This window comes from Mytilus edulis, chromosome 6 (assembly GCF_963676685.1).
Source record: "Mytilus edulis chromosome 6, xbMytEdul2.2, whole genome shotgun sequence".
Taxonomy (NCBI): Eukaryota; Metazoa; Mollusca; class Bivalvia; order Mytilida; family Mytilidae; genus Mytilus; species Mytilus edulis.
Genome location: NC_092349.1, coordinates 93,027,672 through 93,099,760, shown reverse-complemented (window position 1 = coordinate 93,099,760; position 72,089 = coordinate 93,027,672). Strand labels below are relative to the sequence as shown.

Here is a 72,089-nt window from a genome sequence, read left to right as displayed (position 1 = left end):
AAATAACTTTAGCACGAAAACTATTAAAAAAAGTACTTACTTGTGCTAAAGAAATAGTTAATCCATCACTTTAAGAAAATTGTATTCTCGAGTTGGAGCTCAATAACACGTACAAGTTTAAACATGGCGCCGATATTTGAATAATTTTCGGAATATAAAATCCAAATGAAAAAAAAAACGCACTTATGGCATCGTTTAACGTCGATTGATTTCAATGTTTTGAACGTAATTTCTAGCCTTAAGATACAGAATAGACTTTAGTTTGTTAAAAGACAAAAAGGAAATTCGTATTTTAGCATTTTTATGAAACAATAACCTATCCTTGAAAGAAAGGAGTTAATTTTCCATACCATGATCAATCATTGAATAAGTTTTTTTTTTAAATCTCAATCGCAAAAACTCCCACATTTTTCCTAAGAAAACCATTATGTTTTAAAGAAAAGAAAAACATTAACCCCCCCCCCCCCCCTTATTTTTTAAGGGGGCGTACGCCCTTACGTGGACCCGCCAAAGAAAGTTTAAATAATTTCCTAAAGCTTGATGTCCTCGATCGTCTACAAACGTTTCTGGAAAACATGTCCTTGGTATTCATTCCAGTGTCTGATAGAAAAGATTGGACACGATAAAAAAAAATAACCTCTAATATTGTTGTCTTTATAGATACTATTAAATTACGTCATCTATACGTCATCTATAATTTCAGACGAATTGGTCGAAATATTTTGGTGAGCTCCCATTTTTGTAAACTCGAAAGTTCCAAGCCAAACCATTAAATAACGGCTTTTCCGACTCCCAACTTGCAATACTACCTTCAAGTTCTTCTACAAATTTGGTGTTCCTACTTGTAGACCCCCCCTTTCGCAACCAAGTCAATAATCGTGTCATCGCGCTGTACACTCATCAAAAGATAATTCCCTTCACCTGTCAGTCAAAAAAGGATTCCCGACTTTGATGACCACCAATTTTCTTCTAAAAATCACCGTCAAACCTGTCGAATGACTTACGCACCAAAAGCACCATCAAACATGTCGAAATACTTACGCACTACGTGTTCAGACATTTTGTGAAAAAAGAATGCCAAATGTAATTTTCCGCTAAAAGCCTTAGGTCTTATTCAACTGGTGACCATGTTGAGATCGTAGACAAGTTTACTCGCAAAATAAAATAGATTTACTTGCTCAATTTGTCAAATCGGAAATATTTCATGCATATCATACACGAAGTAGCATGCATTTAATTAGACGTGTTTGATATCTACAATTATTCAAATCAAGAAAACACATAAAAGTTGTTTGTGCTTAAAGTCCGGTTGCAAGTATTTCAGACAATTAAAACTTGATGCCAAAAAAAAACTGAAAAAATCAGAAAATGTTTGCTCTGTCTTGGAGTAAAGGCATATACTAGTATTCCCCATTTAATATATTCATAGAAATGTTCCATAAAAGTACACCCTAAGGCTCAAAAGATAGAATTTGTGTCCCTACGCAAGTTCTATCACTTCTTAAATTTCAGAGCCGAAAACAGTTGCAAGTCTGTCGGAAAGTAATATATGCAGTGGATGCGACTTGGAACATTGTGATTGTTCTTCCTGTAGATGTTGTTATGTGTGCATTGAAAAGTTTCCATGCCAAAAGAGATGCTTTTTTTATGTGCAGACTTTGCTTAACCAAGAACGTGTAGATGACAAACTAAGTTAAAAATTGCTTGTGGCATTTACAACTTATTGGTGAATGAAGATTGCGTCGCTCGTCCATGGAGTTGTACATAGAGACTTGTCTGGTTCAAACGGAACTGTATACTGTAATTCCGACTAATTTAGTCTTAGATGCATGATTTTCTTTTAAAGTTGTTAGTGGCTTTGATCTAGGTGTCACATAACTGCGAGTACTCTCAGATCTGTTAGTAGTATCTTTTTGTTGTCGGGATGTACAAGTACCTGGCCACGTCTATTTGTATTTTTGTCTATCTGATGAGTTAAGTCTTTTTCAATTGATTTTTTAGTTTGTTTTTATGTTGCACTGTTATACCACTGTCCCAGGTTAACCCCGCCACATTATGTATGTATGTGCCTGTCTTAAGTCAGGAGCCTGTAATTCTGTGGTTGTTACGTTTGTTCCGTTTGTTTATGTGTTACATATTTCGTTTTGTCGTTATTTTTTTATATAAATAAGGCCGTTAGCTTTTTCCGTTTGAATCGGTTTACATTGTCATTTCGGAGCCTTTTATAGCTGACTATACGGTATGGGCTTTGTTTATTGTTGAAGGTCGTACGGTGACCTATAGTTGTTAATTTCTGTGCCATTTTGGTCTCTTGTGGACGGTTTTCCCGTGATTGGCAATCATACAACATCTCCGTTTTTATAATGGGTGAATGACGATTGCTTCGCTCGCCCATGGAGCTGTACAGAGAGACTTGACCGTTTAAAACTGAACTGTATACTGTAATTCCGACTAATGGGTGAATGAAGATTGCTTCTCTCCTCAAGGAGTTGTTCTGTTCAAACTAGACTGTATATTAAATAATGATACTATTATTGGCATTTTTACTTAACATTTTTAAAAACCAATCATAAACGATAATTACATTCAATTGAACCCATGCAAAGTTATCAAACTGTAAACTAAATATAAAATCATTCCTAACATAGAAGAAATTGACTGAGATAGTTCCGCTGTACAGGAAGACCGTTAATTGAATAATAATCAAGTATATAGATCATTTAGAGTTTTTTTATATTCTATCTAGTTTTTGTTTTAGAAAAAAAGAAAATCTTCCTGTAAATTTATCATATAACAAAATAATTTCTGTTACATCTATACGTATTCTTATAGTAAAGGTTTAACATCATGTGCTCCTGTTCAAAGGAGGTTTACACACAGAAGAATACAATTTTGTTTCGTTTCACGAAAGAATTCGTTTTTACATTAGCCGTTTTGAAATTTTGAACGTGATGCTGATGAATGTTGATGAATGTTGATTTTTTTTATTTATGACACATTTTCATTGGGTTTAAAGCAATATTAGATGATATTTCACTTCTAAGTATGGTTGCACATACTTAAACACCAGGTACACATATTGATTTGAGATTTTATTTTGCTACGCGAAGTTTGCCTATCGCGATATGACCTCGGGTGGCACATTGATAGTAAAAAAAAAAATATCAGAACAGCAAATAGAAATAGTAAATAATGCCCCCGAGGTCATATGTTATAGGACTAGCTACATTGAAGACCTGTTGGTGACCTTCTGTTGTTGTTTTTTTCTATGGTCGGGTTGTTGCTGGTCTCTTTGACACATTCCCATTTCCATTCTCAATTTTATGATTCTTTGTTATTAGGCAGCAACCATTTGATTTTCTGGGGGGGGCTATGGTTTTTTTTGGAAAAAAAAGTTTGTTTCCAGGTTTTGGTGAAAAAAATAATTTGTTTTGGACCCTGAGTAAAAAAAATTGTTTGTTTCACCCTCAGCTGCCACTATATGTAATGCTAAAATTGAAAGAAAAAAATTGTCTTCGGTTTGTCGCTAAAAAAATAGATTGTTCTTCGCCGAAGGCGAAAAAAAAAGTTTGCACAGAAAAAAAAAACATAGCCCCCCCCAGAAAATCAAATGGTTGCTGCCTTAGTTGTTTTTTGCATTTAACTTGCTGTCAGTAACTGCGCGTACTCTCAAATCGTACTTTCTTGTTAATTGGACCTGTTGATACTATTTCTAATGTTTTTTTTTGTTAGTTAATGTTAACATGTATCTGGTCTTTATATTCACTTCTTCGTACTATGAACATCAAAATTATTTCCTTTCTCCTTTTATACTGTTCCGACACCAGTACATGAAGAACACAAAGGTTATCGAGCACAAATTTTATAGTTTTATTTTTGATAAGCACCCCACTTGTACCAAGTTTAGGTAAGTCTTATTGATATTCGAGAAATTACTTGGTATTCCTAAACGAAAGATTATATATACAGAAGAAATATACTTAACAACAAATTTATTTTCATTTATCTGTGTATAACATGACATAATTTTGTTAAAATTTGGTGTTTTTCTGAAATTGTTTAACATTTCCCTAGCGGTATAATACTTTTACTTAATAATTATTCATCACTTAGTTTTATTAACTTTGTATTTACATTGTATCATAGATCAAATTTATTCGTTCATTTTGTATTGATTTGTGTTCCTACGTTATTCGATTGAGTTGAGCCATTTCAATTGATATTTTATAGTGTGTCTTTCTATGTTGTGATGTAACATTATTGTTGCAGATAAGGGAAATGTTTGGTACCATTAAAACGTTTAATCCCTCTGCAATTGTTTGCACATGTCCTATGTCAGAAATCTGATGTTCAGTATTTGTCGTTTGTTTATGTGGTTCATAAGTGTTTCTCGTTTTTTAGCTCACCTGGCCTAAAAGGCCATGTGGGCTTTTCTCATCACTTGGCGTCCGTCGTCGTCGTCGTCGACGTCGTCGTCGTTAACAATTTTTCAAACATCTTCTCCTCTGAAACTACTGAATGGATTTGAATGAAACTTAGCATGATTGTTCCTTAGATTATCCTGCACAAAGTGTGTGCTTCGATTTTTGATCCGTCAAAAAACATGGCCGCCGTTACTTAAAATAGAACATAGGGGTCAAATGCAGTTTTTGGCTTATATCTCAAAAACGAAAGCATTTAGAGCAAATCTGACATGGGGCAAAAATGTTCATTAGGTCAAGATCTATCAGCCCTGAAATTTTCAGATGAATCAAACAAACCATTGTTGGGTTGCTGCCACTTAATTGGTAATTTTAAGGAGATTTTGCAGTTTTTGGTCATTATCTTGAATATTATTATAGATAAAGATAAACTGTAAACAGCAAAAATGATCAGCAAAGTAAGATCTACAAATAAGTTAAAATGACCAAAATTGTCAATTGACTCCTTAAGGGGTTATTGTCCTTTAATGACAATTTTTCACAATTTGTTCATCATATTTGCTAACTTTAAAAAATCTTCTCCTCTAAAACTACTAAACCAAATTCAACCAAACTTCAACTGAATGATCAGTAGGGTGTATAAAATAAAGTTTGTGCTTTATTTTTTATTTCGTCAAAAACATGGCCGTCATGGCTAAAAATAGAACACAGGGTAAAATGCAGTTTTTGGCTTATATCTCAAAAACTCCAGCATTTAGAGCAAATAAAACAAGAAGTTAAAGTATTTATTAGGTCAAGGTCTACCTGTCCTGAAATTTTCAGCCGAATTGGGTAACTGGTTTTTCAGGTATAATGCCCCTGAATTGATGATTTTAAAGAAATTTTGCAGTTTTTGGTTATTATCTTGAATATTATTACAGATACAGATAAACTGTTAATAGCAAAAATGTTAGGCAAGTAAGATCAACAAATAAGTCAATTTGACCAAAATTGTCAATTGACCCCTTAAGGAGTTATTGCCCTTTAAAGACTTTTTTCACAATTTGTTCATCATGTTGACTTACTTTAAAAAATCGTCTCCTTTGAAACTGCTGTATCAATTTCAGCCAAACTTAGGCTAAATGAGTTTCAGAGTATCTAGTATAAATTTTATATTTCATTTCCTTGTATGTCAGAAACATAGCTCCTATGGCTAAAATAGAACATAGGAGAAAATGATTTTTTTTTTGCTTTTGAAGAAAATAGGACGATTCAAAGAACATTTAAATAAATTGAAAAGCCAAAATAATCATTGATGAGAGATTTAACCAAAAAAATTAAGGTAAGCGATTCAGGCTCTTGAGAGCCTCTTGTTTTATATATAGATTAGACCGTTTGTTTTTGCCGTTTTAATGGTTTAATACTAGTATCTTTTGGGGACCTTTTATAGCTTGTTGTTCGGTGTGAACCAAGGCTCCGTGTTGAAGACCGTTCCTTGACCTATAATGGTTTACTTTTATAATTGTGACTTGCATCGAGAGTTGTCTCATGGGCACTCATACCACATCCTCCTATATTTTTTTCTTCATGTGATTATATATTTAACGGTTGAAAGTCCTTTGAAAATGTGTTCTTATTTACATATCTCTTGTTTAAGGGAAAATATGATCCCTGAATCTTATTCAATCTATCCCAATCATCATATAATTCATACCTTAGTCTACTAAAATTTGGTACTTGGTATCTTCTTGGAATAAACTATCTATCGATTTTTCAATCTGGTGGGTTTTTTTTTCATATAGAATTATCCCTTGCAGATTCAGCATAGGCTTCAAACAAGGAAACAAATAATCATAAAGGGCTCCTAAAAATAAAATCTGTATAATGTTTATACTTTTTTTCTGAAAATCTATCAGAATGCCTAATGTTTGCTTATCATGCTGGCTTATGTTTTGGTCATGTTTTTCTCTGGCTGTTTATGACGTCTTTACACTAAATTTATTGGATGCTGGATGTGTATGGATTGATAGATTAGTCTTAGATGCATGATTTTTTTATTAGTTGTTAGTGGCTTTGAACTAGCTGTCAGATAACTGCGTGTCTTTTTATAACGGGATGTATAACTACCCGGCCCCGTTCACTTATATTTTTATCCATCTGACGAGTAAAGCCTTTTTCACCTGATTTTTATAGTTCGTTTATATGTTGTACTGTTATACCACTGTCCCAGGTTAGGGGGAGGGTTGGGATCCCGCTAACATGTTTAACCCCGCCACATTATTTATGTATGTGCCTGTCCCAAGTCAGGAACCTCTAATTCAGTGGTTGTCGTTTGTTTATGTGCGACATATTTGTTTTTCGTTCATTTTTTTTTCATATATAAATAAGGCCATTAGTTTTCTCGTTTGAATGGTTTTACATTGTCTTATCGGGGTCTTTTATAGCTGACTATACAGTATGGGCATAGCTCATTGTTAAATGCCGTACGGTGACCTATAGTTGTTAATGTCTGTGTCAGTTTGGTCTCTTGTGGACAGTTGTCGCATTGGCAATCAAACCACATCATCTTTTTTTATATTATACCGCTTGCATATCCATCCAATGAATATGCCATTTTACCTAGAATTTTAAATTACATTAACTGCTTGATAAACGAATTAGGTATTGACAATTCACTTGGAAACTCAACATGTACCCTCACGACACTTACCAAAGAGTAAATCCTGAATAATCATAGGTCTGTTCTTTGTTCCTTTGGAATTTCAACCAAACATGAAGAACTGGATCTTCCATCACTGTATTGGATACCTAAACTACATAAGTGTCCTTAAAAAAACAACGGTATATTGCTGGGTCTTCCAACTGCTCCACGAAACTTCTTTCTAAATTATTAACATCTATTTTATAAGCAATCAAAGACGGGCTTCAACGTTATTGTGAAACTGCCTATTCTAGAGGTGGCGTGAATCAGATGTGGATACTTAAAAATTCCAAAGATCTTTTAGAGTACATACAATCTAACTCTCTTTCATCTTGTATTAGTATTAAAACATTTGACTTTTCTACTCTTTACACAAGTATTCCACATTCCAAACTAAAAGACAAATTGAAAGAGTTGGTATTGCTTTGCTTCATAAAAAAGAATGGCCAACGTAGATACAAGTATCTTGTCTTAGGGAGGAATAAATCCTACTTTGTAAAGGACCACTCTGATTCAAACAAAAAATTCTCTGAAAATGATATTATCAAGATGCTTGATTTCTTGATTGACAACATATTTGTTACGTTCGGAGGACTTGTTTTTCAACAGACTGTCGGCATTCCAATGGGAACAAACTGTGCCCCTCTACTAGCCGAGTTAGTTTTTTATTACTATGAGGCTGACTTCATGCAGGAACTTCTTAGGAAGAAAGATAAGAAGTTAGCAATATCCTTTAACTCTACTTTCCGCTATATAGATGATGTTCTTTCACGAAATAATTCAAAATGTGTTGACTATGTGGAACGCATCTATCCCATTGAACTAGAGATAAAGGATACTACAGATACAGTTAAGTCGGCTTCATATCTTGACTTACATCTAGATGGGGGTCGGTTGAAAACAAAACTTTACGACAAAAGAGATGATTTCAGCTTTCCAATTGTGAACTTTCCAGTTCTAAGTAGCAACATTCCAGCAGCACCAGCATACGGGGTATATATCTCCCAATTGATAAGCTATTCCCGTGCTTGCATTTCCTATCATGATTTTCTTGATAGAGGGTTGCTGCTCACAAGGAAGCTATTAAACCAAGAGTTCCAAATGGTGAAGTTAAAATCATCTTCCCTTTCATGAATGTGACCTACCGAATTAGACTATTTACCGGATTTGTTATCACATAAGCAACACGTTGTGTCATGTTTACTATTGTTTGTCTTTTTGTCTTTTTCATTTTAAGCCATGGCGTTGTCAGTTTGTTTTAGATTTATGAGTTTGACTGTCCCTTTTGTATCTTTCGTCCCTCTTTTGTGTTTTGTATATTGTAGTTGGTCTATTGGTCATGTTATAGCTATTCCATGGCGTTTTCCGTTTATGTGTGATTCATTTAAATAGACAATTAACATGTTTGAAAGTTCCGGTATCTTAGCTTATATATCTCTTTTAAATATGCAATAATATCTTTGTTCGTGTTACATATATCTTATAAATGAAATACGTCAGTAGTTAATGTTCATGTTGGTTCCGTATTACAGGTGAATAAAACGTTACGAATCGTTTGTGTTTGAATACATCTTTCTACATGCTTGTTCACTCTTAATTCGGATACATTTTCAGTACATATGATAATATCAAATTTCTTTGGATGAATATGTAATTTACCTTTCTGCTTTTCCTGAATTTGATATTTGTTAATATTAACTTAAGACATTGTCCACTTAATAAATTTAACATAACAACTTCATCAGGTGACAAACAATAATTGTACTTGTTAATCTTGTGGCGAAGTAATTATCATGTATTTGGTGCAAAGTGGAGAACGATTTTTACAATCATGTTTACGTTTTCCTTGCAACAAAGACAGTATTACTCGGCATGTGAAATACAACCATATAATGCCAGGTTTCGCATCACTCCATTCGTTTAAACATATTTATCTAAAGTGGATTGGGAAACAAGATTTGCAACTTAAATTAATCCCTTTCAACTTTCGTATCACCCCATTGTCACCATTATGGTATCGTTATCCAGTATCAGCTAACCCTTCCAAAGCATTTATGATCCGTTTTTCTCAATCTTTAGTTTTGTATTCTGTGTTTTACATTTGTTTTCTGCCATTGCGTTGTCAGTTTATTTGTGATGTTTGACTATCCCTTTGGTATCTCTCACATGTCTGATCAGTATGTACAAATATTTTGTTCATGTTACAGAGCTCCAGATAAGCTGCGTAGTGTTTATATACTATTTTTTTTCATTTACGGTTAATTAATGAATACACACACAGGCACTGGTCTCAGAATTTATTATTAATTTTATATAAGGTATAAGACGAGTGCCTGTGAATACACATATCCGTTTTTATACAGTTTATATGAGAAAATACAAAACTGGCAGAAGGTTTGAAATGGAACACAAATTCAACCTACAATTGCTTCTCAGTCAATAAACCAAATCAAAGAGCTGATAGCTCTGAGGTGGAAGAAGGTGAATAAAAGGTAACCTGAATTACCACAAAAGCAGCCCCACTTACCAAGGCTGCTTTGATCCATTATCGTTTTTTCTTCAAACAAGAAAAGGTCATAAGTACATGGATTTCCCATCCGTACAATCATTTTCTATGTTCAGTGGACTGTGAAAATTAGGTAAAATCTTTAAATTGGCAGTAAAATTAAGAAGATTATATCATAAGGAACACATGTGCACTAAGTTTCAAGTTGATTGGATTTCAACTTCATCAAAAACTACCTCGACCATAAACTTTATAACCAGAATCAGGACGAACGGACAGACCAGAAAACATAATGCCCATAAATGGAGCATAAAAATAGTAAGGCTTGTTACATACCCGCCAACTTTTGAAAGTTCCCATAGGGGTTTTTAGTGCACAACAACAATTTTAAGGTTACAATTTTAAGCGAAGTATTTTGCACGATCTGGATTGTCTAGAAAAAGTGTCATATTTGTATGATGAACTTGACTTTTTCTTAAGTCTGTTTGCATGATTCTAGTTATTAAATCGGTAGAAGAGATGAAGCTAGCAGATCAGTGTTTATTTTCTTGCGTAAGAATATTAAATGCTTGTTTAAATTTCCAGTTTTGAATTATGCACACAAATATGGACCGTTAACAGGTTGGGAACAACACTCATAATGAGGGGTAACCTTATTGGAAGAACATTACAACCCACTGTAAAAAATGAGCACATTTTAATTCATATTATTTGATGAAACTTTCCCCCAAGAACTATGCATCTATTAAGTACTAAATGGTCAAAATATGTCAAAAGAATTTTCTGTTGTTTCTAAACTGATATCTTCTTTATTAACTTGACCCCTCATTTAGAAAAGTTGTTCCAAATATAAGAATTTTCCCACTTTTGAGTTTAATAAAAATCTTAAAAATGTTCTTTCTTTTTTTTCAACAGTAAAATGACCCCTTGTTTTAGGAACAGTCCCTTATTTAAGGGACACCACTCATAATTGAGGGGGGGGGGGTCTCAACCTGAATACAAAAATAAAATATGTTACAACCAGTATTATGTCAATAAATTAGTGAAGAAAAAAAACCTATTTACTATCTTTATCATGTTTATTGTAGTACAGTAGACTCCGGACAATCGGATACCCAAAATTTCAGCAAAAATATCCGATTACCCGATATATTCAATTAGACGATGAATGTATATTCAATTAATATTCTACAATAATAAGTAGACCTATTGCTTAATATGTGAAAGGGCTGGAGGATTGATGGAGTGATTTTTATCAGTTACATCACCACGATGTTTGCGAGAAAAATTATCAGCTGATTATGTAGCTAATGATTAAATTTGTTTCCACTTGCAGTTTTTAAATCCTATGTTTATTAAAATCATTATCTTCCATCCATAGTTTGTCTTTACTTGTTTAGTAAACAAATTATTTACATTTTCACACAGGTAAACTAATTTGGCTATAAATAGATCACAGCATGTCTGAGTAGAATCTCTTATCTAAAATCGTAATTGTTATAATTTTATTTCTTTAAATAATCAAATTTAAATTTATGAAAATAATCATGATTGATAAAATAGTATTGCATAAAGTTTACGCTTTCAGAGACTATTTATGTTTAGGTCATGGTTCTACAGGCTACTTCCCATATTTGTAAACAAACCAATATGGCCGCCACACGTGATTACCTTTGCACATGTGAAAAAAATATTTCTGACAAAAGTCAGATTTCTCTTGTCAAAAGGGATTTATATTTATATTGCAATAAATTATTCAGAAGGAGGTACATTCAGTTTCAATTATATTTCTTATTCTATGAGCATTTACACAGTGTAGATACTATTCTGTACGCTATCCGGAAGTCGCGATTTTCGAAGCGAGGATTTCAAACTGGCTAACAGAACGGTTTTGTTTTGGTGCTTTTTCTCATCATTTGTTTACTCCTATATCTATAAAGTGCTTTGCACATCTTAAATGTATGTATAGCATCATAAATATGAGTAACTGTAACAAAAACATGCAGTAGAATATAAAATATACGTGTGCATCACACCAACTTCATAGAAAAAAGTGAAATCGATTGACAATTTTGCTCTCGTAGTACAAAGCAAATTATCTTTTATTGCAAATATTTACACCAGTTTACAGTTAAATATATACTGTTTCAATATTCCTATCGTATTAAAGTAGAATGTTCGTATTTCAAATAAAAAATATGCTTTCCTTGTGGATCCCAAAATAAATTACTGTACGATCAGTCTAAAACTGACTGTATTCTAGTAGCGATTTCAGATTTTTTGTCTGTATGACCAGTCGTGATTTTGAAGAAAAAAACAACAACAAATGGAAGTTTTTAACGACACTGACTGACAAACAACGGCAATTTGAAGGTGTATACGTGTCTATGTGAAATTATGATTGTGTCCCTGGAACTATAACGTGTAATTTCTTTCATCAGACAATACAAATATATTTCTGATGATTTTTGTAGACGGCAAAATAATCATATTTTTGTTCCATCAGTCTTACTTATAATCAAATGCCTAAAAAGCAATACATGATTTGCTTGTGGACTTTGTACTAGTGTGTCGTTACATTTTTAAAGACTATTTACACCGTCTGCCGTTGACCAATTGGTGATAACATACATCAAGCCTGTCTCTTTTAAAATGACAAAAAATAGATAGAGAAAACTTTGTTTAAAAACTTTAGGTATTGAGGAAAGAATTCACGAAATTATACCCCGCCACTTCTATAGTCCATGTTTTGGAATAAAATAAACCACCAGAAAAACTAAATTATAGGTGCACAGGGGCATCATTTAATAACGAATACGAGGAAGTTTTATTAATACTAGTATATGGTAAGTTTTTGAAAGTTGCGTATAGTAAACGGGTACCACCCAATAAGGTAGTGGAAAAGTCCTTATCATGGAAATAAAAAACTGATGATTTTTCGAAAAACCAAATAAGCGGTACACAATTGAATTAAATGATAAGGAATCTGAAAAAGATTCATTAAGTTATGACACTTGTCTGAAGGAAGTTGTGAATATAAAATAGGTACGCCCAATATAAGGTTATTACAAAGTCCGTATTTAAGATATAGAAACATCAAAAATATTTTTACTAAAAATTCGAAATAGAAGCTCCATAATACATTAATTGATTAAAAATGGAGCAATTTTAGAAAAGTTTAACAATTGGTTTTGAGGGTCACGGTTGGAAATACCTAATGGGTGCCCCCATATAATGCAATGTTCAAGTCCGTATCTTATATAAAGAAACCCCATAAAAGATTTTTAATAAAATTCGAAAAACATTCCTTTTTTTTAATAAATAAGGCCGTTAATTTTCTCGTTTGAATTGTTTTACATTGTCATTTCGGGGGCTTTTATAGCTGACTTTGTGGTATTGGCTTTGCTTATTGTTGAAGGCCATGCGGTGACCTATATTTGTTAATGTCTGTGTCATTTTGATTTCTTGTGGACGGTTGTCTTATTGGCAATCATACCGCATCCTCTTTTTTATATTATAATTTATGATACGGAATCCGAGAAAAAAATAAATTAACAGTTGTACCAGTGAAGGATTCAAGAAAATTGGGATCCGGCGGTTTGAAACTCTTTTTTTAACTTTCAATGCATTTGTAAGGGAACATATATTTAGAATCCTCTTTTCTCCTGGATTGGACCCCCTCTCCATTTAAAAATGTCTGGAAACCCCAATGTATATTAAGTGGTTTATGAGGAGATGCGCTTGCAAAACCGGCGAAACATGTTGTACCGGTTCAACGGACGAACGGAAAGACGGACTTCATTATCACTATAAACCATCGCTTTACAAAGTGGTGTACAATTGAGTGTGAAAGAGACAGATCTGCATCCAAAACAAAGTGAAGGAACTGTAATCAATTATAGGCTACAGTACGGCCTCGAATGTTTGTAAATACATGCATTTTTATATAACAATTAAATCTGTGTGTTTGTACAATTTTAAGTATAACGGAGGACATTTCTGAAACTTATATAAACAAACAAACCTTCTTCTTATTTCAGCCACATTCAAACATCCTTATACTTAATGTAGTAAGTCGAGTACACCCTATCAAGCTAAAACATGTTTGAAAAGTTTACAGGATGTGAATTTATTAAAATACATTTGTGTTATTTAGAAAAATGCCATCTTCTAATGTATCGTAAATAACTTTGAAATCACTACTAGAATACAGTGAAATAAAGACTGATCATACAGTTTCAAAATATACAAGCGAGACTGATCGTACAGTGCGAAATTCGAACAAGTGTAATTTTCTTATTTCTGGCTTCAAAGATCTGGCTGAAACTTTTACCACCACTTTAAATATACTTTATTTAGTAAATTAAGTCTGGATTTTACGTTAATTTGTACAGTAAGGGTGCAAAAAGATTGTTTTTAGGTTCACCGACTGATTTTCCTTAGTGATGCACTTGAAAATCTCTTGATTAAGGCAAAGATACGAATAATGAATGTGCTAAATTTAATTATAAACCATTTGTGAATATCGATGGCAGCTGAATTAATCATTAAGCAATGTACAGATGAACATCTTACCGTTTAATATAGTATATCTGATAAATTTAAAATGTGATCCAAAAGGTTCTCGCTTCGAAAATCGCGACTTCCGGAAAGCGTACAGAATAGTATCTACACTGTGATTTAGAGTTTAATCAAATTCTCCCAACAGTAACGTACTGCTCTTGTCAACTGAGTCTTAAATAATTTTATAAATAGATTCAAACCATTTGAAGTAGAAAGGCATCTAATTCACATGACAAGGTAAACAATGAATAAAGACACCAATTTAATAAGAAATAGATCCTTTTTATTTATTAAAAACAAAATCTTCTTGTCTGCAAGATTGCAAATTCGTAACTTCAAGGGCGAACTTGTAAACAGGGCGAGTTGTCCCGATACCAAATCCACGCATGCGTACTACAAATATCTTCTGTAAAAACATCCGGTTACATGCAAGTAAACAAATATTAAACGTTCATGGATTTCATGTGGATGAGATGAAATCTATTAATTTACATAAATAAAAAGGTCATATTTACGATAGTGATTGTTTTTCAATCCTAATTTACAAATTAAATGATTCAGATGCTTAATCATGTGTAAAAATCGGTGTCAGGAATCTTAAGTTGTTATGAAATTGTAATACACAGAAACGAATGCGGCATACGGAGGCTCAATGAGTTTAAAGTCGGTCCCATAGGTCTTCAGAAGACTTGACGTCTTCTTCCACCAATAAAACAGCTAGCAAATAACCCTAACCCTAACCCTAAACCAAATAAAACAGCTAAACGAAGAAAGAAACATATTTAAGATGGAAAAAAAAATCTGGGGTTGATATTGCCTAAATATTCAATATTGTGTTGATGAAAAAACCCATTACATTTAGGAGCTTGGTGGTGAAAAACCCAATTTGATATTAACATGAGGGGTGAATTGGAATTGATAATGCAATCAAAAAACTTTATCACCCAATTATATAAGAAAATGGTGGGTAAAAAACCCAATTTGTGAATTCTTATCTGGAGCTCTGATGTTAAATATATTTTATAGATGAAAGGCGTCAGTAGTTAAATGTTCATAATTATTCCGTGTTACAAGTTTTAAAACCTTACGTATCGTGTGGGTTCGCTTTGGTACATCTTTCTACATTCTTATTCACTTGGAGATTATGCACTCTCTTTTTTCGGGTACATTTTCAGTCCATATGATGATATCAAATTAAAGGTTACGATGAATAGGTAATTTAATTATCTAGTCTTTCTGACATTTAATTCTTGATAATATTAACTTAATACATTGCCCTTATAACAAGTATAACATGACAATAGCAGCAGATGACAAACAATAAGTGGACTTGTGAATCTTTTGGCAAAGTAATTAACTTGAATTAGGGGCAAAGTGGAAAACGATCTTAAGACATACTCTAGCACGATTTTTTGCAACAAAACACTATCACTCCGCATGTGGCATACCACCATATAATATAAGTTTTCGTATCATCCCCATTGTCTCTATTGTAGTATCGTTATCTATAGCAACTGTTGATGTACATATTTAAAGCCATACCCAAGAACGATTTGACAAAGCCTTCTGCAACTTTCTAGAAGAGCATACAAACAATAGTACTCATGACACAACATAGAAAACTAAAGACTAAACAACACGAACCCCAACAAAACGTGGGGGTGATCTCATGTGCTCCGGAAGAAAAAGCTGAACTCTGAGGAAAATCAAATCGGAAAGTCCATTATCACATGGCAAACTCAAATGACATAACACATTAAAAACGAATGGACAAGAACTGTCATATTCCTGACTTGGTACAGAACGGTTAATCCATAACGGTGCAACTCGTGATGGCGTCCGTAGAATTAACTTCACCATTTGGAACTCTTGGTAAAATTGCTTCCTTAAATGAGCAACATGACAGGTGCCGATATGGAGCAGTATCTGCTTACCCTCCCGATGTACTTGTGACCATCAACACCTCCCCCCTCAATATCTGGAGGGGTTCCATTTTTTTTTCAGTCTTTACTTGTGTATTTTGTGTTTTGTATATTGTAGTTGGTCTATTGCTCTTGTTACAGCTATTCCATGGCGTTGTCCGTTTTTTTGTGACTCAATTAAATAGACAATGAACATGTTTGAAAGTTCCGTTGGTATCTTAGCTTATGCATCTCTTTTAAATATGCAATACGATCTTTGTTCGTGTTAATTATATCTTATAAATGAAATACGTCAGTAGTTAAATGTTCATATTGGTTCGTGTTACAGGTGAATAAAATGTTACGAATCGTTTGTGTTTGAATGCAACTTTCTACATGCTTATTCATTTTAGGATTATGCACTCTCTTTATTCGGATACATTTTCAGTTCATATGATAATATCAAATTTGTTCGGATTAATATGTAATCTAATTTTCTGCTCTTCTTGGCATCTGATATTTGTTAATATTAACTTAAGACATTGTTCATAAAATAAATTTAACATAACAGCTTCATCAGGTGACGAAAAATAATTGTACTTGTTTATCTTGTGGCAAAGTAATTAACGTGTATTTGGTGTAAAGTAGAGAACGATCTTTACAATCACAGTACACCAATACTCTAGTACGTTTTCTTATAGTATCACTCGGCATGTGAAATACAACCATATAATATCAGTTTTCGCATCACTCCATTAGTTTAAACATATTTATTTAAAGTGGATTTGGAAACAAGATTTGCAACTTACATTAATCCCTTTCCACTTTCGTATCACCCCATTGTCTCCATTATGGTATCGTTATCCAGTATCAGCTAACCCTTCCGAAGCACTTATGATCCGTTTTTCTCAATCTTTAGTTTTGTATTTTGTGTTTTACATTTGCTTTCTGCCATGGCGTTGTCAGTTTATTTGTGATGTTCGAATATCCCTTTGCTATCGTTTACATGTCTGATCAGTATGTACAAATATTGTGTTCGTGTTCAATATATTTTATAGATGAAATACGTCAGAAGTTCATAATGAATCCGTGTTATAGGTGTTTTAAAGCTTACGAATCGTTTATGTCTGAATGGTTAACTTTTCTGATATGAAATTAAAGGTTTGGATGAATAGGTAATTTAATTTTCTGCTTTTATTGGCATGATATATGTTAAAATTAACTTAAGCCATTGCCTTTATCATAAGTATAACATGATAACAGCATCAGGTGACAAACAATTAGGAAACTTGTTATATAATCTTGTGGCAAAGTACTAGACATGTATTTGGTGCAAAGTGGAGAAAGATCTTTACATCATTCATTATCACTGGACTAGTATATATTTGTTTAGGGGCCAGCTGAAGGACGCCTCCGGGTGCGGGAATTTCTCGCTACATTGAAGACCTTTTGGTGACCCTCTGCTGTTGTTTTTTATTTGGTCGGGTTGTTGTCTCTTTGACACATTCCCCATTTCCATTCTCAATTTTATGGTATTGACAACCATTTAAAACTGAAACTGTGTTAAGTTATTTAAAGGAAAAGAACGTCAACATTGAAAGTGAAACAAAGGTAAATCATTTGATTGACTGATTCGATCCACAAAAAATCATTCTTATACAGGTAAAAATGATGATAAACATTTATTGTTCATCTATAATATGAAATTAAATACACGTATAATAACCCATACATCATCGCTTATATGGTCATCGGATGACTTTAGAGGTCAACTCGATCATTAATTAGATGGCGTGTAGACTAAAATACACACGAAACGAAGCTTCATATTTTTATGTCCGTGCCCTGCTAATTGTTTATTTTAGACTTTAAATAATTTGGATAAATGTTTTACAATTTTATGAATCAAATATAAGAATTTTATTTAAATCGGTGAACATGAATATGACAGCTAGTGTCCCTTTAAGGGTATAAAATAAAGTTTGGGCCCCACTGTGAATTTTGGGAAAATTTGGATACAAGCTATTTTTAATTTAGTAAATTTTTGAATATGTAAAAAAGATATACCTTGAAGGCTTTATGTGCTACGTTCAGGGTAAATTGGGTCAAAATTTTCATTCATATGCTTAAAATTTGTGTAACAATTCATAGGAAATAATTCATCTTTATCAAATTTCAAGATTTTAGAATTTAAAATTGCATTTTTTGCTGTATATTTATCTGATATGACAAAAACATTATCATCACCACTACATGACAGTTCAACCGGTGAAGGAATTAATTCTCATGATGTTCATATATGTATCATGATTTTGGATGTTACATGTATGACACTCATGTATACATGAAATTTTATAATCATCCAACATTGTAATTGTGTAATAATGAATTTGATGACACACTATGGGAAGTAAAGAAATTGCTTTAACTTTAATTTGATGCTAGTGTTAATGCAAAGCACATTTTGAATTTCTGATATCACAAAATCAGAAAAGGTTACATTTCTATTAAAAGAGTGATAAGCCACCTTAAGGTTATGAAACAGAAGGCAGATATTTACATTAGATTTACACAAATGTTTCATCCATAGATAGTTTAGTTTGGATTTCTTTATCAAGGGAACTAAGAAGTTAGGAGCATTTACTGTTAAACCAGAAACAGAAGATGATATAACAACTGGTTCACTGTTTGCAAAAAAAGAAAATAGAACCAGTGGATAAACCAGCCCCAACAGGTATAGAACTAAGAAGAGGCTAATAATGTACATAACTAGAATACAGTGTATAATCACAGGGCTCTGTGATATGATTTCAGGTACACACAATATTTTCAAAGAAAGATGTAATAAAATTTATCTGATCTTAAAAACGTTTGAAGAAGTAAAAATTGCGGAAATTTTTTATGTTTGCTATTCTCAAAATTTAAAAATACATGTGATAAATGATTTTAGTTCTTGGACGGCTGAGTTTTGTACACCTATGTAATTACAACATTTATAGAAAATATCTGGATTGTCTTTAAAGAACTGGCAAATAATAAAGAGAAAACTGACAGAAGTCTCTAAGCATACTATATCCACTTGTGTTACTGAACTATTCTGTTGTAGGTGCAGCCGCTGTTAGAGAAGTTTCTCGTTTTGGCTGATGAATCAATATCTTCACCCAAAATAGAAAAACAGGTCAAAATCACACCAACAGTAAGTATATATTGAGTTAAAATGATCACAACAAATATTATACTTCAAAACAATAATAAATTCATCCTCACAAAAACAACCTTCTGTAGAATGAAGTTGGTTATTTGTAGTGTGAAGTGAAATGTGTTTTGAAAAATGTAAGGATCTATGACCTCAAGCAAAATCATGTTTATATAAAATGGTTCATCAATGTTTAGAAGAACTATTCTGGATCACATACGCAACTATATTTAATATAAAGTCTATTGGATTGGATTTTCAGACATTCATATTTTCCGGAAATAATCTGGACTTATCCGTATTTTCACTACCGTTTACTTTCTCTTCCTCACCTGTCTATTGCAAATGGATGCCACGACAAATCTGCTCCTGTGGATATTGTGACAAATCACCGTCAAGTACGTTTCAAATCGATTATAAACTGTTAAATATATATACCGTTAATTCCGTTAACTTGAATTCCACGTTTATTCAACAAATACGAACTGTAATTGTTATTTCTATAAATTGAACTGCAAATTCTACTTTCGTTTTTGACTTGATATTAACGTTGCTTTGAACATTCATATATTTCTTTCGTGCATATTGTAAAATATTGTATTTTTATTTCTTTCAGTTTACCAAACAATACACACTCTGTAAAACTCCTGTATCATTTCTGGTGGAATTATAATCTACAATCTTCACACACAAGTCGTTATTCTTTATAATTTGCCGAGATTGCGATACAGTCCTATGGTTATACTAGCTGAGTCAGGCTCAGCATAGTAAATTGACGACAACCTGTCTTTACATATCCAGACAAGGAACGACAACATAACAACGTTCATACCTTTACACTGACAGTGGACTACAGTGGACTTGTGTGTACTAGGCAGCAACCCAACAACGTTGAGTCAACATGGATCCTAGTCATGTGGAACAATAAGAAGAGATTCAACCACAAGAAGGAGATGTCCCTGAACTATTAGAAAATCCGTCTAATACATCACAGTCAGATGAAACTCCCGAGGCTAGGCGAGTACGTGACCTCACGGAAGAAGGACAAGGAGCTTTCACTGAAAAACGTGAAAAATTCTGTCAGGAACTAGAGGCTCTCTGGGCAGACATTGAATCCCAGTTATTGGAAGTAACAACGCCTCCTAACGATCTCCAGCAACTCCTAGCAGTCCAGGACAAACTTGTTAAAGCCTGTAATAATTATCGAAGGCTCACAGATGAGTACCTAGACTTTCTGAAAAGGACCCGAACATTGGAGAGTCAAAAAGAAATTGACGCATGTAAACTTTCTTTGGATTTACGTCTGTCCCAAGTGGAGCTAGTTATGGAAAAACTACACGAGCATCGCCTCGCTCTAACAAAGGCCAAATCCACTAAAACAAAGACCTCAAGGGGTAAGAAAACCTCGCACAGCGGTAGCTCTAACGTGTCAGACATGTCAAGCCTGGCACGGAGAAAGCGAGCCAAGACAGAGGCTGCAAAGTCTAAGATAGCATTTGTCGAAAAACATGCCCTTATCCTACAACAGGAAGCAATGTTAGAAGAACAAGCCCTGTTCAGACAAAATGAAATGGAACAGGAAGCAGCACACAAAAAGGCTGAAATGGAGCAAGAAGTCGCTCAACGTAAACAGGAGGCCGCTCACAGAAAAACGCAGTTAGAACAAGAGGCTATCGCAGGAAGGCTCAAATGCATCAAGAAACCGAACGAGTAAGCCGGGAAAAGGCCGAGATTAAAGCCAAATTTAACCTTCTTGAAGCACAGAGAGAAGCTGCAGCCGCAGAAGCCGAGGCTCGTATCCTGGAATACGATGATAGCCAAGCGTATAGCGATCTTCCTGACGAAAAGGAAGACCCGCTCCAGCGTGTGCAAGGTTTCGTCAATAAACTTCCTGTATGAACTGTTGTTAAGGAAGTAACAGGACCTCAAAAGAAAAAAACAAATTCCTGTTAAGATCGAGCTGAGTCACGAAGCACCAGCGTTCGTGCCATCCGTGGCATCGAACTTGCTGTCACAGACATCTGCCGTCTTGCCTTCCGATAATAAGTCCCCGGAAGTTACCTTTATCCCAGATCTGGGATTAGTAACCGGCATACAAAAACTAGGTCTTTCAGATGAGAGCCCTACTGAACACCAAAAACAGGGTGTTAAAGAAGCGATCCCTGTCTTACGCACAAAACAAGACATTATAGAAGAGATCCCTGTTTCGCACAAAAAACAAGACGTAATAGAAGAGATCCCTGTTGCACACCAGCAACAAATCAACCTTACATCAGTGATAACTAGATTCCTCTTACGCAAGGACCTGCTTTTCTCCCGATTAACAAGCTTTAACGATCGGGCAGAATCCTTTCATACTTGGAAAGCAAGCTTCAAGAACGTGACTGATGAGTTACAAGTCTCTGCCTCAGAACAGATCGATTTACTGATCAAGTGGTTCGGTCCAGAGTCTGCTAAACACGCCATTAGCATAAGAGCGTCGAACGCCAATAATCCTACCATAGGTATACAGAGATTATGGGAGAGGCTTGACGAGCGGTATGGCGCTCCAGAAATGTTGGAAGCCTCTCTAATGAGTAAACTTGCAAAATTCCCGACCTTGACAAATAAGGACAACGCACGTCTTAATGAACTGTCTGACATTCTATCAGAAATAGAATATCACAAGGAAAATCCCAAGCTGGGATGTTTGCTAGCATATTTTGACTCGTCGTCCGGGATAAATCCTATTATTGAAAAATTACCGTACGGACTCCAAGAAAAGTGGACAATGAGGGCTACAAGATACAAGTCCAAATATGAAGTTGCCTTTCCACCTTTCATAGAATTCTCTGCCTTCATCAGGGAAATAAGCAAAACAAAGAACGATCCTGGGTTCATCTTTGGGTCAAAAGCCACACCAAATACAAAAGGGGCTGCGCCAAGTTCTACGTCTTACCCTAAGACTAAAGTTGGTGCTCATAAAACAGCAGTTGAGTAGCAATCTGGAGATGCCAGCAAACAAGGTCTTTGTATTCTGCACAATACAAAGCATTCCTTAAATGAATGTCGAGCGTTCCGAGCCAAGTCAATAGAGGAGCGCAAAGGTCTTTTAAAAGAAAACAATGTATGTTACAAGTGTTGTGATTCTACCACACACAGGAGCCGGGAATGCAATGCACGCATAAGTTGTAAAGAATGTGGAAGTAAGCAACACACTACCGCACTTCACATCACTAGACCAAAGCAACCTGCAAGTTCTCAATCTAGCCCGCCTAAGCAAGCTTACGGCTGGGAGCCTATAGAATCGGCTGAAACTAAGGCAACCTCAGTTAACTCTACCTGTACTGAGATCTACAAAGATACATATAGCGGGAAATCTTGTGCTAAAATACTGCCTGTGAATGTTTATCACAAAGATAACCAGGACAAAGTTATTCGCATGTACGCCATCATTGATGACCAAAGCAACCGGTCACTGGCATCGCCCGAATTCTGTAATCTTTTCGACCTCAAAGATAAACCGGAGAACTATACTTTATCAACATGCTCCGGCAAAGCAGTCACCTGCGGGAAAAGAGGAAGAGGTTTTATCATGGAATCAATCAACTGTAACAAGTTTGACCTTCCTGTACTGATTGAATGTGATCATATTCCAAGTAATAGGGACGAAATACCTACTCCTGAAGTAACAATGCATCACCCTCATTTAAAAGAACTTAGGGGTAGCATTCCACCTATAGAGGAAAATTGGCAAATTCTTCTCTTAATTGGCAGAGACCTTATAGAGGCACACCATGTCCTCGACCAGCGCATAGGACCACCCAGAACTCCATATGCACAACAATCGAAACTTGGTTGGGTAGTGATAGGAGAAACCTGCATTCACAAGCAGCATGTTTCTGTTGAGTTAAATGTTAAAATAACCAACATTTTACCTACAGGACAACCTTCAACCTTTCAACCATGCACAAGCAAGTTTGACATTCGGGAAAACTACACAGACCCTGTAACGAAAGATTTACAATCGCCACTCTTTGAAAAAACAAGGGACGATGATAAGCCAGGACAGTCATATGAGGACAAAATGTTCATGAAACAGATGGACAACGAATTTGTCAGAGACTCGAAAGGAAGTTGGGTAGCACCGTTACCGTTCCGAGTGCCAAGACAGCCATTGCCAAGCAACAGACCACAGGCTCTTCACCATGCTAACATGTTAGACGCCAGTCTGAATAGAAACCCAGTGAAGCGGGAACATTTTCTTACTTTTATGAGTAAAAATCTTAGATAATAATCATGCAGAGCTCGCTCCACCATTGCACGAACATGAGGAGTGCTGGTATTTTCCATTGTTTGGTGTTTATCATCCGAAGAAACCCGATCAGATAAGAGGTGTGTTTGATTCTTCCGCCAAATGTAACGGAGTTTCACTTAACAGCGTCCTGCTTACAGGTCCAGACTTCACTGGGGTAAAGCTGATGACCGTAACTGCATTCACGGTCATCCCAAGATGTCGGATGAAAAATTAGGTCAGTTTCTGTATTGTCTGTTAAAGTGTTTCTATATCATTTTCTTTACAAATCATACATTGAAACGATGTAAATTTATAAAAGAATCACTCGAAAATCACTAATTACTTCCGAGAAATGTGCATGAAACGGGAAATTCGATTTGAAAAAATCGTTAAGATGACCGTAAATCATAATCAAAATATTTTCAAGATGACCGTAACATAAAACAAGGATGACCGTGATTGGTAAAAAGATGACCGTAACTTGTAAAGGATGACCGTAATTTGTAAAGACTGACTGTAATTTATATAGGACGACCGTAACTTTTATAGGATGACCATCAATTCTAAGAAATATCCGTATTGTATTCAAAGCTTTTTTGTTGAGTTTGTCGATCTCAATAGGGGCTCGGTTAGCGGATATAAATATGTTTCATAAATTTCTTTTTTTAAACTATAATATAATTGGCCATATTTAGGATTTATTACAATGATAGTAAATTGCATATTTCTCGTAAACAATGAAATATTTATTGATATCGACGTTAAAATTTTAACACAAATTTACAGCGATACGACGAAAATTTGAAGAAACATGAATGTGTCCCTAGTACACGGATGCCTCATCTACACTATCATTTTCTATGTTTAGTGAAAATGGGATAAAACTGTAATTTGGCATTAGAATAAAAAAGATCATTCCATAGGGAAAATGTGTACTAAGTTTCAATTTTATTTAACTTGAAGCTGGACAAACGGACAAACAAACAGACGAACGGACGAACGTACGCACAGACCAGAAAAACATAATGCCAATAAATGGATCATTAAAAACATTAATAATACATACGAATATTTGGTAATCGAGCCCATGTGTATGGGTCCAGAGGAAGCAGATTAAAATCTTAATTTGTCTTGATATATGCAGGCGGAAACACTTTTGAAATAGAACAAAAGAATCGAAGCTCTGTATTTATCGAGAAAGCGATAAAAGTTAACTGTAATGTTTGATATAGTAACAAAATTTTAAAAAGTTAATAGAAACAAATAAAACGACAATTTTCTTATTTTAAAAACACAATTTGCATAAGTTTTCAATGTATCTATTACATAGTAATGCAAAACAATAAGATATCAAGTCGACGACATGGTTCTTATCGGGGCCTTTTATAGCTGACTATGCGGTATGGGCTTTGCTCATTGTTGAAGGCCTTACGGTTACCTATAGTTGTTAATGTTTGTGTCATTTTGGTCTTTTCTGGATAGCTGTCTCATTGGCAATAATACCACATCTTCTTTTTTATATATAGTATCTATAAGTTGGATGTAGAAAATGCATAACCTCCGATTTTTTTTATCACGGACGGAGAACATATCAATCTTTTAGTTCAGAAATTTTCGTGTCTGCCCTTCCATTATGTGAATCAAGAAAAAATTCCCCAAAACAGGTAACGCTTGTATCGAAAAGAGAAAAATCGAGTGCACCTTTTTATGTTAGGGCATGTTTGGGGTGTATATTTTGTCTTTAAAACGCACAAAGCAAGAGTATTTTATATAGCATCTCGCTTCAGATTCTATCATTATTATATATTAAAGCTACAGGTTGACTTTATAACGTAAAAAAATGACAGTACGAAAAGATGAAATATATGGGTCAATTGAGATACCTATCTAATGAATCACAAAAACAGAGTAGGTGTGTTCGAATAGCTATTTTTTTCTAAAAGTACTTGACGACAGTCTTTTAATTTGGATGATGAAAATGTGTGTGTGATAACTAGGGTTTATAATCTTCAACCACTGAAAATGTTTAGTCTGCCCTTCCACGAAATATTTAATTAGAACTTTTTTAAATGCTTAAGAATTTTCAAAAATTCCATCTGACATCCAAACAGACAATATTTTTAAGTTGAATCAATGCAGACAAGATCATTAACTAATGCTCATTAGCTAGTAGATACATTTGTATTTTAAAATATAACTGACATATAACGATCGATCGTAATGGTGCTATGTGGATAAATTTATCAGTTTTCAAGAGCAAAATTGGCAGATTGTCATCCCTACAATGGCTTCCATTTCTACGACTGTGAGCATGAACTGGCGTACTGGGGAGATAATTTTGAAGAAGTAGAATCCTGACTGTATGAATAACATTTCTGTATATATACAAATTGACAACGTTCCGCCTTGTGATACGCTTTTCGTACAATACTATTTTAAGGATCTACTTTGCTGAAGCTCACCTTCACTAGTTTATTGTTTATTCGAATGATATTTTCAAAATATTTCTGTTATTTTATTTGCACGACAAAATGAAAGACGATATAATATCAATGGGTGTACATGCAATTTTTTGGCATTTTTAAAAATGTGTATTTATTATATGTCATTAAAAGAAATCCCAGAAACAAAAAAAAAATCTTTTGTCGAGCAGTTGAACTGTGAACCGCATTTTTTTCATTATGCTTGTAAGGTGTCATTTTATCGCGCTTTTGTAGCATGTTTTCCCTTCCTGTTCCTTTGCATGTTTTTTGGCAAATTCATTTTAAAAATTAAACCCTCTACTGTAAAAAAGATACATATGGTAATCTTTGCATTTGAAGCACGTCTTATTTTCTTCTACCTATAGGATAAAACTTTCATATTAATATGTGTATACCAACACGATTAATCATTTGATACAAAAAGATAGTTATATAAATACGGATATTTCTTAGAATTGAGGGGCATCCTTTAAAAGTTACGGTCATCATTTACAAATTACGGTCATCTTAAAAGCAGTTACGGTCAGCCTTGTTATGAATCGCTGATTCTGTTACGGTCATCTCGATTGTGATTTACGGTCATCTTGGCGATTTTTTCAAATCGAATTTCCCGTTTCATGCACATTTCTCAGAAGTAATTAGTGATTTCCGAGTGATTCTTTTATAAATTTACATCGTTTCAATGTATGATTTGTAAAGAAAATGATATAGAAACACTTTAACAGACAATACAGAAACTGACCTAATTTTTCATCCGACATCTTGGGATGACCGTGAATGCAGTTACGGTCATCAGCTTTACCCCAGTGAGACTTGACCAATGATCTTTTGGGAGTATTGCTGCGTTTCAGGAAAGAAATGGTCGAAGTTACTGCAGACGTTCAACATATGTTTCGCTGCTTTGTTGTCAGAAAAGACCACCGAAATTATCTTAGATTTTTATGGCATAAAGACAATGACCTACAGAAGAACCTTGTCGAATACCGCATGAGAGTTCATGTTTTCGGAAATAGTCCGTCACCTGCCGTTGCTACGCTTGGACTCAGAAAAGCAGCTCAAGCATCAGAACAAGAGTTTGGCAGTCACGTGACTAGCTTTGTTACAACAGACTTCTATGTCGACGACGGTCTAACGTCATGTCCTACTAAAGAGGAAGCTGTTAAGCTCATGAAGGACACACAGCAAGCATTAGCAAAATATGGAAACTTACGACTTCACAAGTTTGCCTCTAATTGTGCGGAAGTTATGTCTGCATTTCATGGCAGTGATTTGGCTTCAAATCTTAAAGAATGCGACAGTAAACCCCTACAACGTAGTCCTGGTCTCAGCTGGGACGTAAACACTGATAACTTCTTATTTCAATTATCATCAGAAAACAAACCGATCACTCGGAGAGGAATTTTATCAACGATAAACAGTCTCTACGATCCTCTGGGATTTTTGGCTCCGGTGATTATACAAGGGAAACTCCTATTAAGGAAAATAGTATCAGAAACCATCGATTGGGACCAACCCCTCACTGATGAGACAGCAGATGAGTGGAAATCTTGGAGAGATACTCTAAACATCGAAACATTGCGCATTCCACGTACCTACGTGTCGTATCTCAGCAAAACCACCACAAAGGAGTTACATGTCTTCTCTGATGCATCAGAAAAAGCCATAGCAGCTGTTGCATATCTACGCACGACCGACAGTAGTGGTGAACCAAACATAGGTTTCATTCTTGGGAAAGCTAAAGTTACAAGTGGTCATACTATTCCACGCCTTGAACTATCTGCTGCAGTATTAGCAGTCGAGATAACACAGACCATCATGGATAATTTAGATTTACATATAGACACCGTAAAATTCTACACAGACAGTAAAGTAGTCCTAGGCTACATCAGCAACGAGACAAGAAGGTTCTTTATCTATGTCGCCAATAGAGTAGAGAAAATAAGAAAATTTAGCTCTCCAAGTCAATGGGATTAGGTACCAACTAACCGTAATCCCGCAGACTCGGGAACAAGGTCCGTACCTGCTCACGAAATTCATAGCAGCGAATGGTTATTAGGACCAAGACAACTTCTTTACTCAGAACAAAAGAATTTTGAGGACATATATCAGCTAATAGACCCAGAGGAAGATGGAGAAATACGTGCAACTGTTAATGTTGCAAAAACATTTGCCACACTTGAGCATAAAGGTATCGGAACTGATAGATTCAACAGATTCTCCAACTGGACATCACTTGTGCAAGCGATAGCCTTTTTGGGACGTTTCTCCCGTTTACACGGGTCAAAACAGACAGCACCAGTGACTTCTCTGGAAGGCTTTTCGAATGCCGAAAATTTCATCTTAAAGGGAAATCACACTATTGTTTATACGCATCGCTCTCGGCGCCGCTATAGTGTCGTGACTGTATTATGACGTCGCCGTTTTCGAGTCCGTCGCAAAGGCTGCTAATTTATAAAATAGTGAGCCGCTCAAAGGGACGTTCCACTAAAGCAGGAAAATGATAATGAACATATCATGTTTTTCACAACTGTGATAATTAGATTAAAAATACATTTCCATAAGGAAGGGTCTGATTGTATTGGGGTTTACGGAATACAGAATAATGGTGAATACTGCAGAATAAATTGCAAAAAAAAAGAAGAAAAGATAAGAGAATGATGAGGTGCTAAAATATAAAGAATAAAAAATATTGGTAACACAAACTAAATATTAATAAATGAATGACCCTCTATCCAGACCCTTATGATAAAAAGAACATATCAATTCAAAACACATAATCATCATGCATAATCAACACTAAGAACGTTGGAAATTCATAGCATATTCAATATAATTTAGTACCCTCTCGAACCATTTTCTCGAAAACAAAGTCGGTAACATATACTTTTTTCGGCAGCGTATCGTCGCGATGCGGTATGTAGGGTTCAGATTGTACCTGATATTCATATGATGAAGACATAATCTTTCAATCAGTTTAATTGAGGTCTGGAGCTGGCATGTCAGTTAACTGCTAGTAGTCTGTTGTTATTTATGTATTATTGTCATTTTATTTATTTTCTTTTGTTACATCTTTTGACATCAGACTCGGACTTCTCTTGAACTGAATTTTAATGTGCGTATTGTTATTCTTTTACTTTTCTACATTGGCTAGAGGTATAGGGGGGGGGGGGGGGGTTGAGATCTCATAAACATGTTTAACCCCGCCGCAATTTTGCGCCTGTCCCAAGTCAGGAGCCTCTGGCCTTTGTTAGTCTTGTATGATTTTAAATTTTAGTTTCTTGTGTATAATTCGGAGTTTAGTATGACGTCCATTATAACTGTACTATTATGCATATTTTAGGGGCCAGCTGAAGGACACCTACGGGTGCGGGAATTCTCGCTACATTGAAGACCCATTGGTTGCCTTCGGCTGTTGTTTGCTCTATGGTCGGGTGGTTGTCGCTTTGACATATTCACCATTTCCTTTCTCAATTTTATTCAGTGTATATTTCCGGGGGGAGGGGAGGGGGAGGGGGATATTAATAGATCAAGAGTAACAGCATGTTAGCGTATAGCTTCTGGAATCTGTATTTTTCTTTTCATCAGAGTGTTGTAAAAAAGAACAATGAGTTTCGACTTTCATTTTTTTTCATATCACATGCCGGAAACGTCATAACTATAGTCTTCTATGCTACATGTATAAATAATTCATCCAAAATCTCATTTCATATTTGTATTTATCTGGCTCAGCCTATCGGGTAAATACAAAGCAGGGTCAAAATTAATATGTTCTAGTTCTGAATATGCATTAAACTTGCCACTGGACGTAAATTATGTTTGAAGTGCTATTTGAAATCGTTATTTATTTCACATGTGACGACAGAAATTATCAAAGTGTCTTCCATCGTTCCCAAATGTTCCTTTGACATCTTACGCCTCTTACTTTTTTTTTCTTCTTTTTTTTTGTGGGGGGGAGGGGGAGCATGGAAATGAGTTATTCGTATCTATTAATCATGTCTATTGATATATTAAACGTTAATAAGATAACGCTAGTTGAAAATCATCCAAAACTTTACATCGGTTGCTGGCTGTCGAAGTCAAAGAAAATTTAGCACCGTATTATATTGTACATGTTGCTCAATCTTTCTTTAATGCTTAAAGTTTGTTCAGGCTAACGGCTAACATAATTTTGGCACAAAAATAAATCATATTTTGTTGTATTTCTTTAAACTGTCGTTGACGCACTGTAGGACCAGCAAGTTAAAAATAAGGCCGCTATAGACGTCAAATAATCTGGGAATATCAAACACTATGCCTAGTTTTATATTTTGGTACTATTGATTAACTACAACAACAATAAAATGCTTCACTGAGAGCAGCCTGATACGCCCGCAGATGTTGAACCATGAACAGTTTGGGCACGTTTGGACACAATATTCAAGCTTGATACTGTCTGAGTTTGGATTGTGATCATCAAATTTTTGACATAATAGAGGTTTCTGACACAAAATATATGTGGTCGAAGGTCATAAAAAACTATTGTGCGAAATATGACACCAAAGTTTCATGAGAACTGCTGAAAGCAATATTGAGTTGTTGTCCGAAAACGGAAAATCCCCCTTTTATAATGAATAAAACCCTATAACTCGGAAACATAAAATCTAAAATTCATAAAAAACGAAAGGGAGCTCACGTCAATAGATATAAACAATTCACCAAAGTTTTATGTCAATTGGTTAAAGCGTTCGACATGATGACGACGGACGGGCAGACGGACAACGATATACCATAATATGTCCCGTAAACGAGCGTATACAAATTTAACACGTACTATACATTTGGCTTTAAAAGTCTTAGACTACATCAATAGAAATATTTAACACACACACACACACACATGTATTTATGTAGAGTTACACGTCTTAAGAGTACTGCTAAATAGTAACAAACACATTAATGGTCCGTCTGGTGAAAGAATATTCCACTCATATAGACAAATGTTTTGTGCTGATGTTTATGTAATATTTGCAACTGAAAGTTTGGCAAAATTCAAGAAAACAATGGAGAAAAAGAAAATCCCAAAACAAGTAATAATAGTTCAGATGTAGGTTCGTGTTCAGATCACTTGGCTGTAGACAGTGACACAGTGAGATTGTCGGATTCCGACCATGACTGAAAAGGTCAACCAGTTGTTTTAATACAAAGGTAGCTGATTAGCTCTTGATTCTTCGGTTCTTTTGAGAGAAAAAAAAAATGCCCAATATGATATAGCAGAGAGTGATTAAATTGGCACACAGATTCAATCAGTTATTTTTAAATTAACTATGATTAATCAGTATTGGCAAAAAAAAAGTACATATACCGTAATAAAAGATAAATGTAATAAAAGAATATACATTTAAAGAAAAAGACGTGCACCCACAGAAAACTAGAAACTGCAATCTTAGTAATTTACTCTTAATTTCATCGGATCTCAAAATTTTAACTCTTACCAGAATTTTTACTCTATCTAACAGTATAACTCGGAAGTTTTTAAGTGTAAGTCGAGCTTTGATTAAAACTCGTACTGGAATAAATGTTCGAAATCAAAATAAAACTCGAACTTTAACTCAAAATTTCACTGAAAGTCGAACTTACGTTGGTGCGATTATGGAGCGTTATGTAATTACGGAAATGTTAACCAATTTTAAATTTCTTCCGAAAATGGTGTCGTTAAGGGCTTTTTTTAAAAGTGCCGAGTTTGTGGCTTTTTAATACAGCATTTCAGGTTTTATCTTGTGCGAATGGACAAGTTAGTAAATTTATTCTGTTTGTAGTCTAAATGGAACGTGTTACTTTTCAGCCCGGATACCCTCAGTATTCTGAAGTAGAAGATTCTAAATCTGTAAATCCGGATCCGTAAATTATTTTTAATACGGCATGAGGCAGACATTCGTTTTCCCTATACAACAAATGCAATTAAAAATTCAGATGACTTCAACTTTGACAATTACTTTATAATAGACTGTATGTAATGTTAAAACGTTTCATTAGATTGATAAAAATATCAATTAATAATCGAAATACCTTGAAAAAATGTTATTATATTTTGTAGTGAAAAGGTTTAAGTCAACCCAATAGTTCCAAGCATTGCAAGAAATGCTCCTATGTTAGCAACGTCGTTCTCTCAGCGTTTGTTATATAGTTCCCGCCAAAAATCGATAATAAGATTATTTCCGTTTTAGCGGATTTAAAACATCGGTGACCCCCCTTTTTTATTTATGCTTTTAAAATCTCCCCTGAAGCTGCAACTTATGCAGAAGTTTGAAGGAAAAAACATTAGTAGATTTTTTTTATTTCAAGAAAAATCTATAATAAATAGAAATTAAAAATGGCGGGAAATGTTCAAAGGCCTTGAAAAATAAGGAAACTGAGAAAAATAAATGTGCATAAGGTAAAAGTTACAATTGAATGTTTTAGTTTTACCAGTTAAAGATCGTTTTTCAATAATTTCGCCTTCAATTAGCAACTTAGAGCGCTATTTCTATATTTCGTTATAACGCGATTCTTTACTTTTTGATGACGTCATATCTCGATAACAACATCGGTGACCCCAATTTTTTTTCCGCCTAAAATGTTGTAATAAGTATGATCTGTCTGCATGCAAAATTTCAATAAATTATTATTAGTAGTATAAATAGTGTGATTTCCCTTTAAGTACAGTTCTTTATAAGAACCAGGCAGAGTGCCATATACATGTGATACATGGGGGGTTTCAGATTTTATCTATAATTGGCCTAGTAGAAGCAATAAATGAATTCTGCTCAAAAAATAATTTTTGAGTGGAAAATATGAGTGGTTGCCATGGTAACGGACACACAATTTTTTGGTTGTTAAGCGTAGTAAAATCTTTCAAAAATCAGCTAAATCACCACATTTCAGAGCATGATTAGGAATAGAATCATGCATTATTCATTAATTTTCATATGTAACATTGATAGAACTTGGTTTAGGCTTCATTTTAGTGAAGATTGCATGTCAACCAAATTTGTAGATTTTTTGAAAAATTTTGCGAAAAAATGCACATTTTCAACTTTTCTGAAATTGGGATTTTAGCGAAATTAATAAATTTTCTCTGGTGTTTTTCAGAAAAGTGCGAATGTGTACAGAATAGTTAGCACTGTAGTTATGAAGTTTGGATACTACTTTACCGAATTAATAGAAAAATGTGTGGGATTTTTTTTAGTTTTATCACCATAGCAACCGATTTTTTCCTTGGAAACGAAATTTTCATTTGCAGAATATTGTAGTCTAAGAGCTTATAAATGTCCTGAATTGTTTAATAACCGATAAGAAAATACATAAAAGCTAACGCAAACTTTAAATTACTATCGTCAAGTGTTGTTGACTTCAATTGTTACCACGGAAACACATATTATCCATAGCAACATCCACTAAAAAAAAGCATAAATAGAAATTTATGTAAAAAAATATAAAAAAAGAGGGTGTTTATTTTCAAATTGGAGTATGACTTCATTCTTTGCTTCACTCACAGTCTTGTCTGGGTTTTTTCTTCAGATTGTTCAATAAATGTAATATATAATGAAACATTGGGGTTGGGGGGCATGGAAAAGGGGGGACGGGGTATGTTTTTTTTAAAATGTTGCATACAAGTAGATACTTGAAAAGATAATTGCGTTTCGTTGTCCGAAGACACATTGGTTTTCGCACTATAACTTTAGTTTAAGTAAATAGAAATCTATGAAATTTTAACACAAGAATAATTATAACAAAAGAAAGGTTGCGATTGATTTTGGTCCCAACAGTTTAGGAATAAGGGGCCAAAAAAGGGCCCATTTAGGCATTTTCTTGGTTTTCACACAATAACTTTAGTATAAGTAAATAGAAATCTATGAAATTCAAACACAAAGTTTATGAACACAAAAGAAAGGTTAGGATTGATTTTTGGGGTTTTGGTCTCAACAGTTTAGGAATTAGGGGCCAAAAAGGGGCCCAATTAAGCATTTTTCTTGGTTTTCGCACCATATCTTTAGTATAAGTAAATAGAAATCTATGAAATTTAAACACAAGGTTTATGACCATAACAGGAAGGTTGGGATTGATTTTGGGAGTTTTGGTCCCAACAGTTTAGTAATTAGAGACCCAAAGGGTCAAAATTTAACTTTGTTTGATTTCATCAAAAATTGTATAAGGTTCTTTGATATGCCGAATCTGACTGTGAATGTAGATTCATATTTTTTGGTCACGTTTTTAAATTAGTCTACATTAAGGTCCAAAGGGTCAAAAATTAAACTTAGTTTGATTTTAACAAAAAATGAATTATTGGGGTTCTTAATATGCTGAATCTAACCATGTATTTAGATTTTGGATATTGGATCATGATAGGTAATGTCCAATTTTTAAGTTTTTAAGTTTAAGTTCTTAGACCACATTTATTCTGTGTCAGAAAACTATGCTGTGTCAACTATTTAATCGCAATCCAAATTCGGAGCTGTATCAAGCTGGAATGTTGTGTCCATACTTGCCCCAACTGTTCAGGGTTCGAACCCTGCGGTCGTATAAAAATGTGGAGCATCTGGTTTAAGGTTAAAATATGATGAACTTCATGGGATTGCAATAGCCTGGCCAACCTGGCTTATGGAAAGGCAAGATATGGCCCTAACAATTGTAAGAAAATTCTTAATTTCTTATGGCACACATCCGTCTGAGATGTTATTCCACCAGCATAAATCACAAAATTATCCCGTATCCCGGGGGGTGGGGGGTTGTTGTTGTAGTATGTTTAACCCATGTTCGTCAGTACATTAGTCGTCACAAAGTTGGTTTCCATTTTATAATTTTAGTTTGTCTCAATCAAATCTTATAAAAAATGTATACACACAGAGATCAAGTTTGAATTTTGTTGGTGTCACTATTAACTGTATAATTTGCCTCAAATGGCCTGGTTAACTAAAGAAATTTCTAAAAGTAACCATTTGATCTTAGGAGAACCTTTCTGGAGCCCTCTTTTTGTCATACATACAATATTATATTTTTCGACTTTCATGTCGATTTTTTTTAATTTGGCTGTCATGTGAAAAGTGTTTTCGGTAAACAGGAAGTGGTTTAGTGGTTGACAGCCCATTGGTCCGACAGCCCATTGGTCCAACAGCCCATTGGTCCGACAGCCCATTAGTCCGACAGCCCATTGGTCTGACAACCCATTAGTCCAACAACCCAATAGTCTGACAATCCATTGCTTCGACAGCCCAAAACTCGGACAACCCATAAGTCCAACACTCATCAAGTCAAGCCTAAGGGTAACAGGATAAAAAAAATTGTCTGTCTGTATTATCACGTTTAGATATAATAACATGTTTATAAAGAAATAAATCCGTATATATAACATAAGGCTAAGGTAGTTCGAATACTTAACTTTCTATATACTCAATTCGAAATCTGTATGATATAGAATAAAACAGAACAGAATATTTCATTTTTCCAAATTAAAGGGTCTATAAAAAGCATATAAACAACCAGTGATTGTGCGAACTACTGATGATGCCCCGCCCAAATATTTCGTTGTTGAGTTGTGAATCTGAAAAAGCATCACACAGTATAGCTGACTAATATAAACCTTGAAACCAAATTTCAGAAATCATTTTTTTTGTAGTTCCTCAGAAAAATATGACGATTTTTTTTAATTTAGTTGTCATGTGAAAAGTGTTTTCGGTAAACAGGAAGTGGTTGAGTAATGAATCTGAAAAACTTATCACAGATATAGCCGACTTCAACAAACCTTTCAGAAATCCTTGTAATGTAGTTCATGAAAAAAATGCAACGAAAATATTCATGGGACAGAGGGATGAACTGATGGACAGACTGACGGATGGACGGTTGGAAGGACGGACAGACAGAGGTAAAACAGTATATCCCACTTTTTTTGAAGCGGCGGTATAATGATTGGATCAACATGAAGACTTTACAACAATAATAATATGATATAATTATCTGTATAGCATCATAAGCCTCAGTCACAATCGGAGCCAAAACAAAATAGAAAAAAAAACCTATATATATCAAATAACAGTCAGTATCAAGACATGTACTACATAATTCAAAAGAACTATTGTTTAACAATACAATCGTCAGTATCCTCCATAATAGTAAAGTTTTCTTGTGTTAACATCGAGATGTGCATGATGTGCTAGAAATGTGCTCAAATTATTATGAAGTGAGCATTCGATTGAAAAATGTACTCATCCTCAACTCTATCAGCTGTACATTACGAGTATCTGGCATTTTTCAATTCTTAATGTAATGGGGGAGCACCGATTCTTAATTAACATATGCACTACCTTTCTTAAACTCTACAGAAGCGTATTGGCTCCACACATTTTTTTAAATTTTTCTTCCAATGTTTGCGAAATAATGCAAACCTTTGTGTTATCTTATTTCTTATTTAAGATTCAAAGGAAACAGTAGTTATTAATAGAGGAGGCTGTATTTATATTAAAATGTATCACCATTGTAGTCATTGCAAAGTAAAATGCTTGTATAATTAATTCATATCATTGACTTCAATAATGAGTAAGATAATATTAGAAAATGGGGTATGAATGCCAATAAGAAAAATCCATCTAAGTCACTATTCGTAAAAGTAAACCATCATACTATTAGGCCAAAGTACGGTTTTCAACACAGAGCATTGGCTTACACTGAACAACAAACTATAAAGGCCCCCAGAAACGATATACTTGTTACTACTAATATATATATTACAAATAAAATTGAGTATATTAAGGTTATATGGAAGAAAAAAAAAAAAACCCTGCTGATATAGCTATAACCGAATATAAATATACTTCCAAAATAAGCTCTCGTTTGAGAACCGTGTAAAGTAGGTTGGCAATAAATATATAGAATGAAGATGTTTTATTAATAAAATCTTGTTCTCTCTATTCAAATTGCTACCCAAGCATCTTAAAAATACTTCATTATATTGAAAGGAAAATTCAATGACTTTCTATCAAAAAATCTTGATCATATTCTGAGATTTAAAAAAAATGTTTCCTTATTAAAAATTCATTTTAAAGCAGAAAGATAAAGGAGTAGGTTCAGTAAGACCCCTTTTTGGCCCCAAAATATAGCAGTTTTACAAAATTGTGAAAATGTTATCTTTCAACTATCTATTGGAAAGTAGAAAGTTTCTGCTACATAAATATGAGCTGTTTTTGACCATACAATACACATATATCGCGTACTACAATGTACTAGCATAATTAAGTCATGCTAAATTACTGAAATCTTCACAATTGTAGCATTTTAGTTAAAGTTTAGACGGTTTCCGTCTTAAACGAAAGAGGCTGCATTCGTGTTCATCCATAATATTTGAATGCAAGTTGTATTTAGTGATAATACATAACATATATAAAGGTTGTGGATGAACATGGATGCGGCCACTTTTATTTTTGACAAAAACCGTATGAAAAGTGGCATTTTTTGGCATATTTGATAGATTTGTCATATTTAAGCTCACATTGGAGCGTTTTTAATGACTAAATCAATTAAAATCTTTCACATTAACCAATCGATTCTATTGAAATAGACACTTAAAGTGTTTAAAAAGTGTCTTAAATCTTCCGTTAGATGAACTTGAAATTTGAGGCCGAAATGGGCCTTTGCCGGACCTACTCCTTTGTCCATTTGAGTTGGAGTTTCACAATTGTGTGACATTATTTTGGATCTTCCTATTTAAATATAAGTGAATGTCGATAGGGGATTAATAAAGGAATCAAAAGAGTAAAAAAATATACAGATCAATGTGCTTGTTTTCGAGATATTAGCCATTGAAATTTTGGCGGGAAAATATTCTCTCTTGACTTTTCATAGCTTTATCATTGACACTGGCAGGTTTACATTCTCAACCAGATGCTCCGCAGGGCGCAGCTTTATACGACCGCAGCGGTTGCACCCTGAACGGTTGGGGCAAGTATGGACACAACATTCAAGCTGGATACAGCTCTAAATTTGGATTGTGATTAAATAGTTGACACAGCATAGGTTTCTGACACAGAATGAATGTGGTCTAATGAACTTAAAAATTTTTTTATGCCTTTGAGCAATTCACTTTGCTGTTGAATATTAATCCTCTCAAAAAAATGTTTGAAGAAATTTTCTTTTTCTTTATTAATTCTGAAATGAGAAAAATTTACCCCCCCCCCCCCATTTTTTTCCACATCCCATTTTCCCTTTTTCCAAAACTGATCTCAATTTAAATTTCTAATGGAGTTTGCAACAATAACTACTCATTTAAATACATCATAAAATACTAAAATGTAACAAAAGGTGCTTGTTATCACTGAATGGTAAAGATTGTTTTAATTTATCAGTTGGTAGTAAAAGTGAATATACATTGTATATTGTATAAAACAACGATTTAAGTTGACTCAACTACAATTCTGGACAAAGAAAGATAACTCCAATCAATTGAGAATTTCTTGCTATTGCACAATATTGTGCAATTAGATGTTTCTGGCTATTGCGCAATACTGTGCAATTGAAAATATTTGCTATTGCACAATACTGTGCAATTGAAGATTTCTTGCTATTGCGCAATACTGAGCAATTGAAAATTTCTTGCTATTGCACAATACTGTGCAATTGAAGATTTCTTGCTATTGCTGAATACTGTGCAATTGAAAATTTCTTGCTATTGCACAAAACTTAATATAATAATTTTGGATCCTGATTTGAACCAACTTGAAAACTGGGCCCATAAAAAAAACCTAAGTACATGTTTAGATTCAGCATATAAAAAAAGCCAAAGAATTCAATTTTTGTTAAAATCAAATTTAGTTTAATTTTGGACCCTTTGGACTTTAATGTAGATCAATTTGAAAACGGGACCAAAAATTAAGAATCTACATACACAGTTAGATTCGGCATATCAAAGAACCCCAATTATTCAATTTTTAATGAAATCAAACAAAGTTTAATATTGGACCCCAATTTGGACCAACTTGAAAACTGGGCTAATAATAAAAAATCCAAGTACATTTTTAGATTAAACATATTAAAGAATCCCAAGGATTCAATTTTTGTTAAAATCAAACTAAGTTTAATTTTGGACCCTTTGGACCCTTTTTGGCACTTAATTCATAAACTGTTTGGACCTCAACTCCCAAAATCAATCCCAACCTTCCTTTTGTGGTCATAAACCTTGTGTCAAAATTTCATCGATTTCTATTCACTTTTACTAAAGTTAGAGTGCGAAAACTATAAAAGTATTCGGACGACGCAAGACGACGACGCAGGACGACGACGACCACGCCAACGTGATAGCAATATACGACGAAAAATTAAAATTTTTGCGGTCGTATAAAAACTATCAAAGAAAAATTTAAATTTTATAAGACTTTTACAGATGGCTTATCATTATACATGTAAAAGATTTATAAAAAGATAAATGGGGGTCCATGCCATTTTTTTAAGGCTTTCAAATGAATAAAACATGAGGTTTCCGAAAATCTGACAAAAATCCCAAAACATGACAAGCGAACTTCAATGTACCTTAACTAAGCTCTGAAGCTAAAACCAAGTTATAGATTATCGATCTTATATATGAAATTTCTGAAGAAAAAAATGATTCTATTTATAATCAGGCTCTCCGACTAAACATAATCTTTTCAAGAATCTACATGTATGATATCTTTAAAAAATAAACCTACCCCCCACTTTTTCTAACCTTCCAATCCCAATATTACATTATATATTACATTTGTTGAACCTAATGAAAAGAACAGAAAAGACTGTAAGTGAAGCAAAGCATGCAGTCATATTCCAATTTGAAAATAAACACCCTCTATTTATGTATTTTTTTTACATAAATTTCTATTTATGCAATTTCAGATTGAATGTTGCTATGGATAATATGTGTTTCCATGGTAACAATTGAAGACCCGCGTTAGCTTTTAAGTATTTTCTTATCGGTTATTAAACAATTCAGGACATTTAAGCTCTTAAACTGCAATATTCTGCAAATAAAACTCCGTTTCCAAGGAAAAAATCGGTTGCTATGGTGATAAAACTTGAGAAAATCCCACGCATTTCACTACTTGATTTGGTAAAGAAGTATCCAAACTTCATAACTGCAGTGCTAACTATTCTGTACACGTTTGCACTTTTCTGAAAAACACCAGAGAAAATTTGACATTTCAGCAAAAATCCCAATTTCAGAAAAGTTGAAAATATGCATTTTTTCGCAAAATTTTTCAAAAAATTTACAAATTTGGTTGACATGCAATCTTCACTAAAATGAAGCTCAAACCAAGTTCTATCAATTTTACATATGAAAATTAATGAAGAATGCATGATTCTGTTCATCCTCAGGCTCTGAATTGTGGTGATTTAGCTGATTTTTTAAAGATTTTACCACGCTTAACAACCAAAAAATAAAGTGTCCGTTACCATGGCAACCACTCATATTTTCCCACTCAAAATTATTTTTTGAGCAATATTCATTTATTGCTTCTACTAGGCCAATTATAGGAAAAATTGGAAACCTTCATGTATCGCACTCTGCCTGGTTCTTACAAAGAGCTGTACTTAATATCTGCTCAATATGAAGTTTACGGAGATGAAATAGATTGCATTAAACGTCAGGAACAAATTAATAAGCGGAGCCCGATAGCTAACCTCAATCCGTTTTTGGACGAACAAGGACTATTACGAGTAGGAGGCCGTATTGCCAAATCTGACTTAGACCTCCGTGAAAAGAAACCATTGATCGTCCCTGGATGTTATCATATAGCGACATTATTAGTTCGACACTACCACAACAAGATAAAACATCAAGGTCGCCATTTCACAGATGGAGCGATTCGATCCGCAAGATTTTGGATCGTAGGAGCAAAACGCTTGATATCATCTATTATTCACAAATGTGTGACATGCCGCAAACTCAGAGGAAAAACCGATTATCAAATCATGTCTGATTTGCCAGAGGACCGTCTTGAAACTTCACCTCCGTTTAGTAACGTTGGAATAGACACCTTTGGACCCTGGACAATTGTTTCACGTAAAACACGTGGTGGATACGCCAACTCAAAACGTTGGACAATTTTATTCACATGCTTAGTGACAAGACCTATTCACATCGAATTAATCGAGGAAATGAGTTCTTCAGCCTTCATTAACGCTGTCAGGAGATTCGCCGCTATAAGAGGCCAAGTTAAGATTTTCCGATCTGACCGTGGAACGAACTTTATCGGCGCAATCGACGATTTAAAGATTGACTCAATCAACGTTGAAGATGGACCCTTCAAGAACTTTCTGTTCAATTCTGGTACAACTTGGATCTTCAATCCGCCGCATTCGTCCCACATGGGTGGAGCCTGGGAAAGAATGATTGGTATCACTAGGAGAATTCTTGATTCTATGCTTCTTAACGCAGCCGGAAGAAGCCTAACAAATGACGTGCTCAACACACTAATGGCAGAAGTTTCAGCAATAGTGAACTCTAGACCTCTAGTACCGGTATCAACAGATCCAGAGAATCCGTTAATATTAACTCCGGCTATGTTATTGACGCAGAAAACCGACTACATTTTCACTTCAGACCATCTTGGGGAATTCGACAAACGAGATCTCTGTCTTGCCGAATGGAGACGAGTACAGGCTCTAGCCAGTGTTTTCTGGTTCCATTTGAGGAAGGAGTACCTGCCGTTACTACAACAACGACGAAAATGGACCGAAGATCGCCGTGATCTCATCGAAGGAGACGTCATTCTTCTAAAGGACAAAAACATTTGCCGTACCCAATGGCCCGTTGGAATTATGGTGAACTCATTTAAAAGTTCAGACGAACATGTCCGAAAAGCAGAAGTGCGAGTAATCGTTAATGGAAAAGCCACAACCTACACCCGCCCTATCGTGGACATGATTCTTCTCATAGAGAACAAACCTGTGTAATTATATGTATATATTTTGGATTAATATAGTGACATTCACATTTGGAATTATACTTTCTGGAATAGTGATATCAGGTAGATTTCAGACGGGGAGTATTCTGGATCACATACGCAACTATATTTAATATAAAGTCTATTGGATTCGATTTTCAGATATTCATATTTTCCGGAAATAATCTGGACTTATCCGTATTTTCACTACCGTTTACTTTCTCTTCCTCACCTGTCTATTGCAAATGGATGCCACGACAAATCTGCTCCTGTGGATATTGTGACAAATCACCGTCAAGTACGTTTCAAATCGATTATAAACTGTTAAATATATATACCGTTAATTCCGTTAACTTGAATTCCACGTTTATTCAACAAATACGAACTGTAATTGTTATTTCTATGAATTGAACTGCAAATTCTACTTTCGTTTTTGACATGATATTAACGTTGCTTTGAACATTCATATATTTCTTTCGTGCATATTGTAAAATATTGTATTTGTATTTCTTTCAGTTTACCAAACAATACACACTCTGTAAAACTCCTGTATCATTTCTGGTGGAATTAAAATCTACAATCTTCACACACAAGTTGTTATTCTTTATAATTTGCCGAGATTGCGATACAGTCCAATGGTTATACTAGCTGAGTCAAGCTCAGCATAAGAACAGATCATAACAGATGCTTAAACTGATGAGGTATAATAACAGATAAATTTCAAAAATCATAAAATTCTTTGACACCAAAAAGTGATTTTATCATACTTATTTCTTTGTTTGAAATTCATATATACAGAAAATATCCCCTTTTTTCTAGTCACAGAATAAAAGGAAACATACAGACGATTCAGATGATGAGCCCTCTGGCTGTGGTACCCCAGTCCCATCACTGACGAAACAGTCAACCAGTATCAGTTCCACAGCTTCGTCTTGACAATGCTGCAAAACGTGAATCAGTACCTCCATTAAAGAAAACTAAACGTAAGGGCAACAAGTTAGGATAAAACTACAAAATAATTATATTGAATATGGGTTGAACTAAACATATTTATAACTACAAAATAGTTGTGTTTTGAAGACATTATAGTTTACTTAAAGGAATACACAAAAGAAATGTAATATTTTGAAGACATTATAGTTTACTTAAAGGAATACACAAAAGGAATGTAATGTTTTGAAGACACTATAGTTTACTTAAAGGAATACGCAAAAGGAAGTTACTAACCTCATTATGTGAATATTTAATCTCTGAGTATCCAGTATATACCAAAGGTAGATATTTTGTTTGCCAGTCAGATGTTTTTTCCATCAAATTATTTACAATAAGTAACATTTTTTACATTAAAACTCCTTACAGTTTCATATAATATACTAAGAGTAATCTTATTTAGACTAAAAATAGATATTTTTTAAATATTTCATTTATTTATTTGGAAAAAACTAGATTAAAAGTTTATTTTTTCTAGAAAAATTGTAAGAAATCAGATACTTTCATAAACATGATTAGTGTGAAAATGTGACACGATGAATATCACCTTAATGAATAATGAAGACTTTGAAACATTCACCTCACTGATCAACTGGTAATGTCATTCTGAAAATACAACAAAATAAAAAGTACAGACCATGTTTGTGTGGTGTGAAATTCAAGAGCAAATAATATACCAATATAACCATATTGGCATCAGAATATTAATTTTCAATCGTTTTAATGATTATCTCCCTTAGAATGTAAAATAGTTTTTATATAGGTCCCAGGTTTATTTGATCGAGATTTATATACTGTCTGTAATTTCTACTTTATTTGTTATATGTATCCATAAATAAAAAAAAAATTAAATGTGATATCAAATGTATACCATAAAATACTTGTACAAGGTTCTTGTACTACAGATGTGCTTTCTCAAACACACCAAAGTATAACCAGGTCAGAGGGAAAGGGAAAATAGTCAAAAAAGATTGGATATTACAAAGTTATAAACAGAAGAAACTGTTACCATGGAGAAAGTAAGTGTTTACATTGTTGTCATGGAGACATTGTAAACTATATACCACACAGAATGGTAGTACATTGCATAGACAATTTTACTTCATATCCAATCGAACATTCAGTTCTATACAGAAATACATGATAACCAATAGAATAACACTCTTAAATATATTAAGGACTCAAGGAGACATCAACCCATATACACAAATAATCAAACAACTTTTAAAGGTCTACATACACTCTTTAATGAACAAAAATGCATGTGTATACTTTGTTGTTTATATGCAATTTAATATCTAATTGCCACAAAATTACTATAGAAGAAAAAGGTTGATATTGCAAGGCTTATTGATAAGAAAGAAAATAATTAAATATGTTTAATTGTATTGTGAACTTGTTTTTATGCCCCTGCCGTAGTGGAGGGGGCATTAAGTTTTTCCCTTGTTCAAAGTTAGTTTCTATTCTCTATCGTTAGTTTGCAACCAAATGTTATGAACTTATAAGAAATACTTATTACCATAAAACACAGATCAAGTTTGAATTTTAATGACTTCATTTTTACTGTTGTAAAGATGTCCCTTTACAAATGGAAAAATTGCTGAATTTTTCGCTTCCCTTCTCTAACTTTAGTTTGCCTCAACCAAATAGTATGAACCTAACAAAATGCTTATAACAACAAAACACAGATCAAGTGAGAATTTTGGTGGCGTCACTTTAACAATTTACGGTAATGAATTTCTGAATTTCATTTTCATTTTAAAACTTAAATTTGCATCAACCAAATTAATGAAACTTACACACAATACTTATTACGACAAAACTCAAATCAAGTACATATTTGGATAGTGTCAATTTTACAGTTCTTCAGTTATGTCCCTTTATAACTTTATATAATATGCAAGCAGAGGCATCATCTGTGTCCTATGGATACATTCTCTATTTTTTTATATGATTATTTTCCTTAGAACACTTAGCTCACTGGAATGAAACCAAAACTTTAACAATTATATAGACAGCTATAAAAAAAAAAACATGGTGAAAAGAAATAATTTCATTCAGAAAATTCATGTCATATATACATTTCATAATTTTTGTTTATAAACCTTTTAGGAGTAAGATGCAATTTTTACTGACCTTTGATTTATAATTAATAAAAATGTTCATACTATATATGGTTAGGTTTAAATGGGTATTTAATCAAATCTTACAAATTAAAGTGAGATTTAAACATTCAATGTAAATAAACATTTTCAAAGTGTTGTAAAGTACCTTTTCATAGCATCAATTCTGAATTTGATGTCATGAATATAAGTGACGTCAACCAATCAAAATGAAGGTACAAACAATGTTGCATTATAATTCTTTATTGATGTTTGTTATTAAATTTTGCATTGATGATTGATTAATTTGTTAATTTGTTTACATTGTTGTTACATTTGTTGCTTAGTTACCGTCTTGGCGATGCTGACTCACCAGATGAATCCAGTACTGACGAGGATGATTATGTTCCCAAAAAGTCTCCTCCAAAGAAAAAACCATCTGAAACTAAACCACCAAAGAAAACACCACCTAAACCAAGCAAAGGTAAGCTTACCATTGAAAACCTCACCTTTACCAAACAAAGGTAAGCTTACCAATGAAAACCTCATCTAAACCAAACAAAGGTATTCAGCTTACCAATGAAAACCTCATCTAAACCAAACAAAGGTGTTAAGTTTACCAATGAAAACCTCATCTAAACCAAACATAGCTAGTATTATATTGTATAAACTGTTTGCTTTATATGCATGTCCATTATATTATACTACTATTTCAACTTTGTATTGTATTATGGAAAAGACTTCATAAGTATGATTTACTTGTGTTTAATCCATTTTGCTTTTAATTCAGCAAATAAAATATGTTTAATCCAAACCAAACATATGTGAGCTGACCACAGCAAACCTCAACTTAACTAAGCAAAAGTAAGCTGACCACAGAAAACCTCACCTAAACTAAGCATAAGTAGGCTGACCACAGAAAACCTCACCTAAACTAAGCAAAAGTAAGCTGACCACAGAAAACCTCACCTAAACTAAGCAAAAGTAGGCTGACCACAGAAAACCTCACCTAAACTAAGCAAAAGTAAGCTGACCACAGAAAACCTCACTCAAATGAAGCAAAGGTCAGCTGACCACAGAAAACCTCACCTAAACTAAGCAAAAGTAGGCTGACCACAGAAAACCTCACCTAAACTAAGCAAAAGTAGGCTGACCACAGAAAACCTCACCTAAACTAAGCAAAAGTAAGCTGACCACAGAAAACCTCACTCAAATGAAGCAAAGGTCAGCTGACCACAGAAAACCTCACTCAAATGAAGCAAAGGAAAGGAAACCACTCTTAATACAAGAATAAAGCCCACCCAAACTAACAAAAGGAAAGTGGTGTATGAACTCTTTTCATTAAATTCCTACTTTAATATACTCACTTCTTTGCTCTCTATATGTTGATGATAAGACGCATGGCTTACTGACTAAAAGTAAAATATAACCTACCAAGAAAATATGATTGCATTAGAGAATAGACGAATTGATGAACTCTTCAAATACATATAAAAAACTAATTAATATTAATTATTCTGAACAAAAATAAACATTAATGTTAAACACTCTACCACACATGTACTGATTTTATTTAATGTTAAACACTCTACCACACATGTAATGATTTTATTTAATGTTAAACACTCTACCACACATGTACTGATTTTATTTTTCAGAAGCAATGGACATGTCTGATTCAGGAGATGACACAGAAGATGAAGTTAGGAGGTATGTATATATATTTTGTCATGTGACTTTTTACACCCTCAACCATCTCATTGCAAAGTTCTTTCATGTTGCTGAATCTTGTCTGAATTTATTTTAAAGTTTTAGAAAATGTAATGTTTTAAAAGCAATATTGCTGATGATGAACCTTGAGTAAATCTGTGTATTAGCTACAATTTTGAACTTGCTATTTATATAATAATGACTGTCTTCTTAGCCGTATTTGGCACAACTTTTTGGAATTTTGGATCCTCAATGCTCTTCAATTTTGTACTTGTTTGGCTTTATGAATATTTTGATGTGAGCGTCACTGATGAGTCTTATGTAGACGAAAAGTGCATCTGGCATACTAAATTATAATCATGGTACCTTTGATTACTATTTACACCACAGGGTCGGTGCCACTGCTGGTGGATGTTTCGTCCCTGAGGGAATCACCAGTCCAGTAGTCAACATTTCTGTGTTGACATGAATATCAATAATGTGGTCATTTTTTTTAATTTCCTGTTTACAAAACATTGAATTTTTCGAAAAACAAAACCATTTTCGCAGGCAAGGATTACCTTAGCCGTATTTGGCACAACTTTTTGAAATTTTGGATCCTCAATGCTTTTCAATTTTGTACTTGTTTGGCTTTATGAATATTTTGATATGAGCGTCACTGATGAGTCCTATGTAGACAAAACGTGCGTCTGGCGTACTTAATTAGAATCCTGGTACCTTTAATAACTATTTATATCTAGGGTGATGAATTGAATCGAGTTATCGTTGATGCATTGTGAGAATGACTGTTTTATATCTAGGGTGAAGGCAGAGATAGATAATCCAAAGGGATCAGTGAAAAAAGATGATGATGATCCTTATAATGCCTCTACTGATGAAGAGGCCCCATCATCATCTAAAAAGGAATCACCAATAAAGAAAGGAGCCCAATCATCATCCAAGAAGGAACCACCCAGTAAGAATGGAGCAGTAGATGATGGAAATGATTCAGGCTTTCCTGAACTACCAGACTTCTTTAGGAAGAAACATTTCCTTCTGTATGGAGAATATAATGAGAGAACAAGACGTAGTATGGTACGATATATCACAGCTTATGACGGGTAAGTCAGATAAAATATAATAATATTTCTTGTTTAATGAGAATGCTTTAGACTTAATTCATTTCAAATTAGATATATATCTTGTAAAGAATGTTATATTGAAATATGGAAAAGAGGGGGGGCGGTGGTAGGTTTCCAGCTATTTTTATAATGATTTTTTAAAAGAAATTTTCTACCTGTCAGTGTTATAGTTTTTATTCTGTTATAGTTGCTGTTTTTTTTTCTACACATTGTGTATGTTATTTGGCCCTCCTCTGGCTATTGTATACATGAGCATGCTCATAGCTGTGAATAAGCTTTATGTTGTCAACCTTAAATTAATAATGATATTTATAATTACAGGGAGTTAGAAGACTATATGTCTGACAAAGTTAACTTTGTGGTCACTAACTCAGAGTGGGACCAGAACTTTGATGATGTAAGTACCAGTATATAGAGAAGGGACTAAAGGGACTACTATAGAAGGGGTGGATCAGGAAGGTGGGGTATTTCTTTATTTCAAAAGACTCTGCTGCAAAGTCCTTTTGTCCATTAGACAGAATTCTCCTCACCGTTGCTTCCTTTCATGGACCAGCAATCAAGACAAAGTTTTTGTGGTCAAGTTTGTATCTCAGATCGGTACCGTCAGCAATTGGTTAACTACATTTGGTGTACTGTAAGACGTACATGTCTGGCTCACAGAGTTCATTTAACCTTGAATTTACCTTCATGGTTCAATAGTCAACATTATTTTTCACAGGTCTATATTTCAGATACTAAATGCAATAAATACAATAGGTCAACTACATTTTGTGTATTAAATTATTGTAAGATGTACATGTATCAAGTTGACACTGAATACTTTTATAGGTCTTGCTCGGTACTGATGAACGTTTTGAGAAAATAATTCATTTTTTTCTCAAACTTTGAAGAAATGAGTCGGAGTAGCAGCTGCAAGCTCTTGAATATTTAAATGACCATGAGTCCTAAAAGATATGAATGAATTGAAAATAAACTGTGAAAAGATCTCCCATTAATACCTTAAGTATACTCAAACAATTTAATGAGATAGTCGTTTATGTTTGCAGGCTTTAACAGACAATCCAAGTCTGATATTTGTAAAGCCAATATGGGTAGCCAAATGTCATGACAGATCCAAGTTTGTACCGTACCAGCCCTTTGTTGTAATTCCAGTGGATGATGATGATTAGATCAACTTTTGACACGGCGTCATAACTCCAGCAGAACCATGCTGACATCATAAATGTTAATGTTGGAACACATAGTGTGGTAGAGTTGTTTGCATTAGAAACCGTTGACATTTGGTAGTGGTATGATTCCATATGAAGTACTGTAAATTCAGATATTATTACATGCATTTATTATTTAGATTTTGTCATTTAAAACTAAAACTCGATTTTAATTTTTAGTGATATTGAGAAAAATCCTATTCAATTCATATAAAAAATCTCAATATGCGAAATTAAATTATTACAATTTTAACCCTGTCTCATATTTGCAAAAATAAAAACATGGCAATAATTTCTGAATTTACAGTACTTCATAATTTATTTAGACTTTGTCAGGTGATATAATATAACACTACCTCTAGCTTTTAAATTTGATTCATTTAGAACAGAGTATAATTGTTTTGGATAATGAACAAATTAATTTTGTATAATGTTCATCCATTTTATGATTAAAAATTGTTACAGCTAATTTCCTAAAGCATGTAGAGCAAGACTTCAGTTAGCTTGCTTGCTTTTTTTTTTTTATACAATAACAATCATTAGGATAACACCCAATTAAATTCAAATATTATATATACAGGCTAAACTATCGACTTCATTTTCAGAAAACGACATCTGTAACAAACATAAACTTTTAGCTACTTCTTTACAAGCAGAACCAAACACAATGAAAGTCCCAACTATGTACTGGCTTCCGAAGCTGCACAAAAAACCTTACAAATATAGATTTATTTCATCTTCCAGCCATTGTTCAACTACTAAATTGTCTGTTTTACTTACTAGTACACTTGGTACAATAAAAAACCTGATAATAAATTGTTCAAATAAGGCCTTTGAAAATAGTGGAATTAATTACTTTTGGAGTGTCAAAAACTCGTTGGAAGTACTTGATAAATTGCATGCATATATTGGTGATTTTGAATCTGTTCAAAGTTTTGATTTTTCTACCCTATATACCACTTTGCCTCATATTCTTATTAAGAAAAAATTCACATCCCTAATTAACTGGGCATTTAAAAAGTCGGAATGCGAGTACATATGTTCAAACTCTTTTAGATCATTTTTTAGTAGCAATAAACAAAAGAACTATGTCAATTGGACATGCTTTGATACTATTTATGCACTTGAATTTTTACTTGATAACATTTTTGTTCGCTTTGGAGATTCCGTATATCGTCAAGTTATTGGAATTCCAATGGGGACTAACTGTGCACCACTTATTGCGGACCTGTTTTTGTATTGTTATGAGTTACAATTTATGACTAAAATTAGCAAAGACCCATCAAAACAACATTTGATACAGAAATTTAACAATACTTTTAGATATTTGGATGATATATTGGCTCTAAATAATGACGACTTCAGTATGTATACTAAAGAAATTTATCCTGTAGAACTTACTTTAAATAAAGCTAATGATAACAATGACCACTGCCCTTTCCTCGATCTTGATATCTATATCATAAACGGGAAGCTTAATACAAAAATTTATGATAAAAGAGATGATTTTTCATTTCCTATTGTTAATTATCCATTTTTAGATGGTGACGTTCCCTTGTCACCATCTTATGGTGTTTATATATCTCAACTTGTACGATTCGCTCGTGTATGTAACAATGTATTAGATTTTAGCGAGAGAAATTTATGTATTACTGAAAAATTATTACACCAGGGTTTTCGATATCACAAACTGGTCAAAACATTTACTAAATTTTATCACCGGTATAAGGAAATAATTCGTAAATATAACTCAACATGCAGACATCTTATACGTTCAGGTATTTCACATCCAAAATTTTATGGAAATATTCTTTATAAAGCACAAAAATGTCAGTATTCTCCTCAGAAACTAACAAAACCTTTAAATAGACTTATTAAAAGGGGATATAGTTACGATTCTGTTGTCAGGTCATTAAAGATTGCATATTTTGGCTTTAACATTGATTCACTGATAGGGTCTTTGCATCGGAACTAAACACATTTATTTCTAAAAAAACAGTTGTTGGCATGACACGGGTTATGTTCTTCTCATATATTTTATGATAGTATGATACTAAACCCCTAACGGGAGGGATTGTACCTGATATTCATATGATGAAGACATAATCTTTCAATCAGTTTAATTGAGGTCTGGAGCTGGCATGTCAGTTAACTGCTAGTAGTCTGTTGTTATTTATGTATTATTGTCATTTTATTTATTTTCTTTTGTTACATCTTTTGACATCAGACTCGGACTTCTCTTGAACTGAATTTTAATGTGCGTATTGTTATTCTTTTACTTTTCTACATTGGCTAGAGGTATAGGGGGAGGGTTGAGATCTCATAAACATGTTTAACCCCGCCGCAATTTTGCGCCTGTCCCAAGTCAGGAGCCTCTGGCCTTTGTTAGTCTTGTATGATTTTAAATTTTAGTTTCTTGTGTATAATTCGGAGTTTAGTATGACGTCCATTATCACTGTACTATTATGCATATTTTAGGGGCCAGCTGAAGGACACCTACGGGTGCGGGAATTCTCGCTACATTGAAGACCCATTGGTTGCCTTCGGCTGTTGTTTGCTCTATGGTCGGGTGGTTGTCGCTTTGACATATTCACCATTTCCTTTCTCAATTTTAAACTATGCCTATATATATTGTTTAAAGATGTCAATCTTATTTACAAAGCTTGTATAAACAATTATACAAACAAAGCAAGTAAGCCAACCAATTTTCAACTTAATACACAATTATACATTGTTAGTTTGTGATACAGCTTAGGCATTTTTGTTAACATATACATTGAATTCTTGTTTTATACAATGTTGTTAATCTGTAAAAATGCCAATTATAATTGTTGTCAGCTTTTTAAACCCCCATACAAGGTTGTACTAGTCATGTATTTTATTGTTGTATGTGTGAAGGCAGCAGAAATTATGGTTCAGTAATCAATCAATATGAAGTAATGTAATATCATGGATGTACCTAATGCTAAGAAAGTATAGTGTTGATTTTTTAGGGGTTCTTACTTAAGTTATTTGGTCAATACATAAAGTATGAAAACCTATATATTCAAACTAAAAAGCATCATATTTATACCCCCGCTTTGAAAAAAACGGGGGTATACTGTTTTACCTCTGTCTGTCCTTCCGTCAGTCCGTCAGTCCGTCGAATATTTTTCGTCACATTTTTCTCAGGAACTACACTACCGGGATTTCTGAAATTTGGTTTCAGGCTTGATATAAGTCAGCTATACCGTGTGGTGCGTTTTCAGATTCATCACTCAACAACTTCCTGTTTACCGAACACTTGTTTGATTTTACACATGATAGCCAAGTCGAAAATTTATCGTCACATTTTTCTCAGGAACTACAATACATGGATTTCTGAAATTTGGTTTAAGGGTTAATATAAGTCAGCTATACCGTGTGATGCTTTTTCAGATTCATCACTCGACAACTTCCTGTTTACTGAACACTTGCATATTTTTACACAATTAATATTATCCACTTGCGGCGGGGACATCATCAGTGAGCAGTAGCTCGCAGTTTCACTTGTTTTTTTCTAAATTTGATGCAAAATGATAGTTATTGATTTAGTCTTACATTTTGACTGAAACTTATACATGATAGAAAGGCAGCTAATCTAACCAATAGGAATTAATGTACATGTAATTATTTGGATTATCGAAACTTATTAATGCTTGAAAAGTTTCTTTACATGTGTATGTTATAGATTATTTTTTTTTATATTAAATGAACTAAAAAAAAAGTCTGACTTTGTTTTTATATCATTAATTAGCCATGATTAACATGTTTAAGGTTTGTTAGAATATTTGGCAAAGTATGACAATGTTTTCACAATTCCAAATACAGAGAAGTCTGACGATAACAAAAAGTTCAAGGCTGAAAGTTTTGATACATTTTTTGTTTCAGAAAATTGGAAAAATATCCTGAATTTCGATGTGCATTTTTATCTCCCCTTGACACAGTCAAAAAGCTAGGATAAAGGTATGCTGTTGCTGGCACCAGAGGCATCAAACATGTATTTGTTTGTGATAAGGTTATGCGGCTAGCGTTAGGTCAAGGACTTTTGGTATGCAGTTGTATTAACATTGGCACATCTCATTTCAATGGAGATTGTTTGGCCCCACCAAATCAGAAATGGCTTATTGAGTTGTTACAAGATATGGCAGTTGTTATCAAATTGTTTGTTTCTATGTAGGTAAACGTTTGGTTTTTTTTTTGCACTTCAGTGTTTATGATGTTTCCTTGTTTGGATTTGTAACTTGGATTTGTTTTCTCCTTGTTTGGATTTGTAACTTGGATTTGTTTTCTCCTTGTTTGGATTTGTAACCTGGATTTGTTTTCTCCTTGTTTGGATTTGTAACCTGGATTTGTTTTCTCCTTGTTTGGATTTGTAACCTGGATTTGTTTTCTCCTTGTTTGGATTTGTAACCTAGATTTGTTTTCTCCTTGTTTTGATTTGTAACCTGGATTTGTTTTCTCCTTGTTTGGATTTGTAACTTGGATTTGTTTTCTTCTTGTTTGGATTTGTAACCTGGATTTGTTTTCTCTTTGTTTGAATTTGTAACCTGGATTTGTTTTCTCTGGGTCTGTTTATAACTTGAACAGTGGTATCCTGCTGTTGCCTTTATTTACATGTATCTGTCTGTAGTTAGGTCAGTTTATTGGGAACAACTAGAAAAAGGTCATTGATATTTGGTATGCATTAATTTTAGCATTTGCACATCAGATTTCTATTGAGAATGTTTTGACCTGTAGCTTCAGTCATGGTCTATTGACTTTGAATATTTGCATAATAATGATGAACCTAAAAGATGGCAGAAAATAACCAGATAATGGACCATAAGGGATAATAAAATAAATAGCTCATGTTTAACATCAAGTGGCACATATTGCATTGATAACATGAATTCAACAGCAAGTCAATTTCAAAGTGCTGGTTCACAAGGAAGGCCTATACATTGTAGGTTGAACTTAACAAAAAATAGACAATGCAAATTTGCATTGGAACTCCCTTTAAGGCTTAAATAAATGGCATACATTTATTCATTCTAAGATAACAGTATTCATGGTATTGAAGCATTGATTGAATTTTTCTCAGAGTTCAGTATTTTTGTGATTTTACTTTTTTGTCTAATGAATGCAGACATATTTGAAAATCAGGCAATTACATCATGTATATATATATATATATATATATATATATAACAAGTCAAAAAGGGTACAACAAATAACTGCCAAAGAACTGTGAAGGCTAAATAAACTGCTAAGAAACAGCTATGGAATGCTATTGGAATGCCTTTATGCAAATTAATCATTGCCTTATATTTGGTAACTGTGAATGCTAATAAACTGCCAAATAACTGCTGTCAAGTGGGAACTGTGAATGCTAATAAACTGCCAAATAACTGCTGTCAAGTGTAAACTGTGAATGCTAATTAACTGCTAAAGAACTGCAGTTCACTTTGACTTGGGTTTTAACATTAAATTTAAGTATTAAAAGTGTAAAATGCGTGATTTTGTATCAAAAATGTATTATTGACTGAAGCACGTCATTATTTTCCCTCTGTGAGCCTCTGACAGTCTGATAGCTTTTGACTACGTCACATAGTAACCGGTGTTATGATGACGTGTTTGAGGTTCCAATTGGGAATAAAAACGTCGTATATACCCCGGCAGTTTCCTGAATATATACTGACATCTCTGTGTTGTTATCCAATCACAAACCTCGACACATTTGTAATCCGTAATATATATATATATTTCACACAATAAGCTGTATCCTTCAAAATATGTAAAACTTTGGGTGTGAAGTGAAAGATTAAGAACATTGAATCACTCTCAAATCCTTTGTTGGACCTTGATTTTGAATGATAACAAAAGATGTTTAAAATTGAAATAGAGAAGAATATTTTGTCTGCCTCTAAGATCAGAAGTAATATTTGAAATAGGTATTACCATGACTACTGAAACACATGAGAAATTCAAATTTTTAAACATTTTATGATAGTAATCATGTCAAATCAAGTATCTGCTGAACAATTATACGTGTCGAATTACGGCCCTCCAAATGCTTGAATACATGGAATAGTTTTTTAAGGCTTTTTTTTGTCAAACATCATGCATTCTGTTTGCAGGAATAATTGAAAACAACAAGTTAAATAATTTCATGCATCCTAAACGCTATACTGGATTCACCTTTATCAGGAACGCTCAAAGCCAAACATTTGAAATCCGAGTGATATATAGGTACCGAAACAGTTGAGCTATATGACAAAAATATCTAAAACAAATAGCCAAATTCATCTAAGGTCAACTTTTCCTGAGGGAGTTGAAAATATATAGATAGTTTCTTTATAATTTCAAAATTTTATAAATGGACAATTTAGAAAGGTAATGTCTTTTCATTTTCTATCTGTATGGAACTATTTTGGATTTACAAACTGGATTTACAACAATTTATTTTTTTATTTATCATATGATTTAGTAGGATAGCAACATATCATAGGTGTAATGCTTGACTATGTTCCAGACCATACAAGTATTTGGACCGTACGCGTACAGTCCGGAACGTATACGTATACTCGTACGGTCGGACCGTATGAGTATACGCGTACCGTCCAGCGGACCATACATGTTTTGGGATCATATGGGTTAAATTCAAACAAACATTTATCAAAATCTTTATTTTTCGTTATACAAATTGTTATAATTACAGTTAGATTGATAAAGTGAATAAGCGAACAATTGAAATTAAATATTTGTTTATCCGATAATTCTATTTTGTTACTCAAGGTGACACTGGTTTCCACAGAGAACGTCATATTTTTTTTTACATTAACATGTTTTGTTCATGAATGTTCCTTTGCATATGCATTTTTTTGTAAAGTTCCTAAATATTCTAAAACTATTGTTCTCCCACTCTATGTTTACTTCCGATAATTTCAATGAGAATACTGGGCTGCTATTAATAAGTTACTGACATGCTAAATACAGGAGATTAACAGATTGAATAAGCGTGATTTTTTAAAATAGTAATAATATGAAAAGTTTTTATTTCAATTACGATTGAACTTTTTATATTAATTTCAGATATAAGTTGTGTTGATCTGCCATATACATTTGTATCAAATAAACTTGACCAACTTTCTTAATATTAGTCAGACCGTACGCGTACGGTCCAAATACTCATACGGTCTGGAACAACTACACATTTCATTGTAGGACTTGTAGAATCATATAGGTCATTAGAAATTTGATCTCATGAAGTTTATAGGCTATGCAATCATAAATAAATCATTTCTCAAACCATAAAATGAAACCACTATGACCAATATAAATGCTGAGTTCTCAATCCATGATTGCCTGCATAATGTTTTGTTTGTTCAACAGTTAGAATGACAAGACAACACTTCAATATCAATTTCAGAATATGAACACTTGATTCTTTTGGTTCGTCCATAGAGTCAATTGAAAAATAAGTTTCCACAAATTTATTGAATGTGCTTCAACTTCACATTTTTATCTTCATAGCTGATTCCTTTTTACTGGGAAATGCTAAAATCATGAACATATATTTCACAAGATGATTCTAATCATGCTAATAGTTCATTGAAAATACAGATCCATTCTTATATAAAGTAGATGTTCAGAAAAAGCAAACCATATGTTGGCCCTTCATCATATAAAGATGTAAAAGAAATTGCTTCTAAAACCCCTGTCATTTTTTTTTAGCCACAGTCAAGATCTGAAATACTGAATTACTTTTTATGAAAACAAAGGAGTTAACCCTTATACCATAGTTATATGTCTTGAAATAACATAAAATCTTTTAATGAATGAATGAAGTACGAGTGGTGAGTCTATATATGTTATAAATCAAACAAATTATAAATGCATTTGTTTTGTAAGTTTAAAGTTGTCAGATGTGACTACAAATTCAAAGTAAAATATAAATCAATTGTTTAAAAACAATTGTTAACGGTCTTTCCCCTCTGAAACATGATTGATTTTTATTAATTGCTTAATTAATTGATTGATTGGTTGGTTGGTTGGTTTGATGGTTAATTGATTGATTGATTGATAGATAGATACATTTAAAGCCTCACGGAACACGTTGAAAACGGCATTGAGAACGTAATTCCCGTGTTTAAACACTTGAGACCTAGCCTCTAGAAACATGTGAAACCGGCATTGAGAGCCTAGTGCCTGTGTTTAAACACTTGAGACCTAGCCTCTGTGAACACTTGAAAACAGCATTGAGAGCCTAGTGCCCATGTTTAAACACTTGAGACCTAGCCTCTGTGAACACTTGAAACCGGCATTGAGAGCCTAGTGCCTGTGTTTAAACACTTGAGACCTAGCCTCTGTGAACACTTGAATACGGCATTGAGAGCCTAGTGCCTGCGTTTAAACACTTGAGACCTAGCCTCTAGAAACACGTGAAACCGGCATTGAGAGCCTAGTGCCCGTGTTTAAACACTTGAGACCTAGCCTCTGTGAACACTTGAAAACGGCATTGAGAGCCTAGTGCCCATGTTTAAACACTTGAGACCTAGCCTCTTGGAACACGTGAATACGGCATTGAGAACCTAGTGCCTGTGTTTAAACACTTGAGACCTAGCCTCTGTGAATCTTGAAAACGGCATTGAGAGCCTAGTGCCCGTGTTTAAACACTTGAGACCTAGCCTCTTGGAACACGTGAATACGGCATTAAGAACCTAGTGCCTGTGTTTAAACACTTGAGACCTAGCCTCTGTGAAACTTGAAAACGGCATTGAGAGCCTAGTGCCCGTGTTTAAACACTTGAGACCTAGCTCTGTGAACACTTGAAAACGGCATTGAAAGCCTAGTGCCCATGTTTAAACAATTGAGACCTAGCCTCTGTGAAACTTGAAAACGGCATTGAGAGCCTAGTGCCCATGTTTAAACAATTGAGACCTAGCCTCTCGGAACATGTGAAAACGGCATTGAGAGCCTAGTGCCCGTGTTTAAACAATTGAGACCTAGCCTCTGTGAAACTTGAAAACGGCATTGAGAGCCTAGTGCCCGTGTTTAAACACTTGAGACCTAGCCTCTTGGAACACGTGAATACGGCATTGAGAGCCTAACTGCCCATGTTTAAACACTTGAGATCTAGCCTCTAGAAACACGTGAATACGGCATTGAGAGCCTAGTGCCCGTGTTTAAACACTTGAGACCTAGCCTCTAGGAACACGTGAAAACGGGTCCGTGCAACATTTTAGTTGTATTGAAATTATGATATTTGTAGGAACATGCAAGGATATATACATGCCTATAAAAAAAAATCCTTGCATCTTCCTTTATAAATGTTTTTTTTATAGGGTTTCCCAGAATGTGTGTCTTATTTACTTATTAATCTTATTGTGTGTGCATTGTATTCAATTTTGTATTTAAAGTAAATCGAACCTGACCTGCATGGTTTGAAATGTACGTGCACATTTTAATTTTTTTCGAAAAAGGGAAAACCCCTTTTTCATTTTAGGTAGTACCGGATGCAGCAATTGTTATGTCACCAAGCTGATATAGTCAAACAGATTTATTATAATCCTTTGCAGAGAGAGACGTCGTCCTGAGCACACCTATGTATAAAGAATGTGCAAACGGATTTAATTTTCTTTCATTTACAGGTCATTGATGTCGGATCATGCATGCTTTTTTTGTACACGTATCTACGGGAACACAGATTTGTTTTTTAATGCATGTTTAGAAGTTTGATTCTAGGATTTTACTACTTTTTACGAACTTTGGATTGATTTCTACATCATTGATTTTAATTTCTCAATCCAGATTGGAACATTAAGCCGACTGCACGTGATTTGTACTGCTAACGGAAAATATATTTTCTCGATTTATTTTACAGGTAAACTATTGTCCAATCACTGACGGCTGACCACTGGTCGACTCATTCATTGCATGCACACAAAAATGCTATAAATGCTGGTGTTATAGTACTTTAACAAAACGTTTATCGATCAATTTTCAGAAATACATGTACATGATTTGGAGCAGATATTTTATTGTGCAGGAATAGATTTGTATTTCAGAAAGAAATTTATTTATAAACAAGAATGTGTCCATAGTACACGGATGCCCCACTCCCATTATCATTTTCTATGCTCAGTGGACCGTGAAATTGGGATGAAAAATATAATTTTGCAATCAAATTAGAAAGATCATATCATAGGGAACGTGTGTACTAAGTTTGAAGTTGATTGGACTTCAACTTCATCAAAAACTACCATGACCAAAAACTTTAACCTGAAACTCCCACTTTCATTTTCTATGTTCAGTGGACCATGAAATTGGGGTCAAAAGTGTAATTGGGCTTTAAAATTAGAAAGATCATATCATAAGCAACAAGTGTACTAAGTTTCAATTTGATTGGACTTCAGCTTCATCAAAAACTACCTTGACCAAAAACTTTAACCTGAAACTCCCATTTTCATTTTCTATGTTCAGTGGACCGTGAAATTGGTGTCAAAAGTGTTATTGGGCTTTAAAATTAGAAAGATCATATCATAAGCAACTAGTGTACTAAGTTTCAAGTTGATTAGACTTCAGCTTCATCAAAAACTACCTTGACCAAAAACTTTAACCTGAAACACCCACTTTCATTTTCTATGTTCAGTGGACCATGAAATTGGGGTCAAAAGTCTAATTTGTCTTTAAAATTAGAAAGATCATATCATAAGCAACAAGGGTACTAAGTTTCAAGTTGATTGGACTTCAGCTTCATCAAAAACTACCTTGACCAAAAACTTTAACCTGAAGTCGGACGAACGAACGAACGAATGGATGGACGGACGGACGAACGAACGAACGGAGCCACAGACCAGAAAACATAATGCCCCTCTACTATCGTAGGTGGGGCATAAAAAGATGGATTAGCATTTTTATAATAAAATAGAACTGGGATTCCTAAAAAAAAAGGGGGGGGGGGGGGTGTTAGATAGGTAGTTGTGGGCATTGGATTATTTACAAAGATAAATTGCATGTACGCATCATGAGAGCTGTAAAGTTTGAAGCTATAATTAGTAAATTTGTTGATATTTCCATTTCATTGGCATGAAAACCCCCAAAATACTACGCATATTTTTTCGACAAAATTTCACGACATAAATAATGTCGCGACTAACATTTTGCTCACATTTTTTTCAAATTTACCCCTAAATTTTTTCTAAGAAAAAGCAGTTTGAAGTGAATGTCAAAATTTAGATCATGACCTTGACCTTTGACCTTGACCTCATTTTTTAAGTTGGGACCCCAGGACACCAAATAAAGTGGTTCTAGGTTTATACGCCTAAAGGTTAATGAGTTCATATGCATATCACTTATCTCAAATGCAAAAGGGGAAATAACTCTCATATGGAGTCTCCGGATAGCTTCGGTCAATTTAAGATCCGAATCCTGAAGACGTCATGAGCAAATTGGTAAAACAAATTTGTCGTAATCTTTTACAGTTACGGAGGAGTAGTGGCCACAAGAAAAACAGTGTTTGGGGAGGTAACTCTTACAACGTAAAGTATTTGTTTACGCAGTTGTCAGTTTTTAAAGCGCATACACTTTACGATATCATATTCCAAATATCTAAGCAACATCTTGTGAAACAACAATACTACGCAAGAAAGAAATTAAGTGGAAGAAAAAAAAAATAATAATTAAAAACCAATTGTTCAGAGAACAATAAATTTTTGAAGGTCTTTCCACTAGTAAAGATGTATTTTGATATTGAAATATGAAAAATCAGTTTCAAATGTAAGTTCCTATGGCTTTATGATGTATTAATATCAATTTAAAGCAAAGGTCAAAATCTAGAACGTCCTATTAACCTATGACCTTGACCTCAATTTCAAGGTCACAAACCAAGGACCTTAAATCAAAAGACCCTAGGTCTTTAATATGTTTGGTTAATGAGTAATATCACTTTACACGTAATTCTAAATGTAAGATGGGCAAAAACTCCCATTTATTTTCTGCGCACCCTTTCAACCAAAATATACAAGTTAGGACATGTCGCAACTAACAATTTATGAAAAATTGTTTGTCGATATGTCATACGGTATTTGAAAATCAGTGAAAATAAGCAAAAATCAAAATTTAGATTATGACGTTGACCTTTGGCCTTGACCTCATTTTCATTTTTTGGGACCAAGGACCTCAAATCTGAAGACCCTAGGTCTCTATCACTTATGGTTTACCAGTTAGATATGCATATTACTTATATCATTTGCATAAGGGGAAATAACTCTCATATGGAGTCTCTGGAACGCTTCGGTCCAAATGAATTGCCTAATCCTAGTGATGTAACGAGCAATTTGGTAAAATAAATTTGTCGTAATCTTTTACGGTTGCGAAGGAGTAGTGGCCACAAGAAAAATAGTGTTTGGGGAGATAACTCTTACAACGTAAAATATTTTGTTACGCGGTTGTAAATGTTTAAAGCGTATAAACTTACGGTTGCGAAGGAGTAGTGGCCACAAGAAAAATAGTGTTTGGGGAGATAACTCTTACAACGTAAAATATTTTGTTACGCGGTTGTAAATTTTTAAAGCGTATAAACTAAACAATATCATATTCCAAATATCTAAGCGACATCTTTTGAAACATCAATACTACGCAAGAAAAAAATTAAGGTGGAAGAAAAAAAAACAAGTGAAACTGCGAGCTACTGCTCACTGATGATACCCCCGCCGCAAGTGGATAATATTAATAGTGTAAAAATATGCTAGTGTTCGTTAAACAGGAAGTTGTCAAGTGATGAATCTGAAAACGCATCACACGGTATAGCTGACTTATATAAATCCTGAAACCAAATTTCAGAAATCCTTGTATTGTAGTTCCTGAGAAAAATGTGACGAAAATTTTCAACTTGGCTATCATGTGTAAAATCATACAAGTGTTCGGTAAACAGGAAGTTGTCGAGTGATGAATCTGAAAACGCATCACACGGTATAGCTGACTTATATAAATCCTGAAACCAAATTTCAGAAATCCTTGTATTGTAGTTGCTGAGAAAAATGTGACGAAAATTTTCAACTTGGCTATCATGTGTAAAATCTTCGGTAAACAGGAAGTTGTCAAGTGATGAATCTGAAAACGCATCACACAGTATGGCTAACATATATAAATGTTGATACCAAATTACAGAAAGGGTGGATGTGTAATTCCTGAGAAAAATGTGACGAAAATTTTCAACTTGGCTATCATGTGTAAAATCATACAAGTGTTCGGTAAACAGGAAGTTGTCAAGTGATGAATCTGAAAATGCATCACACGGTATGGCTAACATATATAAATGTTGATACCAAATTACAGAAAGGGTGGATGTGTAGTTCCTGAGAAAAATGTGACGAAAGTTTCATGGGACGGACTGACTGACGTACTGATGGACGGACGGACTGATGGACGGACTGACGGACGGACTGACGTACAGACAGAGGTAAAACAGTATACCCCCCCTTTTTTAAAGCGGGGGTATAAAAAAAAAATAATAATCAGAACAAATTCAATAGGTCTTTCCACGGAAAGGTGGAAAGACCTAATAATAATCAGAACAAAATCAATAGGTCTTTCCACGGAAAAGTGGAAAGACCTAATAATCAGAACAAAATCAATAGGTCTTTCCACGGAAAGGTGGAAAGACCTAATTACAAAATGTACCATAAACCAAAACTTAAATGTACCATAGAGCCAACTGTTAGAAGAAAGAATGAACTAAAAGACAGAAGCTAAGAATAGAAAAGAAAAAAATATACCCATACTGTCCAGTAGGCTAGACATCAATTATTTAGTATTAGCATGGATAAATTACCATAGTCCAGGGAGTTACAGTCTCCTTTGGTACAAAGAGTCCATAGGCCCCATCTGGACTTTTGGTCCTCGTCATGAAACTTGACCTCCACCCATTCCTGCTCTGCTACTGCTACTATCAACAACAGTAGTGTTATACAACTGAAAAGTTCCTGAGAAAAATGTGACGAAAGTTTCATGGGACGGACTGACTGACGGACTGATGGACGGACGGACTGATGGACGGACTGACGGACGGACTGACGTACAGACAGAGGTAAAACAGTATACCCCCCCTTTTTTAAAGCGGGGGTATAAAAAAAAAAATAATAATCAGAACAAATTCAATAGGTCTTTCCACGGAAAGGTGGAAAGACCTAATAATAATCAGAACAAAATCAATAGGTCTTTCCACAGAAAAGTGGAAAGACCTAATAATCAGAACAAAATCAATAGGTCTTTCCACGGAAAGGTGGAAAGACCTAATTACAAAATGTACCATAAACCAAAACTTAAATGTACCATAGAGCCAACTGTTAGAAGAAAGAATGAACTAAAAGACAGAAGCTAAGAATAGAAAAGAAAAAAATATACCCATACTGTCCAGTAGGCTAGACATCAATTATTTAGTATTAGCATGGATAAATTACCATAGTCCAGGGAGTTACAGTCTCCTTTGGTACAAAGAGTCCATAGGCCCCATCTGGACTTTTGGTCCTCGTCATGAAACTTGACCTCCACCCATTCCTGCTCTGCTACTGCTACTATCAACAACAGTAGTGTTATACAACTGAAAATTACTGCTATCAACTGAAAAATAACAAGAATGTGTCCTCAGTACACAAATGCCCCACTCGCACTATCATTTTCCATGTTCAATGGACCGTGAAATTGGGGTAAAATCTCTAATTTGGCATTAAAATTAGAAAGATCATATCATAGGGAACATGTGTACCAAGTTTGAAGTCGATTGGACTTCAACTTCAGCAAAAACTACCTCGACCAAAAACTTTAACCTGAAGCGGGACGAACGGACGAACGGACGAACGGACGAACGGACGAACGAACAGACGGACGAACGGACGCACAGACCAGAAAACATAATGCCCCTCTACTATCGTAGGTGGCATAAGTAGTGGGGCATAAAAACAAATCCTTTTAAAGCGGAGATAACTTGTAATGCTTCTATCAACAACAGTAGTGTTATACAACTGAAAATTACTGCTATCAACTGAAAAATAAAAACAAATCCTTTAAAAACGGAGATAACTTGTAATGCTTCTATCAACAACAGTAGTGTTATACAACTGAAAATTACTGCTATCAACTGAAAAATAAAAACAAATCCTTTTAAAGTGAAGATAACTTGTACTGCTTCTATCAACAACAGAAATGTTATACAACAGAAAATTACTGCTATCAACTGAAAAATAAAAACAAATCCATTTAAAGTGGAGATAACTTGTACTGCTTCTATCAACAACAGAAGTGTTATACAACTGAAAATTACTGCTATCAACTGAAAAATAAAAACAAATCTTTTATAGGGAGATCACTTGTTGCTTCAATCACTAATAGAAGTGTTATACAACTAAAAATTACTGCAACCAACTGAAAAATAAATTGCTTTACTGAGCACAGCCTGATACGAACGCAGAGGTCACACCCTGAATAGTTGGGGCAAATTGGGACACAATATTCAATCTTGATACTGTCTGATTTTGGATTTTGATCACATTTTCTGGTCAAAGATCTTACAAATATATTGCGCAATACTGTGCAATTGAAGGTTTCTTCTTTCTTCTTGAAACTTTTCAACATGTTTATAAATTTGAAAAATTAAAAAAAATAAATTATGAACCCCTTAAAAAAATTGGAAAAAAATCCCCCCCCCCAGCTTTTTGAATCCCTCCTTGGAGCAATTACCCCAAACTCAATTCAAGCCTTAGAAGTATGGAACCTTGTACATGTATTACAATTTCAAAGACATCCATTCACTTAAACACAAGTTATTGTCTTTGGCTGACGATGCGGACGACATCATACCATTATACGATCCCTATCATTTTTTGGCGGTCGTATAATAAAAGGAGAGATAACTTATTCTGCTTCCATCAATACATGCAATAACTAATGTGTTGAACACTTGAAATTAAAAACAAGTCTTTTTACGGGGAAATATCAAGAAATAACAGAACAATCATACTTAAGAAAGCTTAAAAACCTTGGGTCTTCCTACAGATATGATAGAAGTGTATAACAATATAAAGCTTTACATGGTTACGATGATATTAAATGGCAAAATATGTTTGAGTTATTCTTCTAAAGGGCATTCTTGGAAATTAATTAAAAAATGGTATAATTCAACTCAATGTCTTCATTCTTTTTCCCACAAAGGATCATCAATCAATGGAATAGTCTGTCAACCATGGTCAACAGAAACAGTTATCATGGTTATTGCAAAATCTGTTAATATATATTCAAAAATTGTACATGTATTTGCATGATTAATGAGAAACACTGGAATGGAAAGAAATTTAATCCTACATGAAAGATGATCGATATAAATAAAATTGAGAATGGAAATGGGGAATGTGTCAAAGAGACAACAACCCGACCATAGAGCAGACAACAGCAGAAGGTCACCAACAGGTCTTCAATGCAGCGAGAAATTCCAGCACCTGGAGGCGTCCTTCAGCTGGCCCCTAAACAAATATATATACTAGATCAGTGATAATGAACGCCATACTAAACTCCAAATTGTACACAAGAAACTAAAAAAGCATTTTTTTATAACTAAAAATGTGATACAACTATTTGAAACAATTTAAATACAATCATTTACCAGAATGGGAAAATAAGTTCTAACATTGTCTAAGCACACAGCGCAAAGTTTAAGTATAAGTTTTTATAAAGTTTAATTATGAAAGATTGCCCCAGTGGTAGAATCCAGGTAGGTAGTATATTTAAACCTGTATACCCTCAAAATAATATATCAATCAAATCAAATCAAATCTACAAAAATTTAGGCAGTAACATCCTGTACATTATTTTAATTGTATATAAATAGGGGTCTCACTACTTAGCGCAAAGAAGCATCAAGAGGCAAAAAGAAGCTTCAAGAAGCGTCGGGTAGCCACAAGAAAACATATTTTTTTTATTAAGGTTACTTAAAAATAAATATTAAGAAAATATGCATTTAAATTTTTTAGTTTATGGGCAGAAATAAACCCATTTTTTTTAATTATACTTATAGATGAAGAAATTAAACATTTGTGAGGAAGAAAGGGATGGCGTAGTTTTTATTATCAGTCAGAGCTCAGACATAAACAAGTCGATTTCTGTTTTTGACTTAAAGAAGTCAAAACATGTATTTATTATAAAAATGTGTTTCAATTTTAGACTTTTCTAAGTCAGAAAATGACAGACTTGTTTAGGTCTATTTGTGTTGATGAAATAACTTAATTGTACTTGGTGGCCAAAGTACACCACCTATGACAGCAAAAACCTGTCTGAGAGTTCACAAGGACTTGAGCTATCTATATTTAATTATCTAATTGAACATCCTTACTAAACACAGATGTTTTACCTCATTAAGTGTGGTTCCAGGTGGTTGCATTGTAAGGTTAATTAACATCATCTCCGATTTTTTAGACTCTCATTCATATTTTTCTTTAGAAGACAAAGCATTGTCTTTCAATGTGGTCATTATTTGATTTAGATGCATGACCTTTTTATAAATATGCGTGGGTCTTGAAGTTAACCAATTTTGATAACTTATCGACTTGTAGGAGTCGATATTTGCAACTTTTTGATTCTGGTGAATTATTTCTTGCTTAACAATATTTGACTTATTAAAGTCGTATTTTGTCTAGCATTAAAGGGAGACAAATCCTAAAACTTACAAATCTAGACCTCTATCAGTCAGGGGACTTACTGAAATAAGTGATTTTTAAATCAATTATTTGAGTAGCAAATTTGAGGTTTTGTTACAAATTGGGATTATGTAGTTTTTCAAAATTTTAAACACATAGGTTTAAATAATATCATTATGCTATCATTTAGCTGAAAATTCTATTTTAGTTGAAAAAATGCTATAATAATGGCTTTACATAATGAACTGATACTTTCTTAAAAGATTTTTCCCAGCAGTGGGAGTATTTTTCCTGTGAAGTTCAAGGTTTCATCTTTCAGATTATGTAATAAAATTCTACTGTTTGAGATAAAAATTTCACTGTTCAGGGGTGTTGAAATTCGTGGGGGTTATTAAAAGAATGATACTTAAACAAGTGATTTTTATGTCATTATCCTAGATTCAGTACAAGGTCATCACCTGAAATGACCTGGTTATCCTAGACAACACAGATGTTGGTTCTGATAAGTTTAGAAACATAATTAGTCCCTGGACCATTAGTTTTCTATATTTAAAGCTTCAATAAATTTAAATCACTTCTTCTAGTGATTAATTTGTACTACTCAAATAGGTGATTATTAAAGAAAGACAACTCTAATTTCCAACCTTTATGGAAATAATGTTACTTGAATCAGTGATTTAGAAAATCACGTATTTAAGTAAGTCCCCTGACTGTCTATGAGTCAAAAGTAGATTCAGACCTAATTATTTATGTCTGAGCTCTGACTGATTATTTCATTGATAGATGAAGAAATTAAACATTTGCAAAGAAGAATGGATGAAGAGGTCTATGTCCCTTGTTTTATTGCTACAATAACATCCAATTAATACATTCAACTTTGTACACACGTCAGACTATACAATTACACGCGCCAGATTGAGAATATACAATCATTGTAAAAAGTGAACACCTGTTAAAAACTCAAAATTGTCATTAATTTCCTTTAACATGTTTAATCTTCACTCAACCATTTTTTGAAACAAACTTATACATGTTATATACCATATTCTACTTTAAATATGCATGTTTACTATCAACATGACTCTCGACTATAGAGAATAGTCTAGATTCATGTTGATAGTAAACATGCATATTCAGAGTAAAAACATGGTATATAAGATTATATATATGGTACAAATAAGTGGTACAAATAAGTGATATATATATATATTAAAAAATCTGACATTTATGGGAGATTTAGGGACTATAGGGGGCTCATAACAGGATTCTGTCCTCAAGCTCCTATGATAAATTTATGTTGCAATTAGACAATGTTAGATATATATGTTTCAATTTTTTTTTCTGCTTAAGCTACATTGTCAACTTTTGGTACCACTACTAATCATGCTAGTAACAGAAGGTGTTGAAATGATAAACATTTGTAGTTGGCTTTCTGTTGGGTAGCTGTCTGTCTCCATATTTGGTCAAGTCATTAGGGCCACCATAGTCAGCTTTGCATGAAGTGTAGTGAGCATGGTCTTGACCTTAGGCACTGGACTTGCACCATTTGAACTCAGATCTCCAGGCAGAGTTGAATTTGGTTAGATAATTGGTTTTCTTTAATTTGCTGCTTGAGTATTTGGTGATAGCATACGGTTTGCATTTTGTCAAATATTAAAATTTTAGAGATGTCCAAGGCTAACATACTCATATTGGTATTCAATTGGCTTGGATGGAATACAAGCCATAAATATCATATTTGAGTTGATTTCATTTGTCTCTGAGATTCAGTAACTCAAACTGATCCTTTCAGAATTGTTATCAACAGCATCAAATTAATTATAACATAAAGTCGTTGTTTATACAACTAATCTGTTGTCAGTATTTCACTTTTAATCATCCTGGTATGTGTCTTAAACTAGCTAGTTATCACCAGGTATTGCCAATTGTCTTTTATTGTTGTATATACAGTTTAATCCTTAACACCTTCTTCTTCTTTCGTAATTCCCTCCTGTTTAGGAGGACTCGGATGAGACCGAAAAATGTTAACAGTATATGTACATTAAAACACACAATAAATCCTCTGTAAAATATGAATGAACAGCATCCTCCACCATAAAAACCAGTGTATTTACAACAAGTCGTGAATTTATATATAAGCATTAATATAGGGACTTTTAAAGTAATGTAATATTAAAATGGCAAGAGATGATAAATAAATTACATGTTCATAAGGCTCAGGAATCATAATTTTAAGCAGGTGCTTTTCAATACAATAATAAAACATAAGCATGACTAATTTGGATGTTGAGTTATAATATTTAATTAGGCTTAACGTTAATTTAAACTGCCAAGATATAATATAATTAGCATGTACTTTTAATGTAAGAATAAAGTATCTAAATGTTCTTATAAGATGAAAATTTATATAATCTGAAATCATGACTTTGATGTTATAGAAGTATTATTTTGATGAGTTTAATATAATGTTCGTATGGCGTACTACTTTAAGTTTTTTGATATGAGACTGGCTTGACCATACACAGAGATATACCCCCTAACTCCACGCACTAGCTAGGCATTAATAACGTTCATTCTTTTCATGTGGATTAGGTGGCAGTAGTCCCTTGATTGCATTTCTATTGTTCTTAGTATCATTTTGTCATTCGGGAGAATATTCCTTTCAACAAAACTTTGACAGTCTATCAATAATTCCGTGATAGCCAATTTGCTATTGAAATTGATTGTCCATACACTACTTCCAATTTTGCTAACAATATATTCCTTTATCTGTTGAAAGTGAGATTTTCGAATGTGTCTATACGCTGGGCAGCTTGTTAGAAGTTGTTGAAGATCTTCAGCTTCAATCTTACATATTGGGCAGGTAGGATCTATCTCTGCTTGATTGAATTTTGCTTTTAAGGTTTGAAGCATGTATGTTCCAGTTAACATGCATACTTTTGTCGCTGCTTTTCTAACATCTCTGACAGAGCTCGATATTGTATCCCATACGTTGTGAGTTTGTCCAATATTCAGGTTTCTTTTTGATAGCAATTTGAGTGTTGATTTTTCTTCACAATCTGCTTTTAGTTTGACTGTCCAGTGAGATGAAATAGCTGTTCGTACGATGTTTTTCCAGTCACGTTTGTTGTAATGTTGATTCATTATTTCGTTGAATGATGGAAGTTGATACATGTCCAGTATGTCCTTTATTCTTTTGAAGAAGCTATTTGGTCGACCTGCTGTATGTTGCCTCCATGCAATTTTGTGTATTGAGTTATTGTGACTCATTGCTATTGAGTGTAGCAGTTATTGGCAGCGATCCCAGAAGCAAGTAGACTGCTGATGTAGCTGTTCTATTTGGAAGTGATTGGATATGCTCCAGAGTGCTAAGATGAAAACTGCATAGTGCTACCAACTGCGTCTTTGTTTTGGAGATTTAAAGTTTCTAGGCCATATAGAAGACGTGGAATGACGTATACTTGGTAAATCTTGCATGAAGTTCTTGGGTTGAGTCCATTTGTACCATGAACGCCAGTCTTGATCAGAGAGTACAGAGTTCTTCGTGCTAGTTATATCCTGTCATTGATATTAATTATAGTTTCCTCAGATGTTGTTCTTTTAAGACCTAGATGTGTTGTTTCTGATTTAAATTCCTTAATGTTATCGCCTGAAGTAAAATTTTCTGTTGATTGTTGTATTTTGTCACTAGTTCATTTGTTGACACTTTTAACTATTGTATTGCTTTTTACTGGATGGATTAAGAATCTATGGTCGCTTGAGTAATCATACACCGTGTTCAGCATTTCTTGCATTTCGTTTTGGTCGTTTGAGAGTAGTACAATATTATCTGCACAGCTAGGACAGCCTGCATATGTATTCCCTATAGATATTCCCATGTTATGAGCTTCTAGTTCAGAGAGTAACTCATTGATGTATTGTGTTGTATAGATGTGAAGACAGGATTCCACCTTGTCTTACTCCCTGATCAATACTAAACGAGAGACTTTTACAAGTGTCTCCTTGCCATTTCACAGTTGATGTGACACCATTGTACATATCCTCAATAACATCCCAATATTCAATATCTACTCCTAGATAGTAGAGTTTGTCAAGCAAGATTTGATGATTGACTACATCAAATGCTTTTTGACTGTCTAGTGTTGTTATAAATAATAAATCTTTTCCATTGATTTCTGAGTATACTTCTGATAATATCAGTGCCGCCATAGTAGGTGAGAGTCTTTCAGCAGTCAGGGGACTTACTTAAACAAGTGATTTTCTAAATCACTGATTCAAGTAACATTATTTCCATAAAGGTTGGAAGTTAGAGTTGTCTTTCTTTAATAATCACTTATTTAAGTAGTACAAATTAATCACTAGAAGAAGTGATTTAATATTAGTGTAGCTTTAAATATAGAATACTAATGATCCAGGGACTAATTATGTTTCTAAACTTATCAGAACCAACATCTGTGTTGTCTAGGATGACCAGGTCATTTCAGGTGATGACCTTGTACTGAATCTAGGATAATGACATAAAAATCACTTGTTTAAGTATCAGACCTCAATTTCCTTCCCAAAAATCACTTCTTTAAGTATCATTCTTTTAATAACCCCCACTAATTTCAACACCCTTGAACAGTAGAATTTTATTACATAATCTGAAAGATGAAACCTTGAACTTCACAGGAAAAATACTCCCACTGCTGTGAAAAATCTGTGAAGAAAGTATCAGTTCATTATGTAAAGCCATTATTGTAGCATTTTTTCCACTAAAATAGAATTTTCAGGTAAATGATAGCATCAAAGGCATAGTCCTTGCTACTTAAATGAAGCAAAAAGTTCATATTTTTTAATTTTACTAATTAAAAGATGTTATTTAAACCTATGTGTCTAAAATTTTGAAAAAACTACAAAATCCCAATTTGTGACAAAACCTCGAATTTGCTACTCAAATAAGTGATTTAAAAATCATTTATTTCAGTGAGTCCCCTGACTGTTCAGTAAAACCAAATTGTAGGTTTGATTGATTGATATTCTTTAATCCTGCCTTTTCGATCAGCACGTACTCGTATACTTTCCCCACATTCATTGATTACAGGACGCTAATTGCATTTTTACCTTCGAAACAAAATCAAAACAGGAAATAGTGTCTTTCGGTTTTCCCGGACTTTTCCCATATCAATTTCAAGTTTCTCGGACTTTTTCTCTGTCTGTAATAAAATTTTGTAAACAAAAATGTCTACTGAAATTTTCGAGGTTGACATTTTCAAAAAGCGGAAGATTTAAAATTTTAACGGGAGGGACGGAAGAGGGTCTGAAAAGCGGGAGATTTTGACTCCC

General features: G+C 33.9%; 3 protein-coding genes across 3 annotated transcripts; all 3 read left to right on the top strand.

The window, feature by feature from the left end:
* The first annotated feature begins 26,884 nt into the window (after positions 1-26,884).
* LOC139526769 (uncharacterized) lies at positions 26,885-28,000 on the top strand. The gene has a single exon (XM_071321936.1). It carries the CDS (start codon positions 26,885-26,887, stop codon positions 27,998-28,000), a length of 1,116 nt encoding a protein of 371 aa, XP_071178037.1.
* Positions 28,001-40,552: 12,552 nt separating this feature from the next.
* Positions 40,553-41,956, top strand: LOC139526767 (uncharacterized). The gene has a single exon (XM_071321935.1). The coding sequence runs from the start codon at positions 40,553-40,555 to the stop codon at positions 41,954-41,956; it is 1,404 nt and encodes a 467-aa protein (XP_071178036.1).
* Positions 41,957-43,472: 1,516 nt separating this feature from the next.
* Positions 43,473-49,051, top strand: LOC139526766 (DNA repair protein XRCC1-like). The gene is made up of 7 exons (XM_071321934.1): positions 43,473-43,531; positions 43,827-43,955; positions 45,386-45,522; positions 46,697-46,748; positions 47,549-47,848; positions 48,191-48,266; positions 48,916-49,051. The coding sequence occupies exons 1-7, from the start codon at positions 43,473-43,475 to the stop codon at positions 49,036-49,038; spliced, it is 876 nt and encodes a 291-aa protein (XP_071178035.1). The 3' UTR covers positions 49,039-49,051.
* Positions 49,052-72,089: the final 23,038 nt, after the last annotated feature.

Excerpts from the sequence above, each read along its gene's own strand:
- LOC139526769 (XM_071321936.1), top strand. The coding sequence starts at position 26,885 with ATGGTCGAAGTTACTGCAGACGTTCAACATATGTTTCGCTGCTTTGTT.
- LOC139526767 (XM_071321935.1), top strand. The coding sequence starts at position 40,553 with ATGTATCGCACTCTGCCTGGTTCTTACAAAGAGCTGTACTTAATATCT.
- LOC139526766 (XM_071321934.1), top strand. The coding sequence starts at position 43,473 with ATGAATATCACCTTAATGAATAATGAAGACTTTGAAACATTCACCTCA. Across the intron at positions 43,532-43,826 it reads TTCACCTCACTGATCAACTG|GTTCTTGTACTACAGATGTG; the intron begins GTAATGTCATTC and ends TACTTGTACAAG. Across the intron at positions 45,523-46,696 it reads ACCACCTAAACCAAGCAAAG|AAGCAATGGACATGTCTGAT; the intron begins GTAAGCTTACCA and ends TTTATTTTTCAG.